A 57,248-nucleotide genomic window follows, 5' to 3' on the forward strand; every position below is an offset into this window, starting at 1 on the left:
TAAAGGAAACCTCAACCAGATGTCTCTCTTAGCACCCCCCCCCCCCCCCCCCCCCCAACCCCCCACCCCCCAAGAGATCAAACTCTATTAGCCACAGCCTCCTGAACATGTCCTGTCACGTTATTGCTACCACACCGCATGTCTCTCATTAGCTCTGAATTTGTGTGTGTGTTTCTACACTACAAAGAGAAGAGAGACACAGGAGAACGAGAGAGAGGCTCGTGAAGAAAGATTAACCTTGAGGAAGAGACGTTGACCCCAGAAGAGAAGAGAGACACAGGAGAACGAGAGAGAGGCTCGTGAAGAAAGATTAACCTTGAGGAAGAGACGGTGACCCCAGAAGAGAAGAGAGACACAGGAGAACGAGAGAGAGGCTCGTGAAGAAAGATTGACCTTGAGGAAGACACGGTGACCCCAGAAGTGAAGATTGGACAGACGTGTGTGTCACTGTCTCTGGATGTGTGTTTTTGTGAGTATGTGTACATGTGTGCACATGTGTGAGAGAGATTGACATGGCAGTGACATACACCTGGACCTGTCTCCTTCTGTGGATCAGCATCTCAACTCAGACCACAATCCCAGGTGAGACTGCCTCTGATTGGCCCTGATTGACATGGTGAGTTTAGGTGATTTGGTAACTGGTTGGTTAGAGCAGGTGGTTAGAACCCTGATCCTGGAGCAGCCAGGTCACACCAGACCAGTGCAGTATTCCAGGTCCCCGGGATGTCAGGAGATGCCTTCAGGACTGGCCACTAGGGGCAGCAGTGAGCACTATTATGATCAAGTAGATCCGCTGCTTGCTAGGGCATTATGGATGGAGATGGGCGGATGGGCGTAAGCCGCGTGCTCCAACTTCCAAGATCACAGGTTCAATCCCAGTGCAAGGCACACATTTTATGTTTATTTTATTTTTTACCCTATCCCAAACCATAGTTTAACCAATCGGAAAGAATGCCTAAACTTAACCGTCAAAACACGATGTTCACCCCCCCACTTTCCCTGGACAAACTTTGAATACTGAAGTCAGACCGTATCAGACCGTGTCAGACCGTATCAGACCGTGTGAGACCGTATCAGACCGTATCAGACCGTGTCAGACCGTATCAGACCGTATCAGACCGTATCAGACCGTGTGAGACCGTATCAGACCGTGTGAGACCGTGTCAGACCGTGTCAGACCGTATCAGACCGTATCAGACCGTATCAGACCGTGTGAGACCGTATCAGACCGTGTCAGACCGTATCAGACCGTGTCAGACCGTGTCAGATCGTATCAGACCGTATCAGACCGTGTCAGACCGTATCAGACCGTATCAGACCGTGTGAAACCGTGTCAGACCGTATCAGACCGTGTCAGACCGTATCAGACCGTATCAGACCGTATCAGACCGTGTCAGACCGTATCAGACCGTGTGAGACCGTATCAGACCGTATCAGACCGTATCAGACCGTATCAGACCGTATCAGACCGTGTCAGACCGTATCAGACCGTATCAGACCGTATCAGACCGTATCAGACCGTGTGAGACCGTATCAGACCGTGTCAGACCGTATCAGACCGTATCAGACCGTATCAGACCGTGTGAGACCGTATCAGACCGTATCAGACCGTGTGAGACCGTATCAGACCGTGTCAGACCGTATCAGACCGTATCAGACAGTATCAGACCGTATCAGACCGTGTGAGACCATATCAGACCGTATCAGACCGTATCAGACCGTATCAGACCGTATCAGACCGTGTCAGACCGTATCAGACCGTATCAGACCGTATCAGACCGTATCAGACCGTGTGAGACCGTATCAGACCGTATCAGACCGTATCAGACCGTATCAGACCGTATCAGACCGTGTCAGACCGTGTCAGACCGTATCAGACCGTGTCAGACCGTATCAGACCGTATCAGACCGTATCAGACCGTATCAGACCGTGTCCGACCGTATCAGACCGTATCAGACCGTATCAGACCGTGTGAGACCGTATCAGACCGTGTCAGACGGTATCAGACCGTATCAGACCGTATCAGACCGTGTGAGACCGTATCAGACCGTGTCAGACCGTATCAGACCGTTTCAGACCGTATCAGACCGTGTGAGACCGTATCAGACCGTATCAGACCGTATCAGACCGTGTCAGACCGTATCAGACCGTATCAGACCGTATCAGACCGTGTGAGACCGTATCAGACCGTGTCAGACCGTGTCAGACCGTATCAGACCGTATCAGACCGTATCAGACCGTATCAGACCGTGTGAGACCGTATCAGACCGTATCAGACCGTATCAGACCGTATCAGACCGTGTGAGACCGTGTCAGACCGTGTCAGACCGTATCAGACCGTATCAGACCGTATCAGACCGTGTCAGACCGTATCAGACCGTATCAGACCGTATCAGACCGTATCAGACCGTGTGAGACCGTATCAGACCGTGTCAGACCGTATCAGACCGTATCAGACCGTATCAGACCGTGTGAGACCGTATCAGACCGTATCAGACCGTGTGAGACCATATCAGACCGTATCAGACCGTATCAGACCGTATCAGACCGTATCAGACCGTGTCAGACCGTATCAGACCGTATCAGACCGTATCAGACCGTATCAGACCGTGTGAGACCGTATCAGACCGTATCAGACCGTGTCAGACCGTATCAGACCGTATCAGACCGTATCAGACCGTATCAGACCGTATCAGACCGTGTCCGACCGTATCAGACCGTATCAGACCGTATCAGACCGTGTGAGACCGTATCAGACCGTGTCAGACCGTATCAGACCGTATCAGACCGTATCAGACCGTGTGAGACCGTATCAGACCGTATCAGACCGTGTGAGACCGTATCAGACCGTGTCAGACCGTATCAGACCGTATCAGACCGTATCAGACCGTGTGAGACCGTATCAGACCGTATCAGACCGTATCAGACCGTATCAGACCGTGTCAGACCGTATCAGACCGTATCAGACCGTATCAGACCGTGTGAGACCGTATTAGACCGTGTCAGACCGTGTCAGACCGTATCAGACCGTATCAGACCGTATCAGACCGTATCAGACCGTGTGAGACCGTATCAGACCGTATCAGACCGTATCAGACCGTATCAGACCGTGTGAGACCGTATCAGACCGTGTGAGACCGTGTCAGACCGTGTCAGACCGTATCAGACCGTATCAGACCGCATCAGACCGTGTGAGACCGTATCAGACCGTGTCAGACCGTATCAGACCGTGTCAGACCGTGTCAGACCGTATCAGACCGTATCAGACCGTGTCAGACCGTATCAGACCGTATCAGACCGTGTGAGACCGTATCAGACCGTGTCAGACCGTATCAGACCGTGTCAGACCGTATCAGACCGTGTCAGACCGTATCAGACCGTGTGAGACCGTATCAGACCGTATCAGACCGTATCAGACCGTGTCAGACCGTGTCAGACCGTATCAGACTGTATCAGACCGTGTCAGACCGTATCAGACCGTATCAGACCGTATCAGACCGTATCAGACCGTGTCAGACCGTATCAGACCGTGTCAGACCGTGTCAGACCGTATCAGACCGTATCAGACTGTATCAGACCGTATCAGACCGTGTGAGACCGTATCAGACCGTATCAGACCGTATCAGACCGTGTCAGACCGTATCAGACCGTATCAGACCATGTGAGATCTTGTAGCCTGGTTCCCAGATGGAACTGCTCCACCACACCTGACTTTACTAATTACCTCACTAACTGAGATAATTCATCATTAAGCGATTGGTCAGATTTCACCTATTTGGCCTCCCAGTTCTAAAGCAAAAAAGGTCAACTCAAAAAGCTGAAGTACCTTCTGTTCTCCAGGAAGAATGTTGACTAACCCTGTGTTCAATGATCAATAAGGGTTAAAGGTTGTGGTAAGCAGGCAGGTGAGATGACTCACAGAGCTGAGTAAGAATTGTGACATGTAGCACAATAGGGAGGTGTGTGTGTCTGACAGGAGTACGTGACTTCATGCGTGGCTGCAGATAATAAAAGCCAAGAATGATCATCGTACCATGTTTGTTTAAGTTGGTTGGTTGGAGATGTGTTCAGGTGAGATGAAGAGCACACACACCACACACACTCACAAATAAAGAGGAGTCTATCTGTTGTTTGTACAGTGAACTACTATGGTTTCATTCCACCACAAGGTGTTTATATGAATGCAATGCAGGTTTACTTGACTGAATTCCTCTGATTGCCAATAGGCCCTGAGGTGTATTGACAGGTGTGTGTGATCTCTTTACAGATGCTCACGTGACGTGTGTGTTCTTGGAGGAGTGTGTCCTGCCCTGCAGCTTCCAAACAGACCGTGATGAGGTCATCCGCTGGCTCAAACAGGAAGTGCCTGTCCACTCCTTCCAGCGAGGAGGGGAGTGGAGTGAGCATGAGCAGTATGCTGGCCGCACCTCCCTCTTCACACACCTGGTATCCCGTGGTAACGCATCGCTGCACCTGAGGGGGTGTGGCCCCAGGGACCGCGGCATATACAAGTGTCACGTGCGTACCTCTGCAGGCGTGCACGAAGCCCATGTCATCGTCAGGGTGGAGGGTGAGTCAAGCTGTCAATCGAATGGTAGACACAACCACAGTGACTGTCAATGTTCTATCAATGTATGATCAGTTGGTGTGTGTATATATATATATGTAACAGTACAGTATAGCTTCCGTCCCTCTCCTCGCCCCAACCTGGGCTCAAACCAGGGACCCTCTGCACACATCAATCACAGTCACTCACGAAGCATCGTTACCCCTCGCATTACCCCTTCAAGGTCTCAGAGCAAGTGACGTCACCGATTGAAACGCTATTAGCACGCACCACCGCTAACTAGCTAACCATTTCACATCGGTTACATATATACACACCGACTTATATATATATATATGTGTGTGTGTGTAGCGCCCGTCCGGGCCCTGTCTCTGGAGTTGTCCAGACTAAGTGGCTATGAAGAGGTGAAGTGTACCACTCGACATGTCTACCCCGCCCCTCACGTTGCCTGGGCAACTGACCCACCCACCGCCCAGCCACTTCGACCAATAACGCGTAAACTGGCTGACCGACAGGGGCTGTATGCGGTGGAGAGCCGGCTGAGGAGGCTGAACAGCCAATCAGAGCTCACCTACATCTGTACAGTCATCTCCTCCTATGGATCACAGACCTGGACCGCTTCACTCAGAGAAAGAGGTATTACACACTCACATACACTGTTTTGTAAAACTTTAAAAGCTTTTTGTAATCTCTCGCTCTCGCTCTCTCTCAGAGATCAATGGAGTAGAAGGGAAGGATCTGACCATTCCTTGCCATGCCCCACCCTACCAGCCTAAATCCTCCGTCTCCTGGAGTTTCACAAATCACAACGAAGAGGCCCTCATCCTCACCTACGACAGCCAATCACAGCTCAGTTCTGCCTCAGCACCTTGGGAGGCCTGTGCAAGACTGGACGTCCTCAGGGTTCCGCTCGGTGACGGATCGCTGCAATTGGTCAACCCAGTCAGTCTGGAACACACAGGGACCTATACCTGTGTTTACTCTTCCCCCCAGAACACACACACAGAACACACCGGGGTCAACATCTCAGCTGTCACTGGTGAGAGAACACTCACACCTACACACTAAATTAAATCAAAAATCTAATCAAATGGTATTTGTCACATGCGCCGAATACAACAGGTGTAAACCTTACAATGAAATCCTTACTTACCAGCCCTTAACCAACAATGCAGTTAAGGAAAAAAAAGTAAGAGATAAGAATAACAAATGATTAAAGAGCAGCAGTAAATAACAATAGCGGGGCTTTATACAAGGGGTACCGGTACAGAGTCAATGTTCGGGGGCACCGGTGTCGAGGAAATTGAGGTAATATGTACATGTAGGTAAAGTTATTAAAGTGACTATGCATAGATAATAAGAGTATGCAAATATTCAAATAGTCTGGGTAGCATTTGATTAGCTGTTCAGGGGTCTTATGGCTTGGCGGTAGAAGCTATTTAGGAGCCTCTTGGACCTAAACTTGGTGCTTCGGTACTGCTTGCCGTGCGGTAGCAGAGAGAACAGTCTATGACTAGGGTGGCTGGAGTCTTTGACCATTTTTTGGCCTTCCTCTGGCACCGCCTGGTATAGGGGTCCTGGATGGCAGGAAGCTTGGCCCTGGTGATGTACTGGGCCACACGCACTACCCTCTGTAGTGCCTTGCGGTTGGAGGCCAAGCAGTTGCCATATCAGGCGGTGATGCAACCCGTCAGGATGCTCTCGATGGTGCAGCTTTAAAACCTTTTGAGGATCTGAGGACCCATGCCAAATCTTTTCAGTCTCCTGAGGGGGAATAGGTTTTGCTGTGCCCTCTTCATGACTGTCTTGGTGTGCTTGGACCATGTTAGTTTGTTGGCGATTTGAATGCCAAGGAACTCTTGAAGCTCTCAACCTGCCCCACTACAGCCCAGTCGATGAAAAGGGGGGCATGCTCGGTCCTCCTTTTCCTGTAGTCCACAATCATCTCCTTTGTCTTGATCACGTTGAGGGAGAAGTTGTTGTCCTTTCACCACATGGTCAAGTCTCTGACCTCCCTATAGGCTGTCTCAGGCCTACCACTGTTTTGTCATCAGCAATCTTAGTGATGGTGTTGGAGTTGTGCCTGGCCGTGCAGTCATGAGTGAAAAGGGAGTACAGGAGGGGACTGAGCACGCACCCCTGAGGGGCCCCCGTGTTGAAGATCAGCGTGGTGAATGTGTTGTTACCTACCCTTACCACCTGGGAGCAGCCCATCAGGAAGTCCAGGATCCAGTTGCAGAAGGAGGTGTTTAGTCTCAGGGTACTTAGCTTAGTGATGAGCTTTGAGGGTACTATGGTGTTGAACGCTGAGCTGTAGTCAATTAATAACGTTCTCACATAGGTGTTCCTTATGTCCAGGTGGGAAAGGGCAGTGTGGAGTGCAATATAGTTTGCATCATCTGTGGATCTGTTGGTGCGGTATGCAAATTGGAGTGGGTCTAGGGTTTCTGGGATAATGGTGTTGATGTGAGCCATGACCACCACATCTATTGTTAGGGGTTTACTGTCTTTTTATGCTACCTGTGTGTCTGTTACCTGTGTGTCTGTTACTTGTGTGTATCAGAACTAAGGATAAGACCCAGATGCAGACAGCTTGAGTCCCAGACGTTTATTGACCCAAAAAGGGGTAGGCAAAAGACAGGTCAAAGGCAGGCAGAGGTCCGTTATCCAGGGCAGAGTCAATAAGGTACAGAATGGCAGGCAGGCTCAGGGTCAGGGCAGGCAGAATGGTCAGAACCGGGGACACTAGGGAACAGAATTTGAGAAAGCAGGGAGATATGAAAACATTCTGGTAAGACCTGACAAGACAAACTTTTAACAGACAAACAGAGAACACGAGTACAAATACACTGGGGTAAATGAGGAAGATGGGTGACACCTGGAGGGAGGTGGAAACAAGCACAAAGACAGGTGAAACAGATCAGGGCGTGTGTATATTACCTGTGTGTATTTTACCTGTGTATTTTATCTGTGTGTAGGTGAGCGTATGCGAAGTCAAGAGGAGTCTCGGTGGTGGATCTTTGCCGTGGTGATAGCAGTGCTGGCTCTCGCCCTCACAGGAATTCTGGGATATCTTAAAGTCAGAGGTAAGGAGTATGGGCAGGGGGAAAGGTTAACTATAATAATAAACCTAACATTATCTGTCTATAATCACAAATGTGTAGTAATACTGAGAGAACTAAGGCTGAATGAGCTTGCAGGTAAATTATGGTTTAAATACTTCTACATTTACCCTATCTGTACCTGACGCCCCTTTTCCTGTCACCAGGTGACCAGTCCAAGCCCAGAAAGAGACCAGAGGAAACCAGTGAGATGAAGCCAATGAAAGGTAAGTCACAGTCCACCCTTACTGTGGAGTGTATGTGTAGTACCCGGCCAGACCATCAACTAACTGTAGTATCCAGGACAGACCACAAGAAGGTGTAAGAGGATCATGAAGAACACTAGGCAGGAGTATAGTGATCAGAACAAAGTGAATACTTACATCAGGAGTCAGGAGTATTGTTATATCTAGAAGCCTGTGTAGCAGAATCCAATGTACCTGTAGAGCTAGAGGATGCATTTACACCAGGGGTTGGAACTGGTTCAAAGAACCGAAAAAATAACATTTAGAGGAACAGAATCAGAACAGGTAACAAGTGATCTGTACTGTTCCGGAAGACAACTGTTATTTAAAAGCATGGAAACGGTTAATAAAGTTATTTTACATTCCGTTAAAAAAAATTCAAGCCCCCCCCCCCAAAAAAAGCAACAAAGTGCATATACCGTACAAGCCCTCCCTTGGTCACTCGTATTCCAGTGTCTGCCTGCCAGCTGAGTATCTTTTCCAGTGTGTCTGCAAGCTGTGTGTTAGCAAGCTACTCTTTTCACACTGATTTGTGAAGTATTTCATGTTCAGCTAAATGTAAAAAAACAGATTGAAGTTTAAAAAGGAACATAAACGTAACGATGACGCTGTGAGTCGAAAAGCAGGTGCAACGTTTGTTTTATTAAACATGAAACGAAATAGTGTAAGTGGCGACATTGCATGAACAATACCGACCGAGGAATGAACGTAAGGGAGGGACAGATAAAGGGGAGGTAATGGAGTCCAGGTGTGAATCATAACGATCTGCAGCTGTACATAATGATGAATCCCAGGACCGGTGGTTAATACTCCGGCGACGAACGAGAGAAACAGCAGTAGACATGACAGTACCCCCCACACCCCCCCACCCGGTCCGGGCAGCGAAGGTGGAAATCACGGATGATGTTGGGATCCAGAATGTCCTCCACTGGAACCCGACACCGCTCCTCTGGGCCATACCCCTCCCAGTCCACCAGGTACTGTAGCCGACCCCCACGACGCTGGTAGTTCAGTAGAGATCTGACAGCATATGCCGGACTCTCCTCTATGCCTGGGGGGGGGGACATCATCAGCTAGTGGAACAGGCACCACCGGCCTGAGAAGGGAAACATGAAGAGGGTGAGATCTAATAGTGACTGGGAAGCTGTAACCTACACGTCACCTCGTTGACTCTCCGGAGAACCTTGAATGGCCCCACAAACTGGGGGCTCAGTTTCTTGCAGGACTGGCAGAGTGGGAGGTTCCTGGTAGAAAGCCAGACGTGATCCCAGGGTGGAACACAGGGGTCTCACTGCAGTGGCGGTCTGCCTGTTCCTTTTGATGCTGGACGGTGTCAAACCACTCATCAACCGCAGGAGTGTCGGTCTGGCCCGGGGTCCACAGAGCCAGGGCCGTCTGAAAATCCAGAACACACTAGAAGGGGGTCAACCCAGTGCAGGAGTGACGTAGCTAGTTCTGGGCATACTCTGCCCATGGAAGGAATCGTGCCCACTCACGCTGCCGGCCCTGACAGTGACTCCTCAGGAGCCTCCCCAGCTCCTGGTTCATCCTTCCCACCTGCCCGTTGGACTGAGGCCGGTACCCGGAATTGAGTCTGACCATGACCCCGAGCTTCTCCATAAAGGCCCTCCATACTCATGATGTGAAATGGGGGCAACGGTTGGAGACGATCAAATCAAATCAAATCAAATGTATTTATATAGCCCTTCGTACATCAGGTGATATCTCAAAGTGCTGTACAGAAACCCAGCCTAAAACCCCAAACAGCAAGCAATGCAGGTGTAGAAGCACAGTGGCTAGGAAAAACTCCCTAGAAAGGCAGAAAACCTAGGAAGAAACCTAAAGAGGAACCAGGCTATGTGGGGTGGCCAGTCCTCTTCTGGCTGTGCCAAGTGGAGATTATAACAGAACATGGCCAAGATGTTCAAATGTTCATAAATGACCAGCATGGTCCAATAATAATAAGGCAGAACAGTTGAAACTGGAGCAGCAGCACAGCCAGGTGGACTGGGGACAGCAAGGAGTCATCATGTCAGGTAGTCCTGAGGCATGGTCCTAGGGCTCAGGTCCTCCAAGAGAGAGAAAGAAAGAGAGAAAGAGAGAATTAGAGAGAGCACGGAGACGATGTCCTCTGGAAGGCCATAATGCCGGAAGACCTGCTGGAAGAGTGTCTCAGTGACCTGGAGAGCAGTGGGGAGACCAGGAAGAGGGATTAAAACGACAGGGCATAGAAAATATATTGACCACCACCAAAATGGTGATGAAACCGTCAGATGAGAGATTGGTTAAAGTCAATGGATAGATGTGACCAGGGTTGCTCGGGCATGGGAAGCGGCAGGAGCTTCCCTGCTGGAGCGTTCCGGGGAGACTTGGTTTGAGCACATACGGAGCAGGAGTTGACATAGCGAGTGATGTCCTGCGCTAATGTGGGCCACCAGTATTTCCCAGAGATGGATTGGATAGTGTGAAATACCTGGATGTGAAACGACAACAGCTGTGTGCGCCCAGGTCAGCAGCCGGTCCCGCTCGCTAACCTGAGCGGGTTGCTGAACGGGTTGTTGTGCTTGCTCGACTGGTTAAAAAGTGTCCTCCGCTAGTTGAAGCCAACGCCTCCGGGGGTTGTTCTAGACGTTGCAAACTGCGAAGAACCTCCTCCATAGCCGTCCCCAGTTGTGCCAGCTGGTCATGGTGTTGATGTAGAAGATAAGCTTGTTCGTTGACTGTCAGAGACATTTGATTCTCCTGCTGCTTCCATAGTTTTGTGAGACAGTATTCTGTAACAATGACGCTGTGAGTCGAGAAGCAGGTGAAATGTTTAATCAAATATGAAACAAGACAGCGTAACATTGGCGATATAGCATGAACACAGGAACAATGCCACCTGAGAAATGAACGTAAGGGAGGGACAGATAAAGGGGAGGTAATGAGGAAGGTAATGGTGTGAATCATAATGATCTGCAGATGCGGGTAATGATGGATGCCAGGTGTGCATAATGATGAATCCCAGGACCGGGGGTTAGGGGAGGAGCAGGAGTAAACGTGACAACAAAGAAACGATATAAACCGTTAGTGTTTTAGGGTTTGAACCGGGTCAGAACTTTATTTTTCTGGTCAGAACAGTGGAACGGAACAAGAACAAAAATAATGGTTCTGTTCAGAGTGAACCGATTAGAAAATAATTTTGTTTCCAACCGAAACGTAAACATCCGTACTGCTAGACTTAGCCTTGACGGCATGTTAACTAGTGTATGATGTGTGTACTTCTGTTTGGTGAGTAATCTCTCCCTTCCATATTGTCTCTTATCCCAGAAACCACAGCCAATGAGAGAGGCTTGTCTGTGAGCAGTCCCCTTACCACAGGAGAGACCTTGTCGACAAATGTCAACATCCTCACCCCCAAACATGTTCCCGCGGCCATGCCAGAGACGGCATGACCTACACAGCTGGTGGATGGAGCAGCAGTACCATGAGTAGGTCTACCTGAGGCCTTGGGATGAGACCTGGCAGGACTGATGTTACTCACCATCAGCTGGCCTGGAAGTGATCCACAGTTACAGCAGTGAACTGTAATATTTAGGACACATAACTGCAAGAGACTTCCTTCACCTAGAGTCTGCTGATATTGGCCTTTTAGAGTTTGTCTCTGTTTTTACCTACCTGTGGTGAGCAGTATGTCAAAACTTTTTTTAAATGTTTGACAAAAAATAAATCTAAGTAATGAATGTTGAAGAACTTTAATTATATCCAGGAAATAATTGGCAACCATATCCTTGGTGGATATCCATGGAGAGTATGTGGAGGGGAGGCCAATTCATTGTCATGTCATTCATACAGACTTTAAAGATCTAATCGGCCAACCAGTAAAATGCTACATAGTCAGACAGATTCACTGAGTTGTTCAGTCATTATCTGCTTACCTTGCAGTCTATCCATGACATTCTGCTTTAGCACAGTCACTGCTTTGTCGTGCAAACCAAGCTCAGTCACAACTTCACAAGGGGGGAGTGTTTGTCTAGAGCAGAAAGGCCCTATCTAATCTGTAAATGTTTCACAATGCAGTACACTTTGCCCTACAATTATTTGGCAAATAGTAAAAAGAACTGGAATGACAAGCACAGGTACTGAATTCTTTACAATCCATTAAGAGGGAGAGGAGTTTGTTTCCACAACGATAAACCTGGGGTCTGGTCTCCATGGAGATGGCCTGGGTTCTGGTTTCCATGACATTAAGGGGTCTGATGTTGGTGGTGATTCTGCTGTGGACTGTCACACCCACAGATGGGGGAGGTGAGTAACAACCATCATCAGTCTGTCTTAATTCATCTGTCTTTACCTTCTGTCTGCCTCAAAAAATTACATTCCAAAATAACTCCAATAGATGTAGGATCTTAATTTGATCAGTCTTTTGTTGCTATGAATTTTATTGCATAATAGGAAATGCAAAGCTTTAGTGTACTCAAGTTTCAAAAAAGGCGTAACTATAATCCACATAATAATTCACATTTCCTGTTGCTGCAGGATTATTTTCCTGCTGTAGCAAACAGGCTCAAGGTAGATCCTACATCTGTAGTCCTAGGTCTGTTTGACAGTAAGTGCTGAGCTAGCAGCACCTGGGAGGAGGGAAGTTGTTATCACACAGGACAGACAGGGTTTTACTGATATAAACTCACTGGAATCACCTCACATCAGTTTAACTGTAAAACAAGCTTCTCTGAAACATGAATTACTTAATTCAAGAACAGACTTTTCCTGTTGTGCGTAGTGATCTTTGGCCACTTCCACTCTAAGGTAAAGTGTTATACAGATGAAGGATCATGTGACTGAAAATGAGGTTTCATCAACGTCTCTCTGTGATTGTTTGAACATCTTCAAAGTAGGAATCAGTGATTCAACTTAACAGACAAGACAGGCTAAGATAGTTTATCAATGTAAATGATTGCTGACTGGGTGTGGTATGATTAGAGGCATGAAGGAAGTGTAGTCATTCAGGTTTGACTGGAGTCTTTACTTGAGATTGTGATCTTAGTTAGAGGTTAGGTGCTGTGGGTGTGGAGGGTGGAGGACCGAGGAAGACAACAATAGCAGAATAGACTCAGGTTAATATTAACAATAATAACAATAATAACAGGTTAACTCTGATATAAACAAAGAGCCTCCTCACTTTCCCAGGGTATCTGACTATTGGGGAGTGTAGGAGTCTGTGTTTGAATCCTCTCTTGTCCAGATGCTCACTTAACGTGTGTTTATTGTTTGTTCTCAGAGGATTGTGGCCTGCCCTGTAGCTTCCGGCGTGGCAGTGATGAACTCAGCCACTGGCTGAAAGTAGAAGACAAGGACCTGAACATCCACTCCTACTACTACAGTACATATCAGCTCAAACAGAAGAGCCAGCGTTTCAGAAGGAGAACAACCCTGTTCAATGACCAGATCCCCAAAGGAAACGCTTCACTACTGCTGAGAGGGATCACACTCCAGGACCAGGGCAGATACAAGTGTTACACCAGCACTATTAAAGGCAACATGGAGTCCTTCATTAACATAGCAGTGGAAGGTACAGAATGTCTATCTGTCTGTCTATGATGATCACTTCATGCTGCTCCATGTGTAATGTCTACTTTGTTGCAGCTCCAGTCCACTTGGTGGACATACAGTTATCAGATGACATCATCACCTGCAGTTCTACAGGTATCTACCCTGAGCCTAAACTCACCTGGTCCACTGGCTCACCTGGTCCACTGCATTTACTCATACTAGCTGTTTGTGTGTCTGAATCCTGCTAACTCACCCTAAACTCACCTGGTCCACTGCATTTACTCATACTAGCTGTTTGTGTGTCTGAATCCTGCTAACTCACCCTAAACTCACCTGGTCCACTGCATTTACTCATACTAGCTGTTTGTGTGTCTGAATCCTGCTAACTCACCCTAAACTCACCTGGTCCACTGGCTCACCTGGTCCACTGCATTTACTCATACTAGCTGTTTGTGTGTCTGAATCCTGCTAACTCACCCTAAACTCACCTATCCCCCTCCAGCAAATACAAATGGTCCAAATGAAAACAGAGTGGAAAACCACTTCAGAATGAAGAAGGAAGAGAGGAAGACAGAGAAAGACAACAAGGTCAGCCACTGCAGACACACTAGTGCCTCAGACAGAAGAGGAGACATAGACCCAGGGGAGGACAAAGAGGAAAGGTGACAATTGGATACTTTAAGTTGCAGATAAGCAAATAAGCAATGATGACAATTTCACCTACAAAAGGCAATGGATCCTTCAGATCTACATGGAGTGCCTAGCCAGGGGGTTGTGGCTATTACAATACATTGGGAGAAGTAGTTGATTTATTGTGGAACATAGTTTAAGTTTTAGTTAAATTTATTGTGTGTGTGTAGCAGTCTGATGTTGTTCCCCTAGATTATGCACCAAGTTGCACACAAGGACCAATTCAAATTGGCCAGGTCAAAAGGGGATGTTTATAATTTGATAATAATAATAGTACTTAATAGTAAATTAATTGCAGCTGCATAGCTAATGTCATTTTTTGGTGTACAAACACTTTTTCATATCAATATTGTAAAAGTTGTATATTTTGTTTTGGTCCATCGCGGGTTATCTGTGTACCCCCTTATTGTTCTCTTTTGCCTGACCTTCGGCTAGCGAGGTATGTTGTCCTTGGCTCCAAAATCGTTCAATATAAAACTGTGGTAATGTTACACAATGTACTGTTATGCTACTATAGGTTTGTTACAATGTGGACAATATAAAGATTTATGGTAAGAAGTTTCACCGAGCTCGCTAACTAGGGTATCTATTGTAACTTGTGAATACTTGGGACAGTGTTTGAGTGAGTGTCCATGTGCTTGCGCAGGTGCCTGAGAGCTAGGACCGCGCCAAGGGCTAAAATATTGTGTGTTGTCTCTTCGTGTGCAGGTATGTCTTTTAGTTTGTCCGAATTATGTTGTATATCATTTTACTTGTATTGTATGGTGTGCTGTAGTGCACTGAATGTGTGTACGCAGCATCTGCTATTCCTTTTTGGTTCTCTCTTTTGCCTGACCTTCAGCTAGCAAGGTGCCTGAGAGCTCCGACTGCGCCAAGGGCTAAAATATTGTGTGTTGTCTCTTTGTGTGCAGGGCAAATACAAAATAATCCAACCAGCAGACATATAGTTGTGGCAGTGTCCTATTTAAAAGTACACAATGCAGAATGAACCATGCTACATGTGCACATGCATTTTGCTATGGGATGAGGAAGTAGCTACACTGTGATAGCATCACACCCACACCCACACCTTGATGAATGTTCTTTACCTGTATATAGCAGGAAGTCCCAGACAGTCTCTCTCTGAAGAGAAGCAGGAACAATAAGTTACCTAAAATGGTTTGGGCTGCCGAGTGGCGCAGTGGTCTAAGACACTGCATCTCAGTGCAGCATGTGTCACTGCAGTTCCTGATTCAAATCCAGGCTGCATCACATCTGGCTGTGATTGGGAGTCCCATAGGGCGGTGCACAATTGGCCCGGGGTAGGCCGTCATTGTAAATAAAAATGTGTTCTAAACTGACTTGCCTATTTAAATAAAGGTTTAAAAAAAATAACCATAGTCAACTTCTTTTTAGCCATTTAACACACCATAATGTCCCGAATTTAGTAGAGAACGACAGTGGGAAAAAAATATGTAATTAACAGAAAATGTTACATTTTTAGTGCAGAGGATCTCAACATTTCTGTACAAGAAACACTTGGGACAAACTTTTTTTTAAACAAATGTTAGGCTATTTTCTGGCAATTGTGCCATTATTATGTTCCAAATGTTAAGACTACAAACCATTATAAATGGCCTATTTGCAAGTTTGACTTTCATTTTAATAGGCACTGACTAAAATCTGGGTTTATAAATTGCAATTTAACATTGTCATGGTCTGCTGAGCTAGATGCAGCTAGCATCTAGTATAGCATCTAGCATAGCCTCTGACAGTTCAACATCTCATTTCAGAGAAAAGTCCACAGGGAAACTGACATGACATGTGGAGAATGATACATTTGCGATAGAGCTGTGACCATGATCACAATTGACACATTTCAATTTAATTAACTAAACATGACCAGCTGTGCTGCCCTGTTCTGAGCCAACTACAATTTTCCTAATTCCTTTTTTGTGGCACCTGACCACATGTTTTAACAGTAGTCCAGGTGCAACAATACTAGGTCCTGTAGGACCTGCCTTGATGATAATGCTGTTAAGAAGGTAGAGCAGCACTTTATGATGGACAGACTTCTTCACATCTTAGCTACTGTTGTATCAATATTTTTTTGTAAACATTTTTTATTCAACCTTTATTTAACCAGCTAAGCTAGTTGAGAACAAGTTCTCATTTACAACTGCGACCTGGCCAAGATAAAGCAAAGCAGCGCGACACAGACAACAACACAGAGTTACACATGGAATAAACAAAACATACAATCAATAACACACTAGAAAAAAAGTATTATTCAGTGTGTGCAAACAAGGGAGGTAAGGCAATAAATAGGCCATAGTGATGAAATAATTACAATTTAGCAATTAAACACTGGAGTGATAGAGACTGGAGTGATAGATTAGCAGAAGATGAATGTGCAAGTAGATATACTGGGGTGCAAAGGAGCAAAGAAATAACAGTACGGGGATGAGGTAGTTTGATGGGCTATTTACAGATGGGCTATGTACAGGTGCAGTTCTGTGAGCTGCTCTGACAGCTAGTGCTTAAAGTTAGTGAGGGAGATATGAGTCTCCAGCTTCTGTGATTTTTGAAATTCGTTCCAGTCATTGGCAGCAGAGAACTGGAAGGAAAGGTGGGAAAAGTAGGAATTGGCTTTGGGGGTGACCAGTGAAATGTACCTGCTGGAGCGCGTGCTACAGGTGGGTGCTGCTATGGTGACCAGTGAGCTGAGATAAGGCGGGGCTTTACCTAGCAAAGACTTATAGATGACCTGGAGCTAGTGGGTTTGGCAACAAATATGAAGCGAGGGCCAGCCAACGAGAGCATACAGGTCCCAGTGGTGGGTAGTATATGGGGTTTTGGTGACAAAATGGGTGGCTCCTGCTTCATATTCGTCGCCAAACCCACTGGCTCCAGGTCATCTATAAGTCTTTGCTAGGTAAAGCCCCGTCTTATCTCAGCTGTGATAGACTGCATCCAATTTGCTGAGTAGAGTGTTGGAGGCTATTTTTTAAATGACATCGCCAAAGTCAAGGATCGGTAGTGTTACGAGGGTATGTTTTATTATGAAATAGGAAGCCAATTCTAGATTTAATTTTGGAATGTAAATGCTTAATATGAGTCTGGAAGGAGAGTTTAGTCTAACCAGACACCTAGGTATTTGCAGTTGTCCACATATTCTAGGTCAGAACTGTCCAGAGTAGTGATGCTGGACGGGCGGGCAGGTGATGGTAGCGATCAGTTGAAGTTTTACTTGCATTTAAGAGCAGTTGGAGGCCACGGAAGGAGAGTTGTACGGCATTGAAGCTTGTCTGGAGGTTAGTTAACACAGTGTCCAAAGGGCCAGAAGTATACAGAATGGTGTCTGAATAGAGGTGGATCATAGAATCACCAGCAGCAAGACAGCATCATTGATGTATACAGAGAAAAGAGTCGGCCCGAGAATTGAACCCTGCGGCACACCAATAGAGACTGCCAGAGGTCCGGACAACAGGCCTTCCGATTTGACACACTGAACTTTGTCTGAGAAGTAGTTGGTGAACCAGGCGAGGCAGTCATTCGAGAAACCAAGGCTGTTGAGTCTGCCGATAAGAATGTAGTGATTGACAGAGTCTAAAGCCTTGGCCTACTCTACCATAGAAAATAAAGGCTCTCTATGGTCAGGACGTGACAGTGGAACCAGTCCGTGGACACTTAAGGAACAGTCATGTCGGGTTTGTTTCATTTGGTGACTTCATGAAGAACAGGAAACACACATTACTGTATCTTTGTTTGTATACACTTCTCAATTATGGGGTTTGCATCTGAATGTTGTATAAAATGAATGATTAAGCATAAGAATACTTTTGGTTAGGATAATGTGATCTTAGTCTTCTGAAGGAGAATTGTTTTAATTTGAGGTCTTGACCAAGTCAGTGGCCATGCCCACGTGAGCAGAGACATTACATCAGGCGTCATGGAACTCCCTTTTCCCATAAGTGTATCAAACCACTGGTGACAAAATTTACATTAGACCAGAAAGCATGGAGCTGTGTTACGCTCGTTGATTGAATGATCGGACCAAGGTGCAGCGTGGTAGGCGAACATCTTACATTTATTAAAATGAACACCGAAAAACAACAAAATACAAAACGAACGTAAAGTTCTGCAGGCTATACAGCAACTATACAAAGTCAAGATCCCACAATCTAAGGTTGGAAAAAGGGCTGCCTAAGTATGATCCCAATCAGAGGCAACGATAGACAGCTGCCTCTGATTTTGGAACCATACCAGGCCAACAAATAAATAGAAAAACTTGTATGCCCACCCAAATCACACCCCGACCAAACCAAATAGAGAAATAAAAAGGCTCTCTAAGGTCAGGGCGTGACAAGCTGTCGCTACATGTTGAAGTGGTTTGCTATTTATGATAATCCAGCCAATCTCAATTGATTGGATATCATCATCTCATTCAATTTAACTCAAGGTAAAATTACCAGACTTACCTTTTTCAAATAGGCATTTTGAATAATATCCAAATTGATTGGCTTCTATAAATGAGACAATTTCAACATTAACCTTGATACTGCTATGCTTTCAGGTTAATCAAAGTTTAATTCCAAAATAGCCTATACAGGTTTGATTTATCAGTGAAATTTGCTTTTGCAAAGCTCATTGAGTACAACCCCCAGTACTGACGGAAGCCCCGCCTTCACGGGAATCCCATGTAGCTTCAGCCTTTGGGATAAGTGACCCTGGTGGTGAATGTACCCTCACATTTGATTTACTAGTTACACTTTTGATAATCCAGCCAATCTCAATTGATTGGATATCATCTCAATCAATTTAATAAGAAATTGTCTAACATACCTTTCAGGTTCTTCCAATTAAAATGAGATATTTTAAACATTCCCATATTAACCTAGATCAGTGGTTCCCAACCCTTTTACAGTCCCGTACCCCTTCAAACATTCAACCTCCAGCTGCATACCCCCCCTCTAACACCAGGGTCAGCGCACTCTCAAATGTTATTTTTTCCCATTATTGTAAGCCTGCCACACACTATACGATACATTTATAATACATAACGAGTGTGAGTTGTCACAACCCAGCTTGTGGGAAGTGACAGAGCTCTTATAGAGCTCTCCAGGGCACAAATAATAATCAATATATTTGCTATTCTTTTAACCATCTTACATATAAAACCTTATTTGTACATTGAAAATTGTGAATAACTCATGTTAATGAGAAGGGTGTGCTTGAAAGGATGCACATAACGCTGTAATGTTGGGTTGTATTGGAGAGTCTCCGTCTTAAATCATTTTCCACACAGTCTGTGCCTGTGTTTAGTTTTCCTGCTAGTGAGGGCGGAGAACCCACTCTCACATAGGTAACGGGGTTGCAAAGGGCATCAGTGTCTTAACAGCACAATTTGCCAAGGCAGGATACTCGGAGCACAGCCCAATTCAGAAATCTGGCAGTGGCTACTGATTAAATTCAATTTTCACAGAACCACTTCTTGCAATTTCAATGAGCCTCTCTTTTTCAGATATCTGTAAGTGGACTGGAGGCAGGGCATGAAAGGGATAACGAATCCAGTTGTTTGTATTATCGGTTTTGGAGAAGTACCTGCATAATTGCGTACCCAACTCACTCAGGTGCTTCGCTATATCACATTTGACATCGTCCGTAAGCTTGAGTTCATTTGCGCACAACAAAAAAGCATACAATGATGGAAAGACCTGTGTGTTTTCCTTGTTAATGCAGACAGAGAAGAGCTCCAACTTCTTAATCATAGCCTAATTATTGTCCCGCACATCAAATATAGTTGCGAAGAGTCTAATCCTAGATTCAGATTATTCAGGCGAGAAAAAAACATCACCCAAATAGGCCAGTCGTGTGAGAAACTCGTCATCATGCAAGCGGTCAAACAAGTGAAAATTATGGTCAGTAAAGACAAATTTAAGCTGGTCTCTCAATTATAAAAAAAAAATAAGGATGACAAAGGCAGAGAATATTACCGTTTACAGATAATTTATTCTTCCTTCACACAGTAAGGTGGGGAAAAGGGGCTGGACAGAACCAAAGCAGAGAAAGGGAAAGTTAAAGTTCCCCCTCGTCTACATTACCTGCCTACCCAGTGGTTACCTATTCTTAATGCCACCTGGCGCGCTAACCAAAATACAAGGGGTGGTCCGCCCAGGTCTTACCTAGTGTGCATAGACAGTAATTACTACGGGTATATGTATGCCTGCAGCCCTCTTGCCTAAACTCTCCCAAGGTGCCGTCCCCTGGGAACAAATGAAACAGAATAATTCAAACTTAGTGAACAATTTGAATAAACCAAAAACACTAGGCACTATGGTATACACATACCGTTTGCAGGAGCAGCTACAAAATACTTTACAAATTATACCAGACTAACAACCAACACAGGACATACAAAGAAACTCCCTTTCCTAACAAAGGAACACTTGCTTTTCAAGCTGCAGAAGGAGTCGGTAATTGCAGACAGCTGTATCCCCTGACGAGAGGGCGGGGTCAGAGCTCTAATTAGTGATGGGCCGACCAATCAGCTGCTTTGGAATCCAGGAAGCCATCCTGAAATACACACATACAAACCCACAACAACACAGAAACTGTGGAACGTAACAGATACCACGAAATTGAGGAGAAAAAAGGGCTAAAAAAAATGTATATATACATAAAAAAAAATATATATATAATAATATATATTTTTTGAAAACATTACATGGTCGCTGCCCATGTCTTTGCATAGTGCAGAAAATACATGAGAGTTCAGGGGCCTTGCTTTAGCAAAGTGAACCATTTTCACTGTAGTGTCCAAAATGTATTTCAAGCTATGAGGCATCCCCTTGGCAGCAAGAGCCTCTCGGTGGACGCTGCAGTGTACCCAAGTGGCATCGGGAGCAACTGCTTGCATGCGCGTTACCGCTCCACTATGTCTCCCTGTCATGCCTTTTGTGCAATCAGTACAGATACCAACATGAGCAGCAGCTACGTTTGGATTTCCCATGAGATAGCAATGGTTAATGTGATTGGATGTTAATTATTTGACTAGGCTACCTGTATGTGACGTGTTGTTATTTATCTAATAAAACTTTTTCTAGATGGTATAATTGTATTTTTGGCAGTGAAACGAGGCTACTAAAACTCGTTGAAACGAGGCTACTAAAACTCACCCAAATGTAAAGCCCCGTTGGAAAATATAAATGGACTGAGTAATCTTGTTTTTATTTTTATGTGAATCACGATTTTATTTTGCAAATTCATTCACGTCCAACTCCCGCATTGCTGATAGTATTGATGGTTTATTAACGTCTATAAATAGATAAAAATCGTTTTTGCAGCTTTCAATAAATCCAAACCCAAACTTTGAAATCATAGGGACATTTTTTCCTCTCAAATGTTCTAATAATGTGCCCCACTGCCCCGCTAATTAGTGACCCTCACCCCTAAAAGGATTGATCACTGACCTCAGCAGCAATTCAAACCCTAATTATGACATTAGCGGAACAATAGCAGGAATTGCGAACAACGCTCTCCAAAATCAACCAACGAACACAGGCTTTGTACGGTTCTCTCCACTTTAGCCCTGATGTATCGCCATCAAAGATTGGCATCGGTCCAGTACCGCAGTGCTCAGCAGAAGCAGGTGCAAGACATGGCTGACATGAAGGGACAGGTGGAGAGAACCGAGCAACTATTGACAAAAGCAGGAAATGAAAACATTCTGCTAGCCGAGGAACTGTGTTTCAAATCTGAACAATTAAAAGTAATTGCAAATACTTATGATGATGAATGAGCACAAACTCTTCAACAAAATAGTTTTCTACAGGAACAACTCGATTTAGCCAAAACTAAATACGATGTAGTCCACTTCAAACGTGCAATTTGATAACATGCAAGCAGTTTTGTTGAACGTTTCTCAAAGTAACATTGCTGCAGACCAAAGACGATCAGTTAATGAACACAATGACGAAGTTGGATGACAAATCAGCAGAACTCATTGAAGTTGTTGACCCATGAATGATGAGAGAACTCAGGTGATGAAGATGGAAGTATTGATTTTCTAAGCAAGCGGAGGAAATCGCATCACTGAATCTCTCGCTCCATACTGAAGACCTCTATCTGCAAACCATGACAGATAAGTATGATACCGAACGGAGCAAGTGCGACACTCACATGTCCAAAATCAGTTCTCTAAGCGCTCAAGTTGACTCTGCTAGGCAGCAGAATATCACCCTTAGATACCATCTGAAGGAATTTCAGATCGGTCATGCGCTACAGCGTGACTACCCAACCAAGCAACTGGAGCTCGGTACTCAAAGGAGTAAAGACATAGAAGGTTTCAGACTTTGCCTCCCTCATGTGTCCCTCAGTCTTATTCTCTTGGACTTTCGACCTCAATTTCCCCACATGATGAAGCCAACCCTCTCCGCCAAGTTGACACGGAGCGCCTTGACAAACTTGTCAAAAATGTCCCCACCTTTGACCCCATTCCAGGTCAGCCAAATGATACTGAGACGTTCCTAGCTGACATAGAGGACGCATTGGATGGCTACCCGAACGCTATGGATTCTGACAGGGTTACCTGTTGAAACGAACGTCAAATAGACAGGTGACGAGGTTAATTGTCTACAACAGCAACACATGCTAAACAACAACTGTCACAGGCGTCGTAAGTAGTGGTCCAAAGTGCAGCGTTGTGAGCGTACATATTCCTTTTATTTATAGAAAATGTAGCCAACAAAACAAGAAACGACCTTGATGCTTAACTTCGGCTATAATGCCTCTAACAAAGTCAACTACCCACAAAACAACAGGGAAAGAAGGCTGCCTAAGTATGATTCCCAATCAGAGACAACGATAGACAGCTGTCCCTGATTGAGAACCATACCCGGCCAAAACATAGAAGCACAATCCTAGAAAACAAAACATAGAATGCCCACCCAAATCACACCCTGACCAAACCAAAATAGAGACAATAAAAGGCTCTCTCAGGTCAGGGCGTGACAACAATGCTAAACTTGCCACAGCTTTGAAATTAGAATTCAGTGGTTCTGCGACTTGCACACACATCAGCTCACTGGCTAACAATGTCAAATAACCTCAGAATGAACACACACGAGATTACTATCATAGGCTTTGTTCATCTTACTGTGGCCTACTCACTGAAACAGGAATGGAAGAGCTGTTACCATTCAAAGAAATGTTTCTGTTGAACATGTATCCCAATTTCATTACCTACTTGGGACCTACAGCCCACGATGGCTTGCCTATCTTACAACTCAGAGAGCTTGCAAGCACAGCTTTTGAAGAACTAAAGCGAGAAAAATGTGAGAAAAGGTTCAAAGATAAGTCACAAGGACTAGACGGGGAATTACCAGACACCAGGTCTGCAGGAATTAACACCCTTAGCAAGGACGTTAAAAGTCAAATTTTTCCCGCTCTCACTCGAGACCCTATCCAGGGCCCGCTCGATCAGGAAACAAGCCCACAGGCTTTGTCTATATACGGATACAAACGTTGCGAAGAAAAAGGTCTAACGCTTCACTAAAGCCAAGCCCACTCAACATCCGAAAAGTTTATCTGCTTTCATCTTGAACAGATATGGCACATCACATCGTTGCGAACGACCACTCCACTTTGTGGGGAATATGTTCACTAAATGCAACTCTAAGCGGCCATACCTGGAAACAGTCCTGGAGGACTGCTTAACTTGTCATGCGCTGATTAATTCAAGCACAAAAATATCGGTCATCTCTCAAACATTGTTCAACGATCTCAAAATGGCTTTGAAGCCAACGTTTAGTTGGTTAAAAGTGGAACGATGCGACACTACCATTCCAGGTTTTACTCAGACTGCCTCTCACATGCTGAAACCACACTTCCAGGACTTAGCGCTTGAACACCCTGTGCATGTTACCAGCCTCGAATCTGAAACCCTGCTCCTCGGTGCAGACTTAATAGTTAGTTGTTACTGTTGTTGTATGCTGACTTTTATTTATTTCTGTAATATTTTATATGGGGGTAGTATTGTGTACAGTGTATTCATTTTCTCCTGTTTCAGAACCACTACCATTCCACTAGCTTTCCCATTTTTCATCCCAATGTCAATCACCATGTTTGTCTTCCTTAGTGTGTTTAAGTACTTGTTCTGAGAACGGAAGTGATATTACAGGTTATTTGAAGTGTCGTATCATTAAATGTGAAGACTTCATTTATCAACTCAATTCTCTATGTAATTTAATTATGCTATTAAACTAATCATGTAACGTGAATTAACAAAGAAGTTGGGGCACCACAGCAAAATGTTTAAAAAGTTTCTATTTCCGAACTAACTCTCCAGATATTTTCATATCTTATCGATTACAGTCACTTATGAATGTAATATTACCTCATCAGTCAAATTCTGAATGTCGCAAACCCTTAGATATCTGCACGAACCCATAGATCATGAATCAGCGATATACAAATATACAGATCTATTGTGATATATTGTGTTTCCTTTCAAATGGTACCAAGAATATGCATATCCTTGCTTCAGGGCCTGAGCTACAGGCAGTTAGATTTGGATATGTCATTGTTGGCAAAAATGTTTTTAAAAAAAGGGCTAATCCTTAAGGAACAAAAGTTGTTCCAGTTGTTGATGGGCAGAGACGTTGCTCTCTGCCACTGCTTGAGGGACACTGACTATTGTAGAGACAAAGATGTTGCTCTCAGTCACTCCTTGAGGGACACTGACACTATTGAAGAGACAGATGTTGCTCTCTGCCCTGCTTGAGGGACACTGACAGTATTGTGTGACCTGTATGTTCCAGAGTTGGGCAGATGTCCGGTCCCCTAGTAACACCCCTAGCAACCTATCGGGGCACAGGTGACACAGGTCAGAGTTTGAGAGGCAGGTTTATAGTACCCCTAGACTCTCAGGCTCCAGTCGTGGGGTATGGGGAGTGGAGTGTGCAGCTCAGGTTTGTGAGGTGCTGATAACAGTAACCGGCAGGGAATTTGTGACAGGGAGGGTCACCTCGAGGTGAAAATGGATCTTGTTCACAATGGATATTTAAGCGCTGGTACATCTCACACCATGCAAAGATATTTGTCTTATGCTAAGCAAGAGATTTAGACCAAAACATTCCCCTCGTCTGTAGTTACCAGTTAAATAACATGTTACTACTGTATAGGTACAGGCACACACACACACACACACACACACACACACACACACACACACACACACACACACACACACACACACACACACACACACACACACACACACACACACATCCAATCATCATATAAGCTGCTGCTACTCCTGAGGCCGAGGTCACCTTACCCCTATACATATTGAGCCCTTCCTCTCCAGTACCCCTGCACATTGTAAATATGGTTTTGGAACGGACCCTGTATTTAGCTTACTTACACTCTCATGTTCTTCTTATTTCTATTTCCCATGTGTTTTTCTTCTACTTTACTTTATAGTACTATACTGTATATTGATAGTGATTACTTACTGTATATTGATATTTATACTGTTACAGGGAAAAGAGCTGGTGTCACGACTTCCGCCGAAGTTGGTCGCTCTCCTTGTTCGGGCGGCGTTCGGCGGTCGAAGTCGCCGACCTTCAAGCCATCGCTGATCCTCTTTTCATTTTCCTTTGGTTTTGTCTTGTATCACACCTGGTTCCAATCCCATTCATTACATGTTATGTATTTAACCCTCTGTTCCCCCTCATGTCTTTGTCGGTGATTGTTTGTTTGTAAACATTGTGCCAGATATGTTCTGGTGTGCCACGGGTTTTGTTCCCACTTTTATTATTTTGTATATTTTGGTTTTCTGAGTTTTTGAGCACTTATTAAACTGCTCCGTTTTATACCAAGTTCGATCTCTTGCACCTGACTTCCCTGCCACCAGCACGCACCCTTACAGCTGACAAGAAAGGCATTGCACTGAACTGGTGCACGTGACAATAAAAACTTGATACCTGAAAATATTAGCATGTGGAAACAGTGCCAGAAACTAAACCAAAGCATGAATTGCTGTCATACCTTGTCCATAGACTACTTACAGGGTAATGAAACCAATGTGTCATTTTGTAATTTGAGTGAACTATCCTTTTACCTGGTCTACCAATGCACTGCTCTTGAAGAGTGAAACTAGGCTTACTGCTAAGGAATGACATTCACATACCAACACAAAACCGGAATGGGCACTTTACTCTGTGACTAACTGGATTTGGCTAAGTGTGTCAACACAGCTACTAGATTCTGACAGAGAGGAGTTTGTATCCACAACGATAACACTGTGGTCTGGTCTCTGTGGAGATGGCCTGGGGTCTGGTTTCCATGACATTAAGGGGTCTGTTGTCTGGGGTCTGTTGTCTGGTGATTCTGCTGTGGACTGTCACACCCACAGATGGGGGAGGTGAGTAACAACCATCATCATTCTGTCTTAATTCATCTGTCTTTACCTTATGTTTGTCTCAAAATATTACAGTGCAGACTCCAGACTCCATATCATATGATACCGTAAAACAAGCTTCTCAGACACATGAATTACTGTAGATCATAAACATGTTGGTCATTATAGAAGACTGACAATTTAATTAAAGAGCAGACTTTTCCTGTTGTGCATAGTGATCTTTGGCCACTTCCACCCTAAGGCAAAGTGTTAAACATTGATTATAACTATTTGGACAGTAAACCCCCATTTTGCCCTCAGGACAGCTTCAATTCATCAGGGCTTGGACTCTACAAGGTGTCGACAGCATTCCAAAGGGATGCTGGCCCATGTTGAATCCAATGCTTCCCACAATTCTGTCAAGTTGGCTGGATGTCCTTTGGGTGGTGGATACCCAGCAGCTTTGCAATTCTTGACACAAACCGGTGCGCTTGGCACCTACTCTCATATCCTGTTCAAAGGCACTTGCATACAGTGGGGAGAACAAGTATTTGATACACTGCCGATTTTGCAGGTTTTCCTACTTACAAAGCATGTAGAGGTCTGTAATTTTTATCATAGGTACACTTCAACTGTGAGAGACGGAATCTAAAACAAAATTCCAGAAAATCACATTCTATGATTTTTAAGTAATTAATTTGCATTTTATTAACAAGTGACATCAGTAAAGGATCAATAAGCTTTCATCAATAAGCTTTCACCTGTACTCACCTGGTAAGTCTATGACATGGAAAGAGCCAGTGTCTTTAATGTTTTGTGTAGTCAGTGTTGATGAATCTGTGTTCTGTGTTTATTCTCTTCCAGACGTCCATGTAACCTGTGTGTTCTCAGAGGATTGTGTCCTGCCCTGCAGCTTCCTGCCTGGCAGTGAGGAAGTCATCCACTGGATGAAACCAGAAGACAAGGACCTGATCATCCACTCCTACTACTACAGTACAGATCAGTTCAAACAGCAGAGCCAGAGTTTCAGAGGGAGAACAGCCCTGTTCAATGACCAGATCCCCAAAGGAAACGCTTCACTACTGCTGAGAGGGATCACACTCCAGGACCAGGGCAGATACAAGTGTTACACCAGCACTATTAAAGGCAACAAGGAGTCCTTCATTAACATAGCAGTGGAAGGTACAGAATGTCTATCTGTCTGTCTATGATGATCACTTCATGCTGCTCCATGTGTAATGTCTACTTTGTTGCAGCTCCAGTCCACTTGGTGGAAATACAGTTATCAGATGACATCATCACCTGCAGTTCTACAGGTATCTACCCTGAGCCTAAACTCACCTGGTCCACTGACCCCCCCTCTGACCTTTCATTTGACCCTGGAACCATCCAGAACTCCACCAGCATCAAGGTGGATGACCGGGGCCTCTATGACATCACCAGCACAAAACAGTTTAGCAGAGACCGAACCAACATCTGTACCGTGACCTCTGGGACAGTAGAAAGGACAGCAACCCTGAAACAGCAAGGTTATAAGTTGATCAACCTATTAATCAATCAATTCATAAATCAATGAATAAATTCATCAATATATTTATCTGGCTGCAAACTGTACAAACACAACACATCAATGTGAGACAGAATATGCAAAGACCATCCTAAAAAGGCTCTTTCTCATGACCTCATCTCAGCTCCTGTCCAAGGATCTCCAAGCAGTGAGGTGTCCATCCCCTGCAGTGTCTCTCAGTCTGACCTCCCGACCTTTGACCTCACCTGGACGTTCAAGCAGATAGTCACCATCCTTACCTCCACCTTCACCAACGGTACAGCTCAGATGTATGTTGTTGACAAGTGGAAGGAGCAGGTTCAGAATTTGTCTGACTCTGGCAGCCTTCAGCTCCACAAGTTAACCATGGTCCACCAGGGGACCTACAGCTGTGAACTCTCTACTGCCAGAGACACACACCTGATCCTCACCTACCTGCAGATCACACCTGATAAACTATCTGATGGTACAAAGTTTACTCTTACTGTTTCCCCTCACTGTAAGTCACAGGATCACATTCAACAATAAAACTGATACTCTGTATTTTCTCCTTCAGTTTCAGATGGACTGAGTCCAGGTTCAATCACTGGTATAATAATAGCAGCAGTGATTATAGCAGCAGTGATATGTTTCCTCCTGAGAGGTAAGTTATGATGATGATGACATCATAATCTGTTGAACCATTTAACACAACCACCTCCTGATGAACAGAGAGGAGGGTTACATTGGTGGCTTTTGATGAACAGCTTTCAGTTTCTGATATTTTTCTGTCTCCTGTCTCAAGGTTTTCTGTGCAAATCCAAAAAGCCCACAAGGTCTCAAGAGATTAACACCATCTCACCTGAAGAGGGAGAGTCTCTCTCTGCCACAGGTAGACGTCCATGGAATATTAATGTCCTTATGGTTACATGCATTTACTCATACTAGCTGTTTGTGTGTCTGAATCCTGCTAACTCACCCTAAACTCACCTGGTCCACTGCATTTACTCATACTAGCTGTTTGTGTGTCCGAATCCTGCTAACTCACCCTAAACTCACCTGGTCCACTGCATTTACTCATACTAGCTGTTTGTGTGTCTGAATCCTGCTAACTCACCCTAAACTCACCTATCCCCCTCCAGCAAATACAAATGATCCAAATGAAAACGATCAGAGTGGAAAACCACTACAGAATGAAGAAGAAAGAGAGGAAGACAGAGAAAGACAACAACAAGATCAAGGGGAAGAGGGTTCAGCCACAGCAGACATACCAGTAGCTCAGACAGAGGGAGAGGATATTGATCCTGGGTAAGACAAAAAGGGCATTCTAGAATTCTCTCTGGTGTGAGAGAGAGAGTCAAAAGTCAAGAAGAATATGATAAGAAATGTGTCGGTGTTCTACAGGATGTGGTCATGGTCTCTCTTAGAAAGAGACAATGGCTATTATTGATTATATAATATGTTGATGACAAAATCACTACTGGTTTAGACACTAGAATCTTGTAGAGACTTGAATGAATTCAGTAACTATCTATAAGCAATTATGAAAATGTTACCTACAGAAGACAAGGTGAAGTTATAATCATAATCATTTAGGATCCATATGGAGTGGCAAGCAGGAGGGTAGGAGCTAGGGGTTATTTCTGGACCAGCACCATATTTGACTACAAAAATACTTTGTTTTGCAAATATAAAATGTGCATTTACCAATGACTGTCTTCTGTATTCATAATACTTAATATTCAGTGACAGTATATTATCCCCTGCTTTGTCTCATTCAACTTCATTGTGTCTTCGAGAGGCCTGTCAGCCTTTACACACACTGAATGGACAGGACAGGACCTGTTTCATTATCAGAAGTAACTTGCTGGCATGTTAATCAATCAGTTACTATACATTATTAGGAGAGGTAGTTGATTGATTGTGGGACATCATTTTTTAAAGTATTGGTTTACTTTATTGTGTGCGTGTGCATGGTGCACATATATATTGCGACGGGAGGAGGAAGTAGCTACACTGTGATAGTGAGTTTATTTACTGTAGCATCACACCCACACCTTGATGAATGCAGGTTCTTTACCTGTATGTAACAGGATCCCTCTGGAAGTCCCAGACAGTCTCTCTCTGAAGAGAGAGGAGCTGTAGTAGCTGGGACAATAAGTTACCTGAAACAGAAAGGGAAGGGAAGCTGTTATGATGATAAAACAGTGAGGGAAAAAAGTATTTGATCCCCTGCTGATTTTGTACGTTTGCCCACTGACAAAGAATTGATCAGTCTATAATTGTAATGGTTTTAAAAGGTTTATTTGAGAGACAGAATAACAACAAATAAATCCAGAAAAACACATGTCAAAAATGTTATAAATTGATTTACATTTTAATGAGGGAAATAAGTATTTGACCCCTCTGCAAAACATGACTTAGTACTTGGTGGCAAAACCCTTGTTGGCATTCACAGAGGTCAGACGTTTCTTGTAGTTGGCCACCAGGTTTGCACACATCTCAGGAGGGATTTTGTCCCACTCCTCTTTGCAGATCTTCACCAAGTCATTAAGGTTTCGAGGCTGACGTTTGGCAGCTCAAACCTTCAGCTCCCTCCACAGATTTTCTATGGGATTAAGGTCTGGAGACTGGCTAGGCCACTCCAGGACCTTATTAATGTGCTTCTTCTTGAGCCACTCCTTTGTTGCCTTGGCCGTGTGTTTTGGGTCATTGTCATGCTGAAATACCCTTCCAGGGCCCATTTTCAATGCCCTGGCTGAGGGAAGGAGGTTCTCACCCAAGATTTGACGGTACATGGCCCCGTCCATCATCCCTTTGATGCGGTGAGGTCGTCCTGTCCCCTTTGCAGAAAAACACCCCCAAAGCATAATTTTTCCACCTCCATGTTTGACGGTGGGGGATGGTGTTCTTGGGGTCATAGGCAGCATTCCTCCTCCTCCAAACACGGCGAGTTGAGTTGATGCCAAAGTGCTCCATTTTGGTCTCATCTGACCACAACACTTTCACCCAGTTGTCCTCTGAATCATTCAGATGTTCATTGGCAAACTTCAGACGGGCATGTATATGTGCTTTCTTGAGCAGGGGGACCTTGCGGGCACTGCAAGATTTCAGTCCTTTGTTACCAATTGTTTTCTTGGTGACTATGGTCCCAGCTGTCTTGAGATCATTGACAAGATCCTCCCGTGTAGTTCTGGGCTGATTCCTCACCGTTCTCATGATCATTGCAACTCCACGAGGTGAGATCTTGCATGGAGCCCCAGGCCAAAGGAGATTGACAGTTATTTTGTGTTTCTTCCATTTGCGAAAAATCGCACCAACTGTTGTCACCTTCTCACCAAGCTGCTTGGCGATGGTCTTGTAGCCCATTCCAGCCTTGTGTAGGTCTACAATCTTGTCCCTGACATCCTTGGAGAGCTCTTTGGTCTTGGCCATGGTGGAGAGTTTGGAATCTGATTGATTGATTGCTTATGTGGACTCCCTTTAAGAGTGTGCTCCTAATCTCAGCTCGTTACCTGTATAAAAGACACCTGGGAGCCAGAAATCTTTCTGATTGAGAGGGGGTCAAATACTTATTTCCCTCATTAAAATACAAATCAATTTATAACATTTTTAGACATGCGTTTTTCTGGATTTTGTTGTTGTTATTCTGTCTCTCACTGTTCAAATAAACCTACCATTAAAATTATAGACTGATCATGTCTTTGTCAGTGGGCAAATGTACAAAATCAGCAGGGGAACGAATACTTTTTTCCCCTCACTCTAACAACCATAGTTAGCCTCTATTGAGCCATTTAACAAATCAAAATGTTCTGAATTTAGAATGATAGTGACTAATGGTTCTGATTGGGTTCTACAGAGAATGTCACCAGCAGCTGAATGTGAGATGACTGCCTCCACCACAGGTACTGTAGGACTGTTGTCTGTATACAGTGATATAAAACTCTGTTCGTGGGATGAAATGAAACCGACTTATCCACCTATCTTTCTCTGTGCAGCTAATGAAAACGGCCCATTTGGAAAACAACTTCTGAATCGGGGACAAAAAGGGGGAGATATTTTGATGAACACCAAGGTGAAGTGCTAACATAGCAGCAATACTGTTGCAGTGTCTCAAGAATTAAGAAGAGGTTGACCTAGAGGTGAAAATGGACCTTATTCACAGTGGACATTCAAACATCTCACAGCAGGCAAATATATGTTTCCCATGCTAACCAACAGAGACTTTTAAAAACCAACAGAAGATTCACCTAGGCTGGAGTTACCAGTCAAATAACACATTCTGATTGGTTTCTTTACTTAAAGGCTGTCCTAATGTCCTAATGAGAAAATATTCATACAAGCCTTATCATTCCACGTAATACTATGAACAATGTTATTAAATATGTTAACTTCACTATACTTTGTTTGCTTCTAGTTCACGTTGCCTGCTCAACCCCAAACCAAACCTCTGTTTTCCACCTCTTAACATTTGGATCAGTGAGTAGGCCTAGTCAATAATGCCTGGTCTCCAAGGAAACACTGCACCAGTGTCTGAAAGGTTGTTGATGCATTACAGAGCCTGAATGGTATTCATGGGAGCTGTCCACAGGTGAATGCAACCATTTTCCTGATCTCGTGTCCACATCAACCTGCCAGTAACCAGAAGACACTGGTCTAATACCATTGGTCCTGCTTGAGACTGGTCAGTGACTCCTGGATTCTGGGAGGAGGCTTGCAAACTTGCAGGATCATGTGCTGAACTTGTGTTCATGTTGGAGTAAGATAAAGGTCCCTCTAGAGAATCTGAGGTCAGTTTTGTATTCTCATTCAGGGTTTAGAATAAGACTTTGGGAAGGGAAATCTGATTGTAGATCTGTGCCTCAGGGCAACTCCTACCCAGAGATGGATCAGGTCAAAGACAGCCGAACATCGCCATCTAGTGGCCTTACAGCCTCGGCACCATATGCCCACACCTGATTGAACACAGATACATTAGGCCAGTGGTTCCCAAACGTATTCCCATTCTGATAACTGAAAATTCTCACGACCCCAACCATGTAAGAAAAAAAAATGTAATTAACAGAATGTTATTTTTTTTATTTGGGGCTATGGCAGTCGATTGAGGAACATTGTAACAGTATTTCTAATTGTCTTCTCAACTCACGTTCACATAATTGTAATGTGGGACTATGACAGTCAATTGCAAAGTAGTCTGACATGTTTCTTATCTCACCACCACTAATGAGTTAGGTGTGCCTGATGCATGTTGTGTAGGAGATTCTCAAAGTCAGGGGGCGTGGTCGACGTTGAGCACCTCATCTCTGCTGTCACATTAAACCTGGATCGATATTTGGTTTTAATGGAGACGAGAGCACTGATGGTTCTTTCAAGACTCCTGGGAACTCAGAAAAATCATAACGTCAGTGGTCTTCAGGTTGGAAAGTTGGAGCTCTAGAAACAGGCCTGAGTTCCCGAGTTGGAATTCCGGGTCAAAACTATTTATTTTCCCAGTTCCCATTTGCCTTGGATGCACTGAAGTCGGATGCCAGATATTTCCAAGTTCCCAGTTCCCAGTTAATTAAGGACAGACCCTCAACTAACTGTAGTATCCAGGACAGACCATCAACTAACTGTAGTATCCAGGACAGAACATCAACTAACTGTAGTATCCAGGACAGACCATCAACTAACTGTAGTATCCAGGACAGACCATCAACTAACTGTAGTATCCAGGACAGACCATCAACTAACTGTCATATCCAGGACAGACCCTCAACTAACTGTAGTATCCAGGACCCTCAACTAACTGTAGTATCCAGGACAGACCCTCAACTAACTGTAGTATCCAGGACCCTCAACTAACTGTAGTATCCAGGACCCTCAACTAACTGTAGTATCCAGGACAGACCCTCAACTAACTGTAGTATCCAGGACAGACCCTCAACTAACTGTCGTATTCAGGACAGACCATCAACTAACTGTCGTATCCAGGACAGACCCTCAACTAACTGTCGTATCCAGGGAAAACCATCAACTAACTGTCATATCCAGGGCAGACAATCAACCAACTGTCGTATCCAGGACAGACCCTCAACTAACTGTAGTATCCAGGACAGACCATCAACTAACTGTCGTATCCAGGGAAAACCATCAACTAACTGTCGTATCCAGGACAGACCATCAACTAACTGTAGTATCCAGGGAAAACCATCAACTAACTGTAGTATCCAGGGAAAACCATCAACTAACTGTAGTATCCAGGGAAAACCATCAACTAACTGTAGTATCCAGGACAGACCCTCAACAATAGTTACTCACCATCAGCTGGCCTGGAAGTGATCCACAGTTACAGCAGTGAACTGTAATATTTAGGACACATAACTGCAAGAGACTTCCTTCAACTGGAGTCTGCTGATATTGGCCTTTTAGAGTTTGTCTCTGTTTTTACCTTAATAAATGTTGAAGAACATGAATTATATCCAGGAATTAGTTGGCAAGACTTAGTCTTTTCTAATCGTTTGGCTCCGAACAGTAGCCTTATTTTTGTTGTTGTTCCATTTCACTATTCCGACCAGCTAAATAAAGTTCTGAACCGGTTCAAACCCTAAAAAGGAACGGTTTATATAGTTTATTTCTGTTCATTATTAAACCTCTGAAAACTGTTTTTTTTTTTTACATTTAGCAGAACATTAAATGACTTCACCATTCAGTGAGGAAAGAGCAGCTTACTATGGTGCAGGCAAGCGATAGTTACATGAAGCTTGGATTGAAGCGCTGGACATCTTGTTATGACATGCATTCTCTGAATTAGACCCACATAATTATACCTACATAGGAGCGGCATCTATGAAGGAACTTTTAATGTCTTTGGACTTCAGAGAGTTGGCTTAAAGTTGATGCTAGCTTGCTTGTGTGCAGAGCGGCACAAGAATTCAAGTCTAGCAGTACGGACATTTTGCTTTAACACAGTCGCTGCCCTGTCTTGCACACCAAGCTCAGTCACAACTTCACAATGGGGGGAGGGGTAATTTGTCTAGGGAGGAAAGTCCACTCTGTAAATATTTCACAGTGCACTAATCTTTGCCCTACACTCATTCGGTAAATAGTGAAAGCACTTGTGTAAGGAGCAGCACACTCCTCACTTCACAACCTGGATGGGGATACACTTTTTAGGAATAATCAGCAACAAAACTAGAATGACAAGCACAGGATTCTTTACAATCCATTAAGAGGGATAGGACTTCATTTCCACAACAATAACCCTGTGGTCTGGTCTCTGTGGAGATGGCCTGGGGTCTGGTTTCCATGACATTAAGGGGTCTGTTGTCAGTGGTGATTCTACTGTGGACTGCCACATCCACAGATGGGAGAGGTGAGAGACAACCATTGTCTTAGTTAATCCATCTTTGAATTATACCTCTATTTACCTAAGCAAGTCAGTTAAGAACAAATTCTTATTTACAATGATGCCTACCCCGGCTAAACCCGGACCAATTGTGCGCAGCCCTATGGGACTCCCAATCACGGCTGGATTTGAACCAGGTACTGCAGTGACACCTCTTGCAGTGTCTTAGACCACTGCACCACTCGGGAGCCACTCTGTGTGACTCCAAATATTACATTCCAAAATATCTCCAACAGATGTAAGATCTTAATTTGATCACTCTTTTGTTGCTGTGAATTATCCTGCACAGTAGGAAAATAAAAGTTCTAGTCTATTCAAGTTTAAAGGCTTCTAAAGATTGTGATTTCCAATTTAAAATGGCAGACATGATTTGCCCTAACGAAAAATGTATCAATATATTAATGTATCATGTCCATTAATTACAATCCACATAATAATTCACATTTCCTGCTGCTGCAGGATTATTTTCCTGCTGTAGCAAACAGGCTCAAGGTAGATCCTACATCTGTAGTCCTAGGTCTGTTTGACAGTAAGTGCTAAGCTAGCAGCACCTGGGAGGAGGGAAGTTGTTATCACACAGGACAGACAGGGTTTTACTGATATAAACTCACTGGAATCACCTCACTGATGTTTAACTGTAAAACAAGCTTCTCTGAAACATGAATGACTTACTTCAAGAGCAGACCTGTTGTGAGTAGTTATCTTTGTCCACTTCCACCCTAAGTCAAAGTGATATACAGATGAATCATCATGTGATAATGTGATTTTTTTTTTTTTTTTTTTTTTTTTTTTTTACCTTTATTTAACCAGGCAAGTCAGTTAAGAACAAATTCTTATTTTCAATGACGGCCTGGGAACAGTGGGTTAACTGCCTGTTCAGGGGCAGAACGACAGATTTGTACCTTGTCAGCTCGGGGGTTTGAACTCACAACCTTCCGGTTACTAGTCCGACGCTCTAACCACTAGGCTACCCTGCCGCCCCAGTGACAGTGAGGTCTCAAGAAAGTCTCCCTGTGATTATGTTTGAACAACTAATGGAAGATCAGTGATTAAATTTAACACAAAGGACAGGATAAGCTGGTTTAACAATGAAAATGATTGCTGAATGGGTGTGTGGTATGATTAGAGGCATGAAGGAAGTGTAGTCATTCAGGTCTGTCTTTACTTTAGATTGTGATTTTAGTTAGAGGTTAGGTGCTGTGGGTGTGGAAAGGGGCAGGTGCAGGACCAAGTAAGACAACAATGAGAGAATATTAACAATAATAACAGGTTACTCACTTTACCAAGGTAACTGACTATTGGGGAGAATAGGAGTCTGTGTTTGAATCCCTTCTCGTTCAGATGGTCATTTAATGTGTGTGTTTATTCACTTACAGACGTCCATGTAACCTGTGTGTTCTCAGAGGATTGTGTCCTGCCCTGCAGCTTCCTGCCTGGCAGTGAGGAAGTCATCCACTGGATGAAACCAGAAGACAAGGACCTGACCGTCCACTCCTACTACTACAGTACAGATCAGCTCAAACAGCAGAGCCAGCGTTTCAGAAGGAGAACAACCCTGTTCAATGACCAGATCCCCAAAGGAAACGCTTCACTACTGCTGAGAGGGATCACACTCCAGGACCAGGGCAGATACAAGTGTTACACCAGCACTATTGAAGGCAACATGGAGTCCTTCATTAACATAGCAGTGGAAGGTACGGAATGTCTATCTGTCTGTCTATGATGATCACTTCATGCTGCTCCATGTGTAATGTCTACTTTGTTGCAGCTCCAGTCCACTTGGTGGACATACAGTTATCAGATGACATCATCACCTGCAGTTCTACAGGTATCTACCCTGAGCCTAAACTCACCTGGTCCACTGACCCCCCCTCTGACCTTTCATTTGACCCTGGAACCATACAGAACTCCACCAGCATCAAGGTGGATGACCAGGGCCTCTATAACATCACCAGCACAAAACAGTTTAGCAGAGACCGAACCAACATCTGTACCGTGACCTCTGGGACAGTAGAAAGGACAGCAACCCTGAAACAGCAAGGTAATCAATCAATCAATTCATAAATAAATGAATAAATTCATCAATATATTTATCTGCCTGCAAACTGTACAAAAACAAGACATCACTGTGAGATAAAATACACAAATATCAAGCTAAAAAGGCTCTTTCTCATGACATCATTTCAGATCCGGTCCAGGGTTCTCCAATCAGTGAGGTTTCCATCCTCTGCAGTGTCTCTCAGTCTGACCTCCTGACCTTTGACCTCACCTGGAGGTTCAACCAGATAGACACCATCCTTACCTCCACCTACACCAACAGTACATCTCAGATGTATGTTGATGACCAGTGGAAGGATCAGGTTCAGAGTTTGTCTGACTCTGGCAGCCTTCAGCTCCACAAGTTAACCATGGTCCACCAGGGGACCTACAGCTGTGAACTCTCTACTGCCAGAGACACACACCTGATCCTCACCTACCTGCAGATCACACCTGATAAACTATCTGATGGTACAAAGTTTACTCTTACTGTTTCCCCTCACTGTAAGTCACAGGATCACATTCAACAATAAAACTGATACTCTGTATTTTCTCCTTCAGTTTCAGATGGACTGAGTCCAGGTTCAATCACTGGTATAATAATAGCAGCAGTGATTATAGCAGCAGTGATATGTTACCTGCTGAGAGGTAAGATTATGATGATGTTGTGTCTTTACTATCATTAACTGAAAACTTATAGTTTTTATCAAAGATTCTCTGTAATTAGTGTTACACGATCAAACTGATTAATCATGTAACCGTAGTTACTAGGAAGTCGGGGCACCAAGGACAATATTCAGATTACAAAGTTATCATTTCCTAAAATAACCTTTCAGATATTTTATCTGATCAATAGTCTTCTGATTAATGAATTATTTACTTTACCTCACGTTAGTCTCATTCCAAACGTCGTAAATGGTTGGTTATCTGCACCAACCCAGTCTTCACTATGAGTCATCCATACATCAATTGTCTTAAATCATTTATTTATTACTAACTAAGTAATTCACAGAAATGCATAACCAAACAAACAAACAAGGTACATGTGGTTACAAGAAATGATAGGAGAATGTGCCCTAGTGGGCTAAACCGGCATGGCAGCTTGTTTGACAAAAGGGGAAGTGGGGGTCGACTAAGAAATCACTACAGAGTGACGATTATAACAGTTGACATGCTAATCCTTTTCACATGAACGCTCACTCATTCGGGAACAATCAATATGTATATATTTATGCTCGGTGTGTCATCTTGTTCGCTGGTGAAAAGTTTGTTTCTGTTGGAGAGTTTCGTCCTCTCTCTCTCTCTCTCTCTCTCTCTCTCTCTCTCTCTCTCTCTCTCTGTCTTGGTTAGAGGGGAAAGTTCAGAGTGGCATTCATTAATTTGTTATAGAATGGATGTTTCGGCGGTTGTCGTTCTTCGCGTTCAATGACACCGAATTCCTAGCTGCAGACTAGTAATTAATATCAAAGACTTATTCTGTCAGTATCGATAGTCTAAGAGTTTAACCACATGTTATGGTTAAAATATTCAACAATGGTCCACAACCTTTGTCCTCCCCTAATGGGGAAAAACATGGTCTGCTGATAATTTCTCAAAGTTGGGTTTTATTCAGAATGGCAGAAAAGGGCTGTCCCAGGACACCTGACCCTAACTGAGCTCAGGGGCGGTCCTCTGATTTAGTTAACTCTAATCCCCTTTTTGAGTTTTCCTTCATTAAACAGTCCAAAATCATATTACACAATTTTACAAACAGTATCATACTCACTCATTCATCTCATACAACAATTAGATGTAAACCTCATATCTGAGGCTATTATATAAACAGCGTTATGGTAATGTGGCCACACCGTCTCCCATGAGCTTCCCCAAGTTGTGACAAACGGACCAGTTCGTAGCTGGATTCTTCACCGATCTTTTATACTTTCTCCGGAACATGAAATTTGTTCGTACCTCAAGTTCTGTGAGGTGGAAGGAATTGCTTTGTTCTCTATGAAAATGTACTCTCTATACTGTGTCCATCAGGAGATCCGTCAATTTACGACGTCTCTCTGACCACCGCAGCCTAGTTGAAGGAGAAAAGGGGGCGGCAGGGAGAGGGGGATGTGGCTTGCTATACTCAAAGAGGCCAACGTCATGACAATGATGAAGACATCATAATCTGTTGAACCATTTAACACAACCACCTCCTGATGAACAGAGAGGAGGGTTACATTGGTGGCTTTTGATGAACAGCTTTCAGTTTCTGATATTTTGAAGTCTCCTGTCTCAAGGTTTTCTGTGCAAATCCAAGCCCCCAAGGTCTCAAGCGATGAACACCATCTCACCTGAAGAGGAAGAGTCACTCTCTGCCGCAGGTAGACCTTCATGGAATATTCATGTCCTTATGGTTACATGCATTTACTCATATTAGCTGTTTGTGTGTCTGAATCCTGCTAACTCACCCTAAACTCACCTATCCCCCTCCAGCAAATACAAATGGTCCAAATGAAAACGATCAGAGTGGAAAACCACTTCAGAATGAAGAAGGAAGAGAGGAAGACAGAGAAAGACAACAACAAGGTCAAGGAGAAGAGGGGTCAGCCATATCAACTTTAGTAATTCCTTGAATCAAGGAGAGAACATTGACCCAGGGGAGGACAAAGAGGAAAGTTGAAATTGGGGTAATTGTCCAATTGCATACAGTACCAGTCAAAAGTTTGGACACACCTACTCATTCAAGGATTTCTCTTTATTTTGACTATTTCCTACATTGTTGAATAATAGTGAATATCGTAACTATGAAATAACACATATGGAATCATGTAGTAACCAAAAAAGTGTTATACAAATCTTGCCTTGATGACAGCTTTGCACACTCTTGGCATTCTCTCAACCATCTTCGACACTCTTGAAGGTGTTCACACATGCTGAGCACTTGTTGGCTGCTTTTCTTTCACTCTGCAGTCCAACTCAACCCAAACCATCTCAATTGGGTGTAGGTCAGGTGATTAGGGATGCCAGGTCATCTGTGCAGCACTCCATCACTCTCCTTCTTGGTCAAATAGCCCCTACACAGCCTGGAGGTGTGTTGGATCATTGTCCTGTTGAAAAACAAATGATAATCCCACTAAGCGTAAATCAGATGAGATGGCGTATTGCTGCAAAATGCTGTGGTAGTCATGCTGGTTAAGTGTGCCTTGAATTCTAAATAAATCACTGACAGTGTCACCAGCAAAGCACCCACACACCATCACGCCTCCTCCTCCATGCTTCACGGTGGGAACCACACATACTGAGATCATCCGTTCACCTACTCTGTGTCTCACAAAGACACAGCGGTTGGAACAGAAAATCTCAAATTTAGACTCATCAGACCAAAGGACAGATTTCCACCGGTCTAATGTCCATTGCTCGTCTTTCTTGGCCCAAGCAAGTCTCTTCTTCTTATTGGTGTCCTTTAGTAGTGGTTTCTTTGACCATGCAGGCCTGATTCACACAGTCCCCTCTGAACAGTTGATGTTGAGATGTGTCTGTTACTTGAACTCTGTGAAGCATTTCTTTAGGCTGCAATCTGAGATGCAGTACACTCTAATGAACATATCCTCTGCAACAGAGGTAACTCTCGGTCTTCCTTTCCTGTGGGGGTCTTCATGAGAGCCAGTTTCATCACAGTGCCTGATGGTTTTTGTGACTGCACTTGAAGAAAAGTTCTTGAAATTTTACGGATTGACTGACCTTCATGTCTTAAAGTAATGATGGACTTTTGTTTCTCTTTGCTTGTTTAAGCTATTCTTGCCATAATATGGACTTCGTCTTTTACCAAATAGAGCAATCTTCTGTATGCCACCCCTACCTTGTCACAACACAACTGACTGGCTCAAACGGATTATTAAGGAGAAGTTTATCTAAAGTCCATGCATAACACTTGAATTTTCATCAACATTTATAATGAATATTTCTGTGAATGGATGTGGCTCTACAAAATCACTGCATGTTTTGGAACTACTGAACATAACACGCCAATGTAAAATGACATTTTTGGATATAAATATGCACTTTATCGAACAAAACATACATGTATTGTGTAACATGAAGTCCTATGAGTGTCATCTGATGAAGATCATCAAAGGTTAGTGATTAATTTTATCTCTATTTGTGCTTTTTGTGACTCCTCTCTTTGGCTGGAAAAATGGCTGGGTTTTTCTGTGATTTGGTGGTGACCTAACATAATCGTTTGTGGAGCTTTCGCTGTAAAGCATTTGTGGTGGGATTAACGAGAATTGTATCTTTAAAATGGTGCCCAATACTTGTATGTTTGAGAAATTTGACATTTCCGCCAGCGGAACCCCATTCCCAGACAGGCTAATGTCCTAATGAGAAAATACTCATATACAAGCCTTATCATTCCACATAATACTATGAACAATGTTGTTAAATATTTTAACTTTACTAGCCTTTGTTTGCTTCTACTTCACGTTGCCTGCTCAACCCCAACCCAAACCTCTTAATTTTCTACCTCTTAACATTTGGATCAGTGAGTAGACATAGTGAATAATGCACTGCACCAGTGTCTGAAAGGTTGTTGATGCATTAGATCCATAGTATTCATGGGAACTGTCCACAGGTGAATCTCTTAGGTCCACATCAACCTGCCAGTAACCAGAAGACACTGGTCTAATATCGTGTGTTAATATACTTAAGTATATTAAAAACCAAATACTTTTAGACTTTCTCAAGTAGTATTTTACTGGGTGAATTTCACTTTTACTTGAGTCCTTTTCTATTGAGGTATCTTTACTTTCACTCAAGTATGACAATTGGGTACTTTTTCCACCACTGATTGCTAGCTATACCATTCATTCTTTGTTTAACAGTGTTATCTGACAAAGGTATTGATGTGAGTTTCTGTGCCTCTGTCTCCCCACACATTGTTTTCACCACATCAATATTGCTGCCGGTAATAACAAAGTCTCTACAATAGTGTGTGGTTTCATAGAGTAGCGGGCCTTAACATTCACTGTGGGAATGATTCAAGTGCAACAGTCGAGAGCAAACTTTTCCCATGATCTAAGTGCGCTCTGGTTGAATTCTATTGTTTATATTTCAATAATTCTCATTTAGATTTTGAAGGTTAACCACTTTACAATAATTTTGAGATACAAAGAATATATTCTAATATATACAGTATATATATATATATATATATATATATATATATATTATTTTTTGGGGGGGGGGTTCAGGATTTTGAAAATGTTATTTCACTGACTGTGCACAATCACATTACTCTGATGAAGACAGCTTGTCTTGGTTATTAGGTTATTAAATTATTGCATCTGAGCTCCTAGAGAGTGCGGATCTCCTTTTCTTCAACGTTTATCAACGTTTCCCTTTACTGTGGCAATTGTGATCAAATCAATGCAATATTATCCACTTTCAATTATGCAACATACCAAAACAAACTATGCAAGAGATTTTGTTGTAGACAGAACAGAATAGTGGATTGACTGCTTCCTACAAGAGCACAAAACGTGTCCATTTCTTGAAATCTTTTAAGAGTCTTAAAGGGGCAGTGTTGTATTTTGAGACAGGCTTGTCAATCGTTGTCTCTGATTGAGAACCATACTTAGGCAGCCTGTTTTCCCTCCATGGGTGGTGGGTAGTTGTTTTCTGTTTTGTGTATTGCACCTTGCAGAACTGTTCGTTTGTTTTTTTGTTCAAGTATTTGTATTGATTAAAAGGTATTATGAATACTTACCATGCTGCACCTTGGTCTTCTCCTTCTCCCAACAACAGACGTTGCACTTGCATCAAACAACACAACAACATTTTCAGTCATCTCCTTGTCTAAATGACAAGTGGATAAACAGGTTAATGTCAAGCCCTGCATGTTTCTTTTCAATGGTCCCGTGGAATGTTGGCCTACATTGAACACCACACCTGGTGTGGCTGCTACTGTAGGCTGAATGATAGAACAGCTATTTCCATGTTAACATTTCATGGGATGCATTTTCTCTTTTTGATGGTAGGCCACTCTGGTAGGCCTGCATAAGGACAAAATAGCCACAGTAGCCTGCCAACTTAACCAGTTTTTAATCTGAATTTTCACGAAGTTCAAGTTTGTGTTCAGCAGACCTGAAATTTGTTCAGTGCCGAAAAAAAATAGAAGGAACTTTGTTATAATTATCCAATACTATCAGATCTACATTAAGTGCATACAGTCATGGCCCAAAAGTATTGTCACCCTTGCACTTTCACCTATTGTCACCCAAGTAACTCACAATTTTCCCTACAAATAACTTGACATTGACCAAAGTATTTAGTCTCCAAAAATTATTTATTTCACTGTTAATATTACAGATACTTTGTTTTTGATTCAGAACTTAATATATCAATTTAAACCAGAAAATAAACAGAAATGGCATGGACAAAATTATTGACACCCTAGACTTTATTTGGTCTTTGGTCAAAATAACTGCAATCAAGCGCTTCCTATAGCCATCGATGAGCTTCCTGTACCTCTGTACTGGCATTTTGGCCCACTCTTCTTGTGCAAACTGCTCCAGTTCTCCCAGATTTGAAGGGTGCCTTCTCCCGACTGCTTCTCCCGATCCACAAGTTTTCAATTTGATTTACATCTGGACTCATTGCTGGCCACTTCAGAACAGTCCAGCGTTTATCTTGAACCATTCCTGGGTGCTTTTTGAAGTGTGTTTGGGGTCATTGTCCTGCTGGAAGACCTGTGACCTTCAACGAAGACCTGGCTTTTTGACACTTGGTCCAACATTGCGCTCCAAAATGCCTTGGTATTCTTCTGATTTCATGATGCCATGCACACGTTCAAGGCACCCAGTGCCTGAGGCAGCAAAGCAACCGCAAAGCATCACTGAACCTCCTCCATGTTTGACTCTAGGAAAGGTGTTACTTTCTTTAAAGGCTTCATTTTGTTCTTTACCAAAAAAGCTCTAATTTGGTCTCATCTTGAAACTGTCTTGTGTCTGAAGGTTAGCTTGAATCTGTGTGGCAGTTGGTCGAGGTGCTCTCGCCACCATTCAAACGATCTTTCGCTGCAATCTTCCATCAAGACTTTTCTTGCAGCCACGACCAGGGAGGTTGGCTACAGTGGCATGGACCTTATACTTCTGGATAACATTACGTATGTGGAAACAGTAACATGAAGGTCTCTGGAGATGGACTTGTAGCCTTGAGATTGTCCTCCTCAGATAATTCTATGGTTTTCTTTCTTTTCTCCATGCTCATTGTGGTTCACCCTGTGACACAAAACAAGAGAATGAGTATTTTTCTATATTCAAACTGGTATAATTCATGATTTTTATATTGCAGCCACCTCACTTCCTTGAAATCTAATTCTAGAAGGTGCCAATAATATTGTCAGGGCCATTTTTGAATGTCTTTGTGGAATTGGCTAACATTTAGTAAATTATTCATATATAATTGCAAACCAAATACATACTTATGTGGATACCAAAATATTTTTGAATTTCGACAGTTTTCTGGAAGAAATGGTGCGTTATTTGAAAAAATATTTTTTGACATACAGTGCCTTGCGAAAGTATTCGGCCCCCTTGAACTTTGCGACCTTTTGCCACATTTCAGGCTTCAAACATAAAGATATAAAACTGTATTTTTTTGTGAAGAATCAACAACAAGTGGGACACAATCATGAAGTGGAACAACATTTTTTGGATATTTCAAACCTTTTTAACAAATCAAAAACTGAAAAATTGGGCGTGCAAAATTATTCAGCCCCTTTACTTTCAGTGCAGCAAACTCTCTCCAGAAGTTCAGTGAGGATCTCTGAATGATCCAATGTTGACCTAAATGACTAATGATGATAAATACAATCCACCTGTGTGTAATCAAGTCTCCGTATAAATGCACCTGCACTGTGATAGTCTCAGAGGTCCGTTAAAAGCGCAGAGAGCATCATGAAGAACAAGGAACACACCAGGCAGGTCCGAGATACTGTTTGGCGTAAAAGCAACACAGCTCATCACTCTGAACACACCATCCCCACTGTCAAACATGGTGGTGGCAGCATCATGGTTTGGGCCTGCTTTTATTCAGCAGGGACAGGGAAGATGGTTAAAATTGATGGGAAGATGGATGGAGCCAAATACAGGACCATTCTGGAAGAAAACCTGATGGAGTCTGCAAAAGACCTGAGACTGGGACGGAGATTTGTCTTCCAACAAGACAATGATCCAAAACATAAAGCAAAATCTACAATGGAATGGTTCAAAAATAAACATATCCAGGTGTTAGAATGGCCAAGTCAAAGTCCAGACCTGAATCCAATCGAGAATCTGTGGAAAGAACTGAAAACTGCTGTTCACAAATGCTCTCCATCCAACCTCACTGAGCTCGAGCTGTTTTGCAAGGAGGAATGGGAAAAAATTTCAGTCTCTCGATGTGAAAAACTGATAGAGACATACCCCAAGCGACTTACAGCTGTAATCGCAGCAAAAGGTGGCTCTACAAAGTATTAACTTAAGGGGGCTGAATAATTTTGCACGCCCAATTTTTCAGTTTTTGATTTGTTAAAAAAGTTTGAAATATCCAATAAATGTCGTTCCACTTCATGATTGTGTCCCACATGTTGTTGATTCTTCACCAAAAAATACAGTTTTATATCTTTATGTTTGAAGCCTGAAATGTGGCAAAAGGTTGCAAAGTTCAAGGGGTCCGAATACTTTCGCAAGGCACTGTAACTGTATGTGTTTGGGGTTAGAGGCGGGGTCTTGGGGTGGGTTTGTGATTGACAGTAAGTGCTGAGCTAGCAGCACCTGGGAGGAGGGGAGTTGTTATCACACAGGATTGTCAGGGTTTTACTGATATAAACTGACCAGAATCACCTCACATGAGTTTAACTGTAAAACAAGCTTCTCAGACACATGAATTACTGTAGATCATAAACATGTTGGTCATTATAGAAGACTGACAATTTAATTAAAGAGCTGACTTTTCCTGTTGTGCATAGTGATCTTTGGTCACTTCCACCCTAAGGCAAAGTGTTAAACATTGATTATAACTATTTGGACAGTAAACCCCCATTTTACTCTCAGAACAGCCTGAAGGTGTCGAAAGCTTTCCACAGGGATGCTGGCCCATGTTGACTCCAATGCATCCCATAGTGGTGTCAAGTTGGCTGGATTTCCTTTGGGTGTTGGACCATTCTTGAAACACATGGGAAACTGTTGGGCGTGAAAAAACAGGTAGCTTTGTAGTTCTTGCCACAAACTGGTGCGCCTGGCACATACTACCATACCCTGTTCAAAGGCACTTACATCTTTTGTCTTGCCAATTCACCCTCATGAATGGCACACATACACAATCCATGTCTCAATTGTCTCAAGACTTAAAAATCCTTATTTAACTAGTCTCCTCCCCTTCATCTACACTGATTGAAGTTTATTTAACAAGGGACATCAATAAGGGATCAATAAGCTTTCATCAATGCCCACTGCTCTGAGGCTAGGAAACACTGTCACCACCGATAAATCCACTATAATTGAGAATTTCAATAAGCATTTCTCTACGGCTGGCCATGCTTTCCACCTGGCTACCCCTACCCCGGTCAACTGCCCGGCACCCTCCACAGCAACCCGCAAAAGCCCCCACCATTTCTCCTTCACCCAAATCCAGATGATGTTCTGAAAGAGCTGCAAAATATGGACCCCTACAAATCAGCCGGGCTAGACAATCTGGACCCTCTCTTTCTAAAATTATCTGCCGAAATTGTTGAAACTCCTATTACTAGCCTGTTCAACCTCTCTTTCGTATCGTCTGAGATTCCCAAAGATTGGAAAGCTGCCGCGGTCATCCCCCTCTTCAAAGGGGGTGACACTCTAGACCCAAACTGCTACAGACCTATATCTATCCTACCCTGTCTTTCTAAGGTCTTCGAAAGCCACGTTAACAAACAGATTACCGACCATTTCAAATCCCACCGTACCTTCTCCGCTATGCAATCTGGTTTCAGAGCTGGTCATGGGTGCACCTCAGCCACGCTCAAGGTCCTAAACGACATCATAACCGCCATCGATAAGAGACATTACTGTGCAGCCGTATTCATCGACTTGGCCAAGACTTTCGACTCTGTCAATCACCACATTCTTATTGGCAGACTCGACAGCCTTAGTTTCTCAAATGATTGCCTCGCATGGTTTACCAACTACTTCTCTGATAGAGTTCAGTGTGTCAAATCGGAGGGCCTGTTGTCCGGACCTCTGGCTGTCTCTATGAGGGTGCCACAGGGTTCAATCCTCGGGCCGACTCTCTTCTCTGTATACATCAATGATGTCGCTCTTGCTGCTGGTGGGTCTCTGATCTACCTCTACGCAGACAACACCATTCTGTATTCTTCTGGCCCCTCTTTGGACACTGTGTTAACTAACCTCCAGACGAGCTTCAATGCCATAGAATTCTCCTTCCATGGCCTCCAACTGCTCTTAAACGCAGGGGAAACTAAATGCATGCTATTCAACCGATCACTGCCCGCACCTGCTCGCCTGTCCAGCATCACTACTCTGGACGGCTCTGACTTAGAATACGTGGACAACTACAAATACCTAGGTGTCTGGTTAGACTGTAAACTCTCCTTCCAGACTCACATTAAGCATCTCCAATCCAAAATTACATCTAGAATTGGCTTCCTATATCGCAACAAAGCATCCTTCACTCATGCTGCCAAACATACCCTCGTAAAACTGACCATCCTACCAATCCTCGACTTCGGTGATGTCATCTATACAATAGCCTCCAACACTCTACTCAACAAACTGGATGCAGTCTATCACAGTGCCATCTGTTTTGTCACCAAAGCCCCATACACTGCCCACCATTGCGACCTGTACGCTCTCGTTGGTTGGCCCTCGCTTCATACGCGTCGCCAAACCCACTGGCTACAGGTTATCTACAAGTCTCTGCTAGGTAAAGCCACGCCTTATCTCAGCTCACTGGTCACCATAGCAGCACCCACTCAGAGCACGCGCTCCAGCAGGTATATCTCACTGGTCACCCCCAAAGCCAATTCCTCCATTGGTCGTCTTTCCTTCCAGTTCTCTGCTGCCAATGACTGGAACGAACTGCAAAAATCTCTGAAGCTGGAGACTCATATCTCCCTCACTAGCTTTAAGCACCAGCTGTCAGAGCAGCTCGCAGATCACTGCACCTGTACACAGCCCATCTATCTACCTACCTCATCCCCATACTGTATTTATTTATTTATCTTGCTCCTTTGCACCCCAGTATCTCTACTTGCACATTTATCTTCTGCACATCTACCATTCCAGTGTTTAATTGCTATATTGTAATTACTTCGCCACCTGCTCCTTTGCACCCCAGTATCTCTACTTGCACATTAATTTTCTGCATACATCTACCATTCCAGTGTTTAATTGCTATATTGTAATTACTTCACCACCATGGCCTATTTATTGCCTTAACACCCTTATCTAACCTCATTTGCACTCACTGTATATAGACCTTTTGTTTTATTTAGTTCTACTGTATTATTGACTGTATGTTTTGTTTATTCCATGTGTAACTCTGTGTTGTTGTATGTGTCGAATTGCTATGCTTTATCTTGGCCAGGTCGCAGTTGCAAATGAGAACTTGTTCTCAACTAGCCTACCTGGTTAAATAAAGGTGTCCTCAACTGGCCTACCTGGTTAAATAAAGGTGTTCTCAACTAGCCTACCTGGTTAAATAAAGGTGTTCTCAACTAGCCTACCTGGTTAAATAAAGGTGTTCTCCACTAGCCTACCTGGTTAAATAAAGGTGTTCTCAACTAGCCTACCTGGTTAAATAAAGGTGTTCTCAACTAGCCTACCTGGTTAAATAAAGGTGTTCTCAACTAGCCTACCTGGTTAAATAAAGGTGTTCTCAACTAGCCTACCTGGTTAAATAAAGGTGTTCTCCACTAGCCTACCTGGTTAAATAAAGGTGTTCTCAACTAGCCTACCTGGTTAAATAAAGGTGTTCTCCACTAGCCTACCTGGTTAAATAAAGGTGTTCTCAACTAGCCTACCTGGTTAAATAAAGGTGTTCTCCACTAGCCTACCTGGTTAAATAAAGGTGTTCTCAACTAGCCTACCTGGTTAAATAAAGGTGTTCTCAACTAGCCTACCTGGTTAAATAAAGGTGTTCTCAACTAGCCTACCTGGTTAAATAAAGGTGTTCTCAACTAGCCTACCTGGTTAAATAAAGGTGTTCTCAACTAGCCTACCTGGTTAAATAAAGGTGTTCTCCACTAGCCTACCTGGTTAAATAAAGGTGTTCTCAACTAGCCTACCTGGTTAAATAAAGGTGTTCTCAACTAGCCTACCTGGTTAAATAAAGGTGTTCTCAACTAGCCTACCTGGTTAAATAAAGGTGTTCTCAACTAGCCTACCTGGTTAAATAAAGGTGTTCTCAACTAGCCTACCTGGTTAAATAAAGGTGTTCTCAACTAGCCTACCTGGTTAAATAAAGGTGTTCTCCACTAGCCTACCTGGTTAAATAAAGGTGTTCTCAACTAGCCTACCTGGTTAAATAAAGGTGTTCTCCACTAGCCTACCTGGTTAAATAAAGGTGTTCTCAACTAGCCTACCTGGTTAAATAAAGGTGTTCTCAACTAGCCTACCTGGTTAAATAAAGGTGTTCTCAACTAGCCTACCTGGTTAAATAAAGGTGTTCTCAACTAGCCTACCTGGTTAAATAAAGGTGTTCTCAACTAGCCTACCTGGTTAAATAAAGGTGAAATAAAATGAATGTAAAAAATAAAACAAGCTTCCACCTGTCTTCCCCTGGTCAGTCTATGACATGGGAAGAGCAGGTGTCCTTTGTATTTTGTATAGTCAGTTTGTATAAATAATCATGTGATCATGTGATTGACTATGTGCAACTAAAGTTGCTATAGTCATGTGCAACTAAAGTTGCTAGCAACTAAAGTTGCTATGTGATTGTTTGAACAACTTTATAGGAGGAATCAGAGATTCAGCAAAATATGGGGCAGGTTAAGGTGGTTTAACACTGTAAATGATTGCTGAATGGATATGTGGTATAATTAGAGGCATGAAGGAAGTGTAGTCATTCAGGTCTGACTGGAGTCTTTACTTTCGATTGTGATTTTAGTCAGAGTTTAGGTGCTGTGGGCGTGGAGGGGGGCGGGTGGAGAACCACAATGACAGAACAGACTCAGGATAATATTAAAAATATAACAATTTAAAAACACTCTGATATAAACAAAGAGCCGACTCACTTTACCAAGGTATCTGACTATTGGGGAGAATAGGAGTCTGTGTTTGAATCCCATCTTGTCCAGATGGTCATTAAATGTGAGTGTTTATTCACTTGCAGACGTCCATGTAACATGTGTGTTCTCAGAGGATTGTGTCCTGCCCTGTAGCTTCCTGCCTGGCAGTGAGGAAGTCATCCACTGGATGAAAGTAGAAGACAAGGACCTGACCGTCCACTCCTACTACTACAGTACAGATCAGCTCAAACAGCAGAGCCAGCGTTTCAGAGGGAGAACAACCCTGTTCAATGACCAGATCCCCAAAGGAAACGCTTCACTACTGCTGAGAGGGATCACACTCCAGGACCAGGGCAGATACAAGTGTTACACCAGCACTATTAAAGGCAACATGGAGTCCTTCATTAACATAGCAGTGGAAGGTACAGAATGTCTGTCTGTCTGTCTATGATGATCACTTCATGCTGCTCCATGTGTAATGTCTACTTTTTACTCTGGGACAGTAGAAAGGACAGCAACCCTGAAACAACAAGGTAATCAGTTGATCAACCTATTTAATCAAATAATTCATAAATCAAATAATAAATTCCTCAATCAATTTTCTGTCTGTAAAATAAACAAGAACAAGACAACATTGCGAAACAAAATACGCAAAAATCATCCTAAAAAGGCACTTTCCCATGACATCCTTTCAGATCCGGTCCAGGGTTCTCCAAGCAGTGAGATGTCCATCCCCTGCCTTGTCTCTCAGTCTGACCTTCTGACCTTTAACCTCACCTGGAGGTTCAACCAGATAGACACCATTCTCACCTCCACCAAGGGTGCATCTCAGATGTACATTGATGACCAATGGAAGGAGCAGGTTCAGAGTTTGTCTGACTCTGGCAGCCTTCAGCTCCACAAGTTAACCCTGGTCCACCAGGGGACCTACAGCTGTGAACTCTCTACTGCCAGAGACACACACCTTCACCAAAGAGTGATCCGGATCGGCCAGCACGGGAGCCGAAGTAAACAGAGCTCTTAGTTGCCCAAAAGCCCTGTCCGTCTCAGCCGACCACTGCAACCTTACAGGACCCCCGTTCAGCAGTGAGGTAATGAGCCAGCAACCTGGCCAAAACCCCGGATAAATCTCTGGTAGTGATTGGCAAACCATAAAAATCGCTGCACCTCCTTTACCGTGGTGGAAGTCGGCCAATTAGGCACGGCTGCAATGCGGTCACTCTCCATCTCCACCCCTGATGTGGAAATGCGATACCCTAGGAAGGAGACGACCTGCTGAAAGAACAGGCATTTCTCAGCTTTGACGTACAGGTCATCCTCCAACAGTCGTCCAAGTACCTTGCGCACCAAGGACACATGCTCCGTGCGTGTAGAGTAAATCAGAATGTCATCGATATACACCACTACGCCCTGCCCGTGCAGGTCCCTGAAAATCTCGCCAACAAAGGATTGGAAAACTGATGGAGCATTCATCAACCCGTACGGCATGACTAGATACTCATAATGCCCTGTGGTCTTCCACTAATCTCCCTCCCGGATACGCACCAGGATATACACACTCCTGAGATCCAGATTCGTGAAGAAGCGTTCCCCATGCATTGACTCAATCGCCGTGGCGATAAGAGATAGTGGGTAACTATACTTCACCGTGATTTGATTGAGGCCTCTATAGTCAATGCACGGGCGTAAACCTCCATCCTTTTTCTTCACAAAAAAATAAACTCGAGGAGGCGGGTGAAGTAGAGGGCCAAATGTACCCCTGACGCAGGGATTCAGAGACATATGTATTCATAGCCACTGTCTCCGCTTGCGACGGGGGATACACATGACTCCTGGGAAGTGCAGCGTCTACCAGAAGATTTATGGCACAATCCCCCCCATCGATGAGGTGGTAATTTAGTCGCGAGAGAAGGAGAGAGCCAAATCGGCATATTCTGGGGGGATGTGCACGGTGGAGACCTAGTCTGGACTTTCCACCATGGTAGCACCAACGGAAACCCCTACACACCTCCCTGAGCACTCTCAGAACCACCCCGTGATAGCCCTCTGTTGCCAGGAAATAGTGGGGTTATGTAGAGCCAACCAAGGATGTCCTAGTACCACAGGAAACGCAGGAGAATCAATGAGAAAGAGACTGATTCTCTCCTCATGACTCCCCTGCATAACCATGGCCAAGGAGATGGTGGCCTCCTTAATTAGCCCGGACCCTAATGGTCGACTATCTAGAGCGTGTACTGGGAAGGGTCTAACTATGGGAAAAATAGGGATCCCTAACCTAATGGCTAATGCTCTGTCGATAAAATTTCCAGCTGCGCCTGAATCGACGAGCGCCTTATGCTTTGAATGTGGGGAAAACTCAGGGAAACAAACAGGCACAAACAGTTGATCAACAGAGGACTCTGGATGAGTGTGGTGCAAACTCACCTGAGGTGATGCCAGAGTGCCCTGCCTGTTGCCTCGACACCCAGAGGAACCAACACGGCACCGACCGGCAGTGTGTCCTCTGCAGCCACAGATGGCGCACGTGATGGCTCCTCCTCCAGTCTCCCTGTGAGCAGCCCCTCCTAACTCCATGGGCACCGGAGCAGAAGTGCTGGATGATGGAACTGACAGAGCCCCCTCTGGACGTCCGCGGGTGACCAGCAGGTTATCCAACTGGATGAACAAATCCACCAGTTGGTTGAAGGAAATGGTGGCATCCCTGCAGGCCAGTTCACGTCGGACGTCCTCTCGTAGGCTGCATCGATAATGGTCGATTAGGGCCCTGTCGTTCCAGCCTGCTCCGGCGGCCAAGGTCCGTAATTCCAGGGCGAAGTCCTGGGCGCTCCTCGTCCCCTGTCTCAGATGGAAGAGCCTCTCCCCTGCTGCTCTGCCCTCAGGTGCATGGCCACGTCTCCTTCCCTCCACACGGCGTTTGCCCACTCCAGTGCTCTTCCTGTGAGACAGGAGACGAGGGCGGCCACTCCCTCCCCTCCTGAGGGAGCTGGATGCACAGTGGCCAGGTAGAGGGCCAGTTGTAACAAGAATCCCTGGCACTGTGCTGCTGTTCCATCATACTCCCTAGGAAGGGAGAGACGCATCCCACTGGAACTCTCTCTGGATGGAACGGATGGAGATAACCCCGGTTGTACTGGTCGAGGCACTGGAGAGACTTCCTGTCTCTCCCAGCGACCCATGGTCTGGGCAACGCGATCCGTCATGGCACCAAGATTGTTGTAACATGGCCAAATGTTCCTGGACGTGCTCCTCGACTCCTCTAACCGGGGTACCAGCTCCTGCGGACTCCATTGAAGGTGTGTAATTCTGTCAGGATGGTGTATTGGAGGCGAAGTCAAGTGCAGGAGAGCAGATTATAATGAACAGGTGCACTTTTATTAAAGTTCCAAAAAACGAGAGCACTACATGAATCAAAATGTTCTCAAAAAACGGAACATAAAAGTAGAGCGCGTAAACTAACACCACCTGACATGAAAACATTTACACACAAAATATGATGGGAAAGAGGGTTACAAGTAGCTTAATTGGGGAAATGAAAACCAGGTGTGTATGGAAACAAGACAAGACAAATGGATATACGAAAAATGGAGGGGCGATGGCTAGAAAGCCGGTGACGTCGATTGCCGAACGTCACCCAAACAGGGAGGGGCTGACTTCGGCAGAAGTCGTGACAGGATGACTGAGGTGCCCAAAGTAAACTGCCTGTTACTCAGGCCCAGAAAATAGGACAGAAAACACTCTGAAGTTTCCAAAACTGTTAAAATAATGTCTGTGAGTATTTTTATTTTATTTAAGTAGGCTAGTCAGTTAAGAACAAATTCTTATTTTCAATGACAGCCTAGGAATAGTGGGTTAACTGCCTGTTCAGGGGCAGAATGACAGCTTTGTACCTTGTCAGCTCAGAACTTGCAACCTTCCTGTTACTAGTCCAACGCTCTAACAACTAGAATACCCTGCCGCCCCGAAGTATAACAGAACTGATATGGCAGGTGAAAACCTAATGAAAATCCATCCAGGAAGTGGGATATTTTTGATGTGTGTAGTTTTCAATTGAATGCCTATTAGGACCCAGATTGCAGTTCCTATGGCTTCTACTAGATGTCAACAGTCTTTAGACATTGTTTCAGGCTTGTATTCTGAAAAATGAGGAAGAATGAGACCATTTTATAAGTGGCATGCAGAATGAACCAGAGCTCCTTTGCGCGTGTGACCAATTGCATGCCCTTCGTTCTTTTTCCTTTCTATTGAATACGTTATTGTTGAAATATTATCGATTAATTAGACAATAGACAACCTGAGGATTAATTATAAACATCGTTTGACATGTTTCAATGAACTTTACTGGTACTATTAGGATGTATTCGTCAGCATGTTGTGACAGCCGTTGAGCCAGTGAATTACTGAACAAAACGCGCCAAGAAAACTGAGTTTTTGGGACATAAAGAGGAACTTTATCGAACAAAATAAACATTTATTGTATAACAGGGACTCTTGTGAATGCAACGAGATAAGGATCATCAAAGGTAAGTGATTAATTTTATCGCTATTTCTGACTTTTGTGACTCCTCTACTTGGCTTGAAAATGTTTGTATGCTTTTGTACGCGGGGCGCTGTTCACAGATAATCAAATGGTATACTTTCGCCGTAAAGCCTTTTTGAAATCTGACACAGCGGCTGGATTAACAGCGGCTGGATTAGCTTTATTTTGATGTATAACACTTGTATTTTCATGAACGTTAAATATTTATATTTTTGTCATTTGAATTTCACGCTCTGCCATTTCACCGGATGTTGTCGAGGTGTGCCGCTAGCGGGACGCCTATCCTAAAAAGGTTTTAAGTGTGTTCAGGTGTGTTGGCTGAGCCCACAAATTGGTCACTCCTGATCGTAATGAGTGCCTGTTTCCTTTGAAATAGGGTTTGTTTGAATAGACACAAATGAACAGCTTTGTATGAGTTAAAAGAACATGGCATGGTAGCTCCATCCTGATGGCTCAGTGGACTAATTCCATGGATTAAGAGCAGAAGATCGTAGTTTTGAATCTCACCGACACCATGCCACAATAATAAATTAATGTGTTAAGCAAATAAATGTCCATGTGTGCTTGGAGTTCACACAGATTCAAGCACATCTCTTCTTCTTTTAAAAAAACAAGACAGTTGTAAATATTGAATAAAAGCACACAAGTAAATATGAACATATGTCAGAAACAATCAAGTCCAAATGTTCTTCAGCAAGTACACACGATAACACCCAATCTAGGGAAATGTCAAAGTAAAAACAGTCTAGGTAGCTAACTGAACGTCACACATTGAACCCAGGCCATCAAACTCGGAGTGACTGATCCTCATTGGAAAGACAACAAGTGGTTTTGATGGGCTGTAGAATGACCTTTATACAGTAGGATTGGGTGTAGTGTATGTGTGTGTTAGAGAGAGAACAAAGTCCATCCTCCTGGATGTTCATGACAAACAGATGTATGGAATGGGTCACAAGGTTAAGATTAGTATGAAAGATACTTAGAATTCACAGCAGACAGCATATCATTGTGGAGGGACCATGGTCTGGGTCTGGTGTCATCTCTCCCTGGTACCTTATAGAGCAGAAACATTAACTCATGCTCTGGAATGCGGTATCACCCAAAGACGTAAATCTCCTGTCAGTGTTATCTCACAGAGGCCCACTTTCAGTTGCATAAAACAACCATTTGATGCAATACAAGTATTATTACATAATGTTGCAATGTTGCTCTCACAGTGTGTGTGCATGTCACATAGTGTCTGTGTGTATCAGATGTGTGTGCATGTCACATAGTGTCTGTGTGTATCAGATGTGTGTGCATGTCACATAGTGTCTGTGTGTATCAGATGTGTGTGCATGTCACATAGTGTCTGTGTGTATCAGATGTGTGTGCATGTCACATAGTGTCTGTGTGTATCAGATGTGTGTGCATGTCACATAGTGTCTGTGTGTATCAGATGTGTGTGCATGTCACATAGTGTCTGTGTGTATCAGATGTGTGTGCATGTCACATAGTGTCTGTGTGTATCAGATGTGTGTGCATGTCACATAGTGTCTGTGTGTATCAGATGTGTGTGAATGTCACATAGTGTCTGTGTGTATCAGATGTGTGTGCATGTCACATAGTGTCTGTGTGTATCAGATGTGTGTGCATGTCACATAGTGTCTGTGTGTATCAGATGTGTGTGCATGTCACATAGTGTCTGTGTGTATCAGATGTGTGTGAATGTCACATAGTGTCTGTGTGTATCAGATGTGTGTGCATGTCACATAGTGTCTGTGTGTATCAGATGTGTGTGCATGTCACATAGTGTCTGTGTGTATCAGATGTGTGTGCATGTCACATAGTGTCTGTGTGTATCAGATGTGTGTGCATGTCACATAGTGTCTGTGTGTATCAGATGTGTGTGCATGTCACATAGTGTCTGTGTGTATCAGATGTGTGTGCATGTCACATAGTGTCTGTGTGTATCAGATGTGTGTGCATGTCACATAGTGTCTGTGTGTATCAGATGTGTGTGCATGT

The 57,248-nt window shown here is 43.8% G+C and overlaps 2 protein-coding genes and 1 long non-coding RNA gene across 3 annotated transcripts; all 3 read left to right on the forward strand.

Annotated features, from left to right (window-relative positions):
* Window positions 1-12,107: 12,107 nt before the first annotated feature.
* LOC139396958 (V-set domain-containing T-cell activation inhibitor 1-like) lies at window positions 12,108-14,409 on the forward strand. Its single transcript, XM_071143891.1, has 4 exons — window positions 12,108-12,201; window positions 13,175-13,465; window positions 13,540-13,599; window positions 13,949-14,409. The coding sequence occupies exons 1-4, from the start codon at window positions 12,108-12,110 to the stop codon at window positions 14,110-14,112; spliced, it is 609 nt and encodes a 202-aa protein (XP_070999992.1). The 3' UTR covers window positions 14,113-14,409.
* An 11,981-nt stretch (window positions 14,410-26,390) lies between these two features.
* LOC139396959 (V-set domain-containing T-cell activation inhibitor 1-like) lies at window positions 26,391-28,718 on the forward strand. The gene is made up of 5 exons (XM_071143892.1): window positions 26,391-26,542; window positions 27,383-27,700; window positions 27,775-28,047; window positions 28,210-28,530; window positions 28,621-28,718. Exons 1-5 carry the CDS (start codon window positions 26,443-26,445, stop codon window positions 28,716-28,718), a joined length of 1,110 nt encoding a protein of 369 aa, XP_070999993.1. The 5' UTR covers window positions 26,391-26,442.
* Window positions 28,719-28,846: 128 nt separating this feature from the next.
* On the forward strand, window positions 28,847-32,437 carry LOC139396960 (uncharacterized). The gene is made up of 4 exons (XR_011630884.1): window positions 28,847-28,935; window positions 29,186-29,351; window positions 31,903-31,948; window positions 32,042-32,437. It is a non-coding gene; the product is annotated as an uncharacterized lncRNA (long non-coding RNA).
* Window positions 32,438-57,248: the final 24,811 nt, after the last annotated feature.

Source organism: Oncorhynchus clarkii, unplaced genomic scaffold, assembly GCF_045791955.1.
Source record: "Oncorhynchus clarkii lewisi isolate Uvic-CL-2024 unplaced genomic scaffold, UVic_Ocla_1.0 unplaced_contig_11824_pilon_pilon, whole genome shotgun sequence".
Lineage (NCBI taxonomy): Eukaryota > Metazoa > Chordata > Actinopteri > Salmoniformes > Salmonidae > Oncorhynchus > Oncorhynchus clarkii.

Excerpts from the sequence above, each read along its gene's own strand:
- LOC139396959 (XM_071143892.1), top strand. The coding sequence starts at position 26,443 with ATGGCCTGGGGTCTGGTTTCCATGACATTAAGGGGTCTGTTGTCTGGG. Across the intron at positions 26,543-27,382 it reads CACACCCACAGATGGGGGAG|ACGTCCATGTAACCTGTGTG; the intron begins GTGAGTAACAAC and ends ATTCTCTTCCAG. Across the intron at positions 28,048-28,209 it reads AGCAACCCTGAAACAGCAAG|CTCCTGTCCAAGGATCTCCA; the intron begins GTTATAAGTTGA and ends ACCTCATCTCAG.
- LOC139396958 (XM_071143891.1), top strand. The coding sequence starts at position 12,108 with ATGGAGATGGCCTGGGTTCTGGTTTCCATGACATTAAGGGGTCTGATG. Across the intron at positions 13,466-13,539 it reads CATTAACATAGCAGTGGAAG|CTCCAGTCCACTTGGTGGAC; the intron begins GTACAGAATGTC and ends ACTTTGTTGCAG. Across the intron at positions 13,600-13,948 it reads CATCACCTGCAGTTCTACAG|CAAATACAAATGGTCCAAAT; the intron begins GTATCTACCCTG and ends ATCCCCCTCCAG.